The following is a 68,741-nucleotide window of genomic DNA, read 5'->3' as shown; positions in this document are numbered from 1 at the left end:
GTCCACAGAGAACAGCCCAAGTGCAGCGGGTGCTTGAAAAGCAAAGCAGGATCTGCCTCGAGGAACCAGGCCTGAGCTGATACAAGAAGGCGACAGGTTCCTTCCTCAATCAGCTGGTGACTGCCGCTCTGAGCGAGCCCCACCCAAAACTGCTGAGGAAGGAAAGGAGGAGCTCACTACCACCCTGAAGGCAGTTATTATAATCCCTACCGCCCAGGCGAGGAAACTGAGGCACAGTTAGCCGCAGAACTGAGCAGGTGCTGGAGGGCCAAGGACTTCCCAGAGAGGAGGGGTCCGAGAGCCAAGGTCGCACAAGAAGACGGGAGGAGAGGCGTGGGGCTGGTGGGGTGCTGGGACTGCTGGGTGGACTGGGAGACCACCTCCCCAGGCTGAGTCTGGGGCTCTCAGGAAGCAGTGGTAAGAACAGGTGAACGCACAGGGCCACTTCACAGGGTGTCTCGAGCACCTCGTCTAAGCCCTGCGAGCCTCATTTCCCCATGTGCAGAACGGGGATCATAGAAGCCGCTGGGTCGCAGGGGGACATTGTAAGATCCAAACAAGGCCACTCACATATCCGGGCCTGAGTTAGCACCCAGCGCCCCTGGGTGGCATGGGTTCAGGCTGGCAGAGTTGGTGGGGAGACCGGAGGGGCCCTGGGCTGGGAGGGTGGAGGCGGACGAGGGACAGGTGAGGGGACAGGTGCTGGCGGGACTACTCACGTAGCCACAGGCGCGGCAGTGGTGCCGGCGGCGCATCAGGGCGTTGAAGGGCTCCCGGCAACGCATGCACATGGTCACCATCTTGTCCCGGACCCACTGTGGTGCCCGGAGGCCCAGCTCCTCGGACTGCAGCTGCTGGGCGGTCAGGTGGGGGCTTCAGGACCCCCTTCTGACCCTGCCCCGAGGCCCGGGGGCCTTCTGCCCACCTGCTTCCCAGGGGCTTCCGCTCGAAGCGGCAAGCACTATACTACGGATCAGTTCATATGACTCCCTTTGCACAGGTGAGGAAGCTGAGCCCAGAGATGTCAAGGGACTCAGCAAAGACACCCAGCAAGCCAGAGTTCGGAGCTCAGAGTGGAAGTCAAGTCCCCCACTCTCCCTCTCCCACCGTACCTGCCTCCCACCTCCCCTTGGTATTAATGTTTCATGGGCACTTTCATCCCCAACCTGCCTCCCCCCACAGCCTGAGCTACACAGACATGAAATCGTTCCTAGGGAGGATTGCATAAAGAGGCTCCCAAAGGAGGGATTCCTGGGTGGCTCAGTTGGTTAAGCAGCTGCCTTTGGCTCAGGTCATGATCCCAGCGTCCTGGGATTGAGTCCCACATCGGGCTCCTTGCTCCGCAGGGAGCCTGCTTCTCCCTCTGACTCTCCCTTCCACTCTGTCTGCCTGTGCTTGCTCTTGCTTGCTCTCTCTCTGACAAATAAATAAATAAAATCTTTGAAAAAAAAAATTAAAAAAGTGGCTCCCGAAGGAAATTTTTGCTAATGGGAGAACCTTTGGCACGGAGTCTCTGATGTGGGGGTGGGTGGGCTTTCTTGGGTCCCTTTAAATCAGTCCCAGTGGGTGACACTCCCCTGCCCTGCGGACTGGGTTAGGCAGAGCCAAGAGAGGGAATGCGCCTGTGTAAGACTGGTGGCTCCCACGAGGAAGGCAAAGGCTTCATTTACTTCCTGCTCCTGGGTGTCTCCCTCAGGGCCCTGGACTGCAGCCTTGAAGGTTTCATTCCGCTTCTCGATCTGGTCAATGGCTGCTTGGCAGGCCTAAGGGGACATGGGAGGCGGTTAGGGAGTGGCAGGGAGGGCTCACTCCTCTGTCCATCCACCCATTCGGTCAACAGACACTGCTGGAAGCCTCCTGGGTGCTGGGTGCTGGGTGCCGGGTTCTAAACACACCCAGCTGACTCAAGGGAGGAGAAACAGTTAGCCTCAGATTACAGATGGGAAAACTGAGCCTCAAGGACATTATGTGACCTGCCCAAGGCCACCCAGCTAGGCAGCGAAAGGCAGCAAGATCTCAACCCAGGTCTCATTCCAAACTAACACAGAGCGACCCCTGAGGAAGCACAGGGAGCAGCTGGGCATGTGTGCACACATGCGCACACACACACCCCCTGCCCCCACCCCTGGCCTGGGTGGGTAGGCTGGGTTCAGAACCCCAGGGGCCCTGGAATGTTCTGGTACCTGTATCCAGGAAATCATTTCCTCCTGGGACCTGCTCGGAAAGTGAACACAGGTGTTGAGGAGAGCAGCCACTCCCGGTTTTCCCGCCTGGCCCAGCCCTCAGCTCCATGCCTACCGGGCTTGCAGCTCCAGAGTGCGCTGCTTCCCCGACACCAGGAAGGAGTGGGGGAACTCCGCATCAGTCAGCTCCCGCACCTGCTCGGGAATGAGAGGGAGATGACTTGTTCAGACTTGTCACACCCCGTCCCTCCAGGCACCGTGGGGTGGATGGAGGTGGATCGTGCCCAAGGAACAATTCGAATTTGAGGGACAGGTATGAGGACCTTCTCCATGGCCTCCCAAAATCTATGGAGCCAAGTAAATGCACCTGAGCAAACAGGATGTCAAGGCTCCTAGAATTTCAGAGGCAGCTAAGTTGACTCTGTGTGAGGTAGGAGTGACAGTTTCTCAAAGGATTCACCAAAGATGGAAATTGGGTCATAAATTGGGTTTGGGGACAGAGCTTTTTCAAGAGCAGACCTAAGGTCTAGAATAAGACTCTTCATCCCATACAGGGAAGGAAGAAATTGGTTGCCCAATCCAGAGATCTGACAGACATCTCCCCCTACTTCCTGTCTTTCACTGTTCCCCTGTCTGAGAACCCCAAGTCCATAGCCATCATGAAGTCTGCCAGTGAGAAATACTTACTATGTGCCAGCCACTGAGCTCAGGGCTCCCCATATATGTTCTCAGTTAACACATACTGCTGAACCCGCCAATCAACCCTAATTCTTAGCTGCGACACTCCTCCTGAGGGCAGTGGCAGCCAGTCATGGTCTCGAATACCCGAATCTGGTCAGGCCTCTAGGCTAGCTGCCAGTTTACAAGAAATGCGGGGGACCATGGGACATGTTGAGTGACACCTCAGGGGTGCAGTCAGCAAAATCCAGTCCGTGAGAAATGCTCCCGGAGAATGAGCTGATTGCTTCAATTAAAACATGAGAAAAAAGAAGAAGGAGGGGATGTGTAATGGATTAGAAGGGATGTCAGAAACACATCCTAAATGATTCAAACACATCAGCTGTGAGAAGGCATTTACACGTCAAAGAAAACCAAAGGATCTTAGTATTATTAAATAATTAGTATTAATTTGCTAGATGTGATAATGGTCCTGTTGTCACCTTTTATAGAAAAAAAAAAGAGTTCTTATCTTGTTCAGACACATACTGAAGTATTTATAGGTGAAATGATTATGGGTCTGAGCTTTGTTCTTAAAGAATCCGGTGGAAAGAGGAATAGGAGGGGGATGCTGGGGAAACAAGACTGGCTTTGAGTTGACAACAGCTGAAATCAGGTGATGAGTGTACACAAGTTCTTTGAGCTACTTTCTTGGCTCTAAACTGTCCATACGAAAAAGTTAAAGAAAATCTTCACAGTAATCTTGGGAGAGAGATGCTACCACCCTCATTTAGGAGATGTGGAGATGGAGGCTCAGAGAGAGCAAGAGACCCGCCTGAGCTCACACAGCAGCCAAAGGACAGAATGAGGGTTTGAATTCAGGGTTTGGGCCTCCCAGGGGAAGGCAGAAGAACATCTATTTCTACCTCACCCCAGAGTCCCGTAAACGTAGACCTCTCCCAGAGTGGAGAGTCACAGGGGGAAACTAACACGTAGACAAGAGTTCCGGTGTGGGGAACCTTGTTGTTCTACCTGTTACCTGAGGCTTTCTGCTGGCTCCCTGCCCTGTGGCAACCAGGCCTTTGCACACCCTCAGGCCGGCCCACGGTGTCCCAGGGAAACTGACTCTGGATATGTCCTTCCTCATGTTAGGGCTGCTCTACCCTAGAGTTGGTCTGTTCCCTCTAGAAGGTGCCTGATGTGATTTGGACTTGAATCCATGGTAATGGGGAGGCTCTGAGGGTTGAAACATGGAGAAGCTCCTGTGATGTGGAAAGAGGTGTTGAGGAAAGTCACTCTAGTGGCAAGGGGCAGAGAAGGACTGGATCTGGGGGGAACAGACCAGCCTGCACCTGGGAAGCAAGAAGCTTTCTCTCTGGGGGACGATATGGGGAAATCTGGCAAGACTCCATGACTAATTGGTGAGGGAAAGAGGGGAGGGAAAGAAAAGAGAAATCTATGGTTTGGAGCCCAGAGATAAAAAGAAATATGATGTTTTTAATAGAAAAGGGGGAACCAGGGGCGCCTGGGTGGCTCAGTCAGTAAACCTCTGCCTTCTGCTCAGGTCATGATCCCAGGGCCCTGGGATTGAGCCTCATATCAGGCTCCCTGCTAGGTGGGAAGCCCCCTTCTTCCTCTTGCACTATCACTGCTTGTGTTCCCTCTCTCGCTGTCTCTTTCTCTCTCAAATAAATAAATAAATAAAGTATTTAAAAAAGAAAGAAAGAAAGGAAGGAAGGAAGAAAAAAAGAAAGAAAAGAAAAGAAAAGAAAAAGGGGAACCAGAGGGGCCAGAACCCCCCTCTGTAGAAGGGCAGGATGAAAGCTTCTAGAGGATTATTTCCAAGGTCTGCTGTGCCCAGTCTCGACCACTCCCCAAGTCTGGGCCCATTCAGGGCCCTGCTAACCCATACAGTGCCTTTGTGCTAATTAGAAAGAGACACCCCTTCTTCAAAACACTTTACTGACATCTGTTGGCAAACTGCATAATATTCAGATTTTGTTGGAACAAGACACTTGACTGCCATCTGCCGGACAATGAGAATTTTAAGTAAACAGTCCACAATGTCTGCTTGGATGAGATGTGCTCATCCTACGTGAGATGTGCTTGTGCAGTGCCCAACCTACACAGTTGTACATGGAAACTCCAGGTGTGTATGTGCCTGCATCCCTTCCTTCTTCCCAGGCTGGCCTTGTGCGGGATGGCACAACATTAGGACCAACTGGGACCTTGGGAGAATCAGCTGCTGAGAACTGGGCTTCCTTGCTATCCAGAAAGGAGGAGGCCAAGAGGGTCATAGGCCAGTGGGAACCATCATGGTGGTCAAAGGCCAGACCTACCTTCAGACCGCAGACTTGGGAAATGGCTCCCATGCAGATGGCGGGCAGGTAGATAGCTCTGCCCTGGCTCAGCCTGGACCCTTCAGGAGAAGGTGCCGGGCAGCTGCTGGAGCATTCGACACTCTCTGCAGGAAATGTGCTCACTGGGATTGACAGGAGCCAGGAACTCGGCACGCACTGATGCTCTCGGTCTTGTCTCTGTGTATTTTCTCTTTAGGACTCTGTGTTGATCTCTCTATTCTTGGCTTTTCTATCTGTCAATCTCCGCCTCTCTTTTTCTACACCTGGGTCTCTGCCAGCCCTAAGACAGGGCTGCCTGTCTCCATTTCTGTTTCTGTCTGTCTGTTGCTCTCCATAAACCTGCCTTTCTCAGTCTCACTCACTAAGGCTCCCAGACCTACAAGCCTGCACACACCCTCGCCCCTGGGACATTCTGACCACTCAGGAAGGGCAGTTGGATGCCACGGGGTGAAGGGCTACAATCATAAAAGACTGCAGGCAGCTCAGGTGTGGGGAGGAGGCTAGAATCCCCACAGGGAGCTCAGGTCCCCCCATTGGACTTCATCATGCTCAAGCTGCACCCCACTTTCGGGCCCTTGATTGGGCCCAAAATGCCATGTAAGCCCAGTCAGGAGCAAGACAAGGTCCTCCCTGCTGAGGGGTCTCAGAGGCCCAGGGGTTCTCCAGAGGCCTGAGGGTCCTGGCTCAACTCCTACCTGCACCTCCCTCCTGGGGCAGAACCTGGGTGGGGGGGGGCAGTGACAGGGAGACCGGATGGGAGAAATGGAAGCATACCGAGATCAGCCGGACTTGACCTCCACTTCTCCCAGCCCCAACCTTCAGGACACACTGGAGCTCAGGAGGGATCAGAGAGTTGTCAAGAAAGTCCCCCCTGCACCCTGACTTATTCCACTAAGCCTGCAATTCTCCATAAGCTTTGCGCCTCTGAGTTGAAGCCTAAAGAGGAGACAGTCCAGTAGGGTGATTGTCCAGGGACTCTGGACTCTGTTTTACCTGGTATGATTGCTCAAACCAAGATTTGCTGTGTGACGCCAAGCAAATTATAACCTTTCTGGGCCTCAGTTTCCTTTCAAAAGACTTTTAGGGGAACACTCTTACACTGTTGGTGGGAATGCAAACCAGGGCAGCCACTCTGGAAAATAGTAGGGAGCTTCCTCAAGAAGTTAGAGATCACTCTACCCTACGACCCAGCAATTGCACTACTGGGTATTTATCCAAAGAATACAAACATAGTGATTCAAAGGGAGCACATGCACCCAGATGTTTATAGCAGCAATGTCCATTATAGCCACACTATGGAAAGAGCCCAGATGTCCATCGACAGATGAATGGATAAAGTAGATGTGAGATATATATGTATATATAGAATATATATATAATATTGAAATATTACTCAGCCATGGAAATGAATGAAATCTTGCCATTTGCAACGACGGAGATGGAGCGAAAGGGTATTATACTAAGCGAAATAAGTCAGTCAGAAAAAGGCAAATATCATGTGATTTCACTCATGTGAAAATTAAGAAACAAAATAGATGAACATAGGAGAAGAGAAGGAAAAACAAAATAAGATGAAAACAGAGGGAGAGACAAGCTGTACGAGACTCTTAACTATAGGGAACAAACTGAGGGTTGCTGGAGAAGTGGCTGGGGGATGGTGTAACTGGGGGATGGGCATTAATGAGGACACTTGATGGAATGAGCCCTGGATGTCATATGCAACTGAGGAATCACTAAATTCTACCCCTGGAACTAATTAAAAAAAAAAAAAAGACTTAATTTTTTTAGATCAATTTTAGGTTCACAGCAAAATGGAGAGGAAGATACAGAGATTTCCCATATACCCTCCCCCGCCCCCACACACTCAGAACCTCTCCATTATCAACATCCCCCACCAGAGGGGGACATATGTGAGGACTGATGAACCTCCATGGACACATCATGGTCGCCCAGAGTCCGCAGTTCCCATTAGGATTCACTCTTGGTGTTGTACATTCTGGGGGATTGGCCAAATATCACTCCAGTGAAGCATGAGACAGCTTCGCCGTGCTTAAAATCCCCCAACCTGCGTGTCCCTCCCTCCCTCCCCACTAACCCCTGGAGCCACCGAGCTTTTTACGGTCTCCATAGTTTTGCCTTTTCTGGAGTGTCCGACAGCTGGAACCACACTATGTGTAGCCTTTTTCAAATTGGCTTCTTTCACTTAGCAAAATGCACTGAAGTTTCCCGCCTGCCTTTCCATGGCTGGGTAGCTCATTTCTCTGTATCACTGAACAATATTCCGTGGTCTAGATGTGCCACAGTTTATTTCCGGATTTATTATTTATTTATTTATTTTGATGGGACTAACTACAGATAGACTCACACGCAGGCATGTACCTGGTTATTCCTTTGTAGTTATTCACGGGGAACGACTAGCTGTCCCTCAGTAGCGGGCTAGCTGAATGGGTTATAGTACTTTGCACAGATGGGAACACCCTGCAGCTACCCACAGAAGGGTGAGGCCATTCTTAATGTCCTGACGTGAACGATCACCAGACTTAGCCTGGAGTGAACTTAGTGAACTTAGCACTCAGTGAAAAAAGCAAAGTGGAGAACAGTGTCTCTGGAAAACGATTTCATTATTTACGCGAAACGTAAGTAAAGAAGCAATAATAAATATATTATTAGTTGGTGTCTGCAAAGACTACCTCCAGAAGGCCTTCGAAGAAGCAAAAAGTCTGTCTCCTGGAAGGGAACTAGGGGCTAGAGTTGGGGGGAGACTTCTCATTGTATGCGCTTTTTATATTTGATTTGGGGATGTGTATTATCTATGCTTTAAAGTTAAAAGGTGTTATTTTTAAAAGAAACAGGCAAAGGAAACTAACAACTCCTCCACTATAGGGATACATGAGAGTCTGATGGGGTGATGCAGGGCCCAATCCACAGGGACCAGCCAGTAGGTGGACACTATTTATGGGCTCCTGTCCCCATGCATTTGTGGCCATCTCTGGCTGGGGAGACACACAGTCTAGCGGTGGAGCTGACCATGCAGACCCTCACTGCTCCAACTGTGGCCTGTGGCCTGCAGCGGTAGCAGCTCTGGGAGCTGGTTAGCAATGCAGAGTCTCAGGTCCCGCCCCAGACCAACCACATCAGGACCTGCATTTTCGCAAGACTCCCAGGGCCTTGTGCACATATTAAAGTTGTTAGAGCTCTGGGGCAGTGGATAGGGAAAGCAGAGAGAGGTCAGGCCAGGGAGGGCACTGTCCCAAAGAGTGGGTCAGGCCTGTGCGCCCCCACAGGGGAGAGATCCTACCCCAAAACGTTCCCATCTCCATGTTAGCCCAGGATCTCCAGATTTGGGTTCCTGGGTTGAGAACCTGGCAGACCCTGTTGCCATTCCCCATACTCGATCCCAGCCTCAAGAAGAAGCCCGGCGCTGTCAGGGAACAGGGTGCCTCTCACCTTCATTCCGGCCACGTCGATGCGGGTCCTCACCTGGAACTGGGCACCTACCTGGATGACCTTGGGTATACAGTAGAGTAGCATGTTGTTGAACTGCCGGAGACAAGGAATGGTGAGGGAGTGGGTAGTGGGCAGCAGGGCAGGAAGGACGGGGAGGCAGAGCTGGAGCACCCCTGAGCCTCCCTCTCCTCTCGCCAGGCTCCAGGTCAGCTCCCAGGAGTCGCAGGTGTGATGAGGAAGGGGCTGTCTATCTGGCCTCCAATCTGACGAGGATGGTCACTGAAGAGTCGCCCTGCCTGTGGGCCTCAGACTTACAAGGCCTTTCTCATGGGGGCTCAGGGCTACAGGGGCTCATGGGACATTACAGCCCCCTCCTCCAGACCTCCAGGGAGGACCAGTTGCCAGATTTCCAGGAGAACTTCCCCCGCCCCGGCTTCGTGAGTGCCAATTTGGGTAGTTCTTCTCACCAGCTAACCTGATTCTCTCCCGCTCTGCGTTCCTAGAGCAAGTTTAATGTTTAAAGTTCCTAGAGCAGTTTAATACTGCAAGGTTTGGAGCCTAACAGACTGGGTTCCAATTCTGCCTCTGTTGCTTCCTAGGGCCTACCTGAGAAACCCCTCAGTTGGAAATCCTGAGGCCTAGCCTGTGACTTGTCTAAAGTCACCGGGTGCCAAAGCAATAACGCCCAGAGAAGCAGGCTCTTCCCTGCCTCTCCCATGGTGCCAGGCAGACACGAGGCAGGCAGGACCTGGTGGGGAGTGGCCCCTGGACCGCCCTCTCCAGGGCAGGGGGAGCGGGCCACTTAGCATCCTCGTACCAAGAAAAGGTAGCGCTCCATGGGGTCACTGCGGCGGAAGGAGATTTTGAGGACGGGACCTTCGCGGAGCAGGGTGTTGGAGGGGTCCACTATGTCATCCTCAAGGCCCAGGCGCTGATACACATCCCACAGGTCCTGCAGCCGCTCCTGGGACAGGGGGAGCACCCTCAGCCAAGGCCCCGCAGGGCCCATCTGCTTCTGGAAGGTTTGTCTTGTGTGGACAGGGACGGGAGGTGAGGGGGAGGACAGCAGAGGCCGAGGGGATGAATAGATAGTGACCTGGACGGCTGGGGGGTGGGGTGGCTGAGAGCTGCAGGGAGGAGGTACAGGGCCCCTGGGGATGCCTGCTGGTCCCACCGCTGAGGGCGAGATGCTCACCATCTCAGTGATGGCTGCGTTGGAGTGCTGAGCGGCCAAGAAGATCATGTCCAGTGCTTCTGAAGGAGGGCAAGGGCCAGAATTATCTCCTGAAAATGTGGGGCTGGGAGCTGAGGCAGAAAGTCCTTAAGGCTTAACAAAGGGGCCGAGAGTCTGCTATGAGTATGTAGGTGAAGCCTGGCCAGCACACGGGATGACTGTGTGATGGCCGCCATTTCTCACCCAGAGTGGAGAGGCTGGAAGCCACTGAAAGATAGGGCTTAGGCACTGGGCTTCTGTGACCAACTCATTCCTTCCCAAACCAAGCCAGACCCAGAGGGTGCTGTGGAAAGAGCACGGGCTTTGGTATAATATAGGCATAGCTTCAAATCCCAACTCTGCTCCTTTCTGGCTGTGTGACCTTGGGCAAGTTGCTTGATCTCTCTGGGCCTTAGTCGCTATAAAAAATGGTTAATGGTATAGATAATGTCTAGGAAGTACCAACAATCAATGTTGATAGCTGATGGGGTGCTCAGTCAATAAAGGGGAGTGGCTCAGGCCTCCCTAACCCCGTGGATTCCCGGGGGTGGTGTCCTCACTCTGAGCATCGGCCCGGTCTGGAGCCTGGGCTGGCAGCTTCTGGACGTACTCCTTGAGCAGCAACTCATAGCGTGGGATTCTCTGCACAGGCTCCAGCATGTGATGCTGCAGAGTCAGGCTGCCGGAGGCCTCGCTGCTCTTGGGGAGGGATGGGAGGAGGAAGAACAGTGTGGGTTGAGAGTAGGGAAGGGCAGAGCGGGCCGCTGAGATGGCCAGGGGTGGGTGGGGGGAGTGGGTGGGGCAGACTGGCGTGGGAAGCCTGTGCAAGCAGCTGAGCGGGAGGTGCCCCAGATCCCTTGGGGAATCTGAACCAGTACCCACCAGGGTGGCGGTGCAGGCTCGGCCCCAGCCCTTGCCCAGCCTCACCTGAATGCGGGTGATCACCTCCTGGAAGGGGGCAGACTTGTCAGTCCAGCTGGCCAGCAGCTCAGCCGCTCGCTCAAAGTTCTTGACATACTCACTGTACATCTTCAGGAATGGGGCCAGTTTCTGGATGACGTCACCGATGCGGGGGGTAGCTGTCCTGGAAGAGGGCCACCTGTACTGCCTTCAGCCCAAGGACCTCCTCTCTCGACTTCAGGCAGGGTCAGGTTAGGCCAGGCTCTCTGAACCACACAACCCCCCAAAACAGTCCTTCTGCTGCACTTCTGGGTGCAGGCATGGTGGCTCATCACCCTCACCCACATGTGTGGGGTCCAGCCCCCTCAGACTCTGAGCCCCGAGGGCAGATGCTGCTCTCTTCCACCCGCAGACCCAGCATAGCGTCGGGCCCCCACCGCACATCCCGAAACCACTTGAGGCAGCTGACATAATGGCAGCAAGGGCCAGAAGCCAAGCACCGTCCAAGACACGCCACGGGTCTCACCCCATTTAATTCTCACACCTCTGTGCGGGTTGGTCATCGGCCCATCTTAGAGATGACGGAACAGCCCCAGAGGGGTAAGAACATATGCAGGGTCATATCATGGTAGGGCCTGAAGATCAGCCCAGGGGCTGTGACAGCAGAGCGATGAGGGGCCCCACGGTCCCTGAAGCTGGCCTTCCTGAGTTTGATTCCCAACTGTTCCACTTACTCTAGCTGTGTATTCTTGGACAAGTCACCTAACCTCTCTGCATCTCCATTCTCCCATTGGAAAAAAAAACCAGGAATGGTGGTAAGCATAAGGTCATCTTTAAAACAATAACAACAAAACACCCAGGGGTGTCTAGGTGGTGAATTTGGTCAAGTGTCCGACTCCTGGTTTCAGCTCAGGTCATGATCTCAGAGTCATGGGATCGAGCCCTTTGTCTGGCTCTGAGCTCAGAGTGGAGTCTGCTTCAGATTCTCCCTCCTTCTCCCTCCTACTCACTCTCTCTGTCTCTCAAATAAATAAAATCTTTTTAAAAATCTTCAAAATAAAATAAAAGTAACAAAAACCAACCCACATTTTATCATGAAAAACTTTAAGCCATCATGAAGGAAAAAGAATATAATAATGAGGCCCTATAAATCCGACTCTGAATTCAACAACTATGGACATTTCTCTTTGCTGAAGAATTTTAAAGGACACCCCAGTCCTTGTGGCATTTCTTTAGCAAAATATATGAAGCAAGTAATTCCTCCACCAAATGCTTCAGTGGTCATCTCTGAAAATGAAGACAGTTCCTTGCATCACCGCACAGGAGATGGGTTTGAAGAATCAGTGAGTTCATAGGTATGAAACCCAAGGCCGGGTATGTCAGAAGCCCTCAGTTAGCACTGCCTCTTTCCACTGGCTCTGAAGTCCCTCAGCCTGCTGGGGACCGACACACCCCCTTCCCCGGGACACACACACACAGTCCCTTAGCACCCACGTGTCCAAGCCCCTTACTGTGAACACAGACTGAGCCCAGGGGAGCTGATGGTCTCCATCAGCAGGGGCAGGGGTCCGAACAGGCCAAAGCCAGTGCCGCGGGTGTCTGCACCTTGTCCCGGCCTGGGCTGCGGCCATGGGGGCTCAGGTGTTCACGGAGGACCTCTCACCAGTCGTCCAGCCGCCGCTGCAGCTCCGGGAGGAAGAACTGTGCGTGGAACTGGTAGATGGAGGAGATGTTGGAGAAGATGAGCCTGACCACATCCTCGGGGAAGGCCTTGCTGGCACGGGCCTCCCTCAGCAGCTCCTGGAAGAACACCTGCAGCCGCGCCCGCCAGTCACTAGGTCCATGGCCGAGATGAGTCCCCCAACCCCACCCCGCACACCCGCCCAGGCGGAGACAGGCACAGCCTGGGGCCTTTCCGGGCCCTTCTGTGCTCTGGGGGATGCTTTCACCTCTTCAGCCTCCCATCATCCTTGAAACAGCCTCAGGAAGAGACAGAAAGGGCGGTATTCTGCCCACTTTACAGATGGGCAAATGAAGGCCTAGAGGCTCAGGGACTTGGCCGGGGGCTGGCCGCTAATGAATGTCAGAAATGGGCCCACCTCGTGTCGGTCAAGGTCTTCGACTTCACCAAGCTAAGGATCATGCTCCAAATGCACAAATATTTAACCCTCAGGCTTGGGGCTTCTTAAGAATGTGTGAAGTCTAATAACAGTGAGGATGTTGGGTGTGGGGGTGACAGATGAGGACTCTGCGGGCGCACGGCAGGGAAGGCCACGTGCATTCTGCTACATGCGAGGTGCCGGCCTGGGCACCAGGGCTGGAATGACAGGTGGCATCAATTCCCTAAATCGTCATTTCTGCCCCAACTCCAGCCAATGGGGGTGAGAGACCGAAACTTCCTCGAATCACATGCCAGGTCCTCACTCTCAGCGCCAGTGAGGTACACATAAGGGAGAGTGAAGGTGGGGAGAGGAGAACTGGGTGCTGGGGCTCAGAGCAGGACAGGGCAGTATTCTGGCCCCTGACCTGGTCTAGCAGATGTAGTCGGGCCACGTAGGCCTTCTCTGTCTCCAGGAGCTCCTGGACGATCCTCTTTTCCTCAGGCTCCTGCAGGCGGGTCAAGGGGGAGAAGGAGAAGGAGAGAGACAGCTCTGGTCTTCTCTGATGGGGACCCTGGGTGTAGTCTCCAAAGATGTCCCAGTGAACGCCCACTTCCCGGCACTCATGCCCTCCCACAGTGCATCTAGGCTGGCGCCAGGATCACTTTAACAAAGAATGGGGCAGGAAGTGGGGCTGTGCCAGACCTGGTCCAAAGGCCTAAAAGGTTTGGAAGCTTCTTGGAAGCTTATGTTCTCTTGGGAGCCAGGAACCACCACATCTGGAGATTTGGCTGCCCTGATGGAGAGGCCATATCAAGAGTAGAGGCCCAAAGACCTCAGTCAGAGAGACAGCCAAGGGCCCAGCTGTACCAGCACCCTGGCTGAACCCAGCTTCTACTGTCCCTACCCAGATACCGGGCTTGAGAACTGAGCTGTCTTGGGCATTCCAGCACTGGTCACCATCTGACTGCAGTCATGGGAGAAACTCTATCATGGGCTGAATTGTGTCCCCCTCCCTAAATCCATACATTGAAGGTCTAAAGCCCCAATATGACTGTATTTGGACATAGGGCCTTGGAGATGATAATTACAATTAAATGAAGTCATAAGGGTGAGGTCCTCATCCAACAGGACCAGTGTCCTTAGAAGAGTAGGGACAGACCCCAGGAGAGTATGTGCATGAGGACACAGTGAGACAAAAGCCATTGATAAGCCAGGACAAGAGCCTTCACCAGACACCCACCCTGCCAGCACCTTGATCTTGGACTTCCAGTCTCCAGAATCGTAAGGAAATTTATTTCTTGTAAATCGCCCAGTTTGTAGCATTTTGTCATGGCAGCCCCAAGCTAGCTAACACAAGCCCCAAGTGAGACCAACAGAAGAACCATAGGGAGCTTTCTAGTCAACCCAGAGATTTGTGAGAAATAATAAATTGTACTCAGCCACCACATGATCACCCTCCCCATTTTATAAATGAGGGAACGGCACAAAGAGGCACTTTAAAAGTGCTTTGCCTAAGGTCACACAGTTAGAAAGCATTAGAGCTGGGGCATGACCCCTGGTGGTCTGGCTCCAGGGTGTACAGGATCATGCACCCTAGCCCTTGAACTCCACAGACAATCAAACCGACACCCAGACTGGGCAGGTGACCCATCCAGGATCAGTCTAACGGCAGCATTTGCACTAGCCTCTATTTCTAGTTGGAATTGTTGCCTTTTTCGGGGGATAAACTGAGGCCACACTTGGGAAGGGTACCAGTTCACAAGATGGAGACCCTTCTAAGCTGCGTGGCCTTGGACAAGTTCTTTAAGCTGTCTGAGTTCTCATGTCCTTGCCTAAAAGATTCCCTCAGTGAGGGGCACGGGAAATGATGCCAGCAGTGGGGTGCACTGTAGGCATTAACCAAAGGCCATTAAGAGGAGAGAATCTAGCTGTCAATTGATCTCTGGTGACATAAGACCCCCGCCTAGGAAAGTGCTGGCTTTGGTTGGGGGAGAATTTTCTGGGAGGAGGTCAGTGAAGGGGTCCCCCCAGCTCCCCACTTTTGCTCTAGCCCTCAGGCACCTGTGTCCCTAGCCCAGGGTCGGTCCCAGGCTGGCAAGATTTCCTCCAGGCTCCACTGGACAGTTTGTTCTTCAGGGAGCTCAGGTACCGCCTGCTAACCATCCTGGGCTCAGACCCCTGCAGGGTCTCCCCAAGGTTGGGCTCCTTCCATGGCTCTGCAGGTGGGGGAGCCCTGCCCCCAGGGCAGTGATGTTCAATCTCCAGCTTGCAGACTCTGGATGCTGCACCTGGAGTCCTGAGGTGAACAAAACAGATTTGAGGGTTTCCTGGCTGTAAAATAGGAAGAAGGATAGCACTTCTATCCTTATGGGTAGGGGTTATGGGTGGGGATTATGGGTGATTAATGCAAATCACAGGTATGAAGTGGCCCCTGCACTCAGAATGAATTTGCTAAGTAAAACATCCACTTCCTTCCCCAACATCTTCTTGGAGGGAACTCCAGTCTTCAAAATGAGTCAGCTTAGACTTGTTTTGTTTTCTGGAGAAAAACATACTTCCCTCTTTAAAATGCAGTGAGGAACCCCTCATCTGTATGCAGTGCTTTCTAAGTGGCCCCAGATCACCCTCACCTGTACATCTCACCTCTGTTTTTAGTCTCTGTGGCAGGAAAGGCCCTAAAATCTGAGTAACTTACATATGGAGAGGAGGTGGGAGCCATGGAACACTCTACAGGGAGGGCAGAGTTGCTGAAGCTGGGGCTTTTCCATGGGAACCGTGCCCTCTACATCTCCAGTGGCAGGGGAAAGGCAGTCTGGAAGCAGTTTCCTTGTTCCTCTAGGAATGCCCTCTTTGTGTAGCTTTATGTGTGTTTATCCTACTACTAGGTCCACAGGCTAGTTAAATTCTTTAGATAAAAGAGGCCACCCTCACTGAATATATCCCACGATTTGGGCTATCCCCATTTTCTTTGGTATGGAAAGGCTTGCAATGAGACAGACAGGCTGGTAGATGGAGAGACCAGACATGTACAAAGTCTCCAAAACTCTGAGAAAGGTTTTCATGACCCTGGTTTTGCAGCTACGAAAACTAAGGTACAGAGAGCATTCGTGACAAAGCTGGGGTGACAAAGATGGGATCCAGATCAGGCATGCTGGTTCCTGAGACCTCACCATAAACTGCCCCTCCCCATTTGAGTTAAGGAGAAGCAGGTCCGGAGGGTCAACATGTCCGCCCCGAGTCCCTCAGCTGTTTGGTGGGAGATAGAGGATTGGAAACTAGTCCTCATGGCTCCCCATGGGCTCTTCCACCCCTGTCTGGCACCCTGGTGCCTGGTTCCTCAGCCCGTGGAAATAGCTGGATCTCTGGCTTTCTGTTCTACATTTGGTTTCAGCTTCTGCATTTCCTCCAAGTGCCCCAGGCCAGCTTCTGTTTCTTTTTCACCCCTCAGTTTCAGATCAGCTAAGGTGCTGGGGAGACCTCACAAGAAAGCCAAAGCCAAGGCTGCTGGTATGGGGTCCTCACCCAATAAAGGGTGGCTCTCACCCTGTGGACAAGGCCTCCTCTGACCCCATCCTGGTCTGCAGGCTGCCTCCTCCTGCCCAGTGTTGCCTGGGCCTGGCACACATGCCAAGGGTCTCCACTGGGCATGCCTGGCCTGTTGAGTTGGGTGGTGCTCTCTCCCCACACTCCAAGGGGTGGGTGGTGGGCCAGGAAGGGTGTGCCTAGAGCTGTCCTCGGTGCTGAACTAGAATGTGCTTGGCAAAGAACTCTGGGAGAGGCGGGGTAAGGTCAGGAGCTCAAGAAGATGAACCACCCTTCTAGGCCCACATCTGTGCCATATCCACTGCGAAGCCCACAGAAGTCTTTCTCTGTTCTGAGTGCCCTCAGCACAGAATCTTGGCTCCTCTATTGTCTGTGACCTGGCATCACAGTGATTCCATAGCTTAATGGTCAAAGACAGAAATCCTCTCAGCAGGGATCATTCTTACGGCTCCTGTTCCACTACAGTTCCTGGGTGATGCTGTGTATCCCAGGTCAAGTCCATATCCAATGACTAGTCCATGTGGGGGTACAAAGACCCCTGGCTTTGCCTCAATAGAACAACCTGATGGAAATCTCAGCTCCAGAGCTCCTTGGGACAGGCTGAGGCCTCTGTTGCAAGTATACACAGTTCAGCTTCTCCCAGTGCTATATCCTGCACCGACAAGTGTCATTCCCAAAACTATCCCCAGTAAATCTACTGAAGCAAATTTCTACCTTAGAGTCTATTTCCAGAGAATGCTACCGACAACAGTTTTTAACACAGTGCTGGGTATAAGAGACACCGGCAGGGGGATGCCCAGGGTGGCTCAGTCAGTTAATCATCTGCCTCCGGCTCAGGTCATAATCCCGGGGTTCTGGGATCGAGTTCCAGCGTCGGGCTCCCTGCTCAGTGGGGAGCCTGCTTCTCCCTCTGCCTGCAGCAACCCCTGCTTGTGCTCTCCCTTTCTCCCTCTCTCTGACAAGTAAAGAAATCAAATCTTCAAAAAAAAAAAAAGAAAAAAGAAGAAGAAAAGAAAAAAAAGCCTGCAGAGTAGATTAATGTCACACAGACACACACAGACCGCCAGGGCCACCAGTAACCTCCACACATCCGGCCCAGTTTTTTTCCCTTCAGATGCGAGCCCCTATCCATGAACCTGAAGCATTTTGAGCCTCCCTGCCTCTCTGTACACCCACAGTCTCATCAGAAGGTAGGACTACAAATAGACCTACCCTCTGGAGGCTCTTAGATAATTAAAGGAAAAAAGTCACACAAGTCACTTGGAACACTGTCCCAAACGTAGGCTGCTGATCCGTCCAGGTTCGCCCAGTACAGTCTCAGCTTTTCCTTTCGCCCCCTTCCCTCCGCCAAAAAAATTTAATGGCATCCACTTCCAGTTTTAAATGTGCCCTGATTGGAATGATAAATTATACGGTTGTCCTACTTATAAAGAGTGTCTGATAAGCATCACTATCATTGCTGAGGGAGAGGCAATGGGTGGAGTCCTGCAGCCCCAGCACTGTGGGGCCCACCCACATTCACTCAACTACACACCTCTGGACTGTCCCCAACACATCTGTGCACACACCCTCCCTGCTGCGCAGCTCCTGGGGCCTGACTACACTCCTCCATGCTACCAGGAATCCAGGCACAGTCCAGATAGGAGGAGGTGTCCAGCATGGGCCCAGAGAGAGAACTGCACTGTGGGGGGACCAAGGTGGCCCGAGTACTGATCCTTAACCATGGAGACAGGGAGGGCCTGGGCTCCAGGCCTGGTGGTGGGTGGGCAGAGGGGGGCCCGGGCTGGACAATGGAACTACAGGGAGCCCACCGGTTGGCTCTGGCGACCCTTGCCACCCCCACCACCCCATACCTGCTGTTTTCAAACACGGTCACCAGACTGGACACAGATGCCAGCTTCTCCTTACTCTCTCCCTCCATTCTGCAGGCCTCCATGGTGGTCCTCAGCTACCCCCTGAAACAGGGCGGGAGGCCTCCAATCAGCTCCCTCAGCCACCCTCACCTGGGGTCACAGAGGGGCTAAGGCATCCTGGAATGAGCCCTGGTCTTTCCAGAGGGCCCAGTAGGCCTGCTCCCAGCTTCAGAGTAAAGAAGGAGAAGTGGTCCCAGAGCCACAGCCCCGAAGAGGAAAGGCCCGTGCTTCCTCCAGGAGGGAGGAGCCTGCTCAGGCCCCATCCTCCCTCACAGGGTCTGACCTTATGCTCTCAAGGGGGCAACGGGACCCAGAGGCAGTTTCTGGAGCCCTCCCATGGCTGATCTTGACCAGTCACGATTTCTCATAAGGCCCAGTGGATTTTACTTGAGATTTTCTCAGCAACTTCTTTTCTGCATCTGACCAGTCGCTCACTCGATGAGGAAACCACTCTTTTCAAATTAAAAATAGATCACAAACCTGTTAAGGGCTCGCAGGAAGGAGTACCGAGCTGCTCTCACCTCCCCATCTGGGCTCTCATTTTAATGGCTACTGTCTCCGCCTCCTTGCCCCAGGGGAGAGCAGCTTCCTCCCCGAAACTCTGATAATAACAGCTAACGCACACTCTTTTTAGTGCTTTACAAGCATTTTCTCATTTAATCCCACAATAACCTTATGAGGCAGCCCCATTACTACCTCCATTTCACAAAAGAAAAAAACTGAAGATCAGAAAGGTCAAGTAACCTGACCAAAGTCACCCAGTGAGGACACAAAAGAAGTCAGATGTCCAAAGCAAAGGTGAGCTGCCTACAATTCCAACAGAGATTTGGTTGAGAATCCGGATGACCACATTCTTGCTTCATCATCCCCAGACTGCCCTGCTCTTAGCGTGCCGGGTTGTCTCTGCTGGAAGCTTCCCCTACCACCCGGTCTCCCAGCCCTTCCACAACAGATGCCCATCTCCTAATCCCCCTTACAGCTTTACTGGCCCTTCAGGGCTCTCCCACTGGGTTCCAGTCTCACTGGTCCTGAAGCAGGGCGCTCCGCTGAGACTCATCTTTGTCCTCAAAGCCTAGGGACTGGGCCTTAGTCATCTGGATCCCTCATGTGGATGGCACAGCTTCATGCCCAAGCACCTGTAAACCCCCGGGGGCTCACACACCCACCTGCCCCACCAGCTCAGAGCTTCGCCTGAACAATTTCTTCTAGCAGATGCCTGACTACTTCCCCCAACCCTAAACTTCACCAATCCTCTCCACTTCTTTTCTTTTTTAAGATTGTATTTATTTATTCATTTTTCTAAAGAGTTATTGATTTGAGAGAGAGAAAGGGAGAGAGAGCATGTGAGGGCAGGGGCAGAGGGAGAGAATCTTCACAAAGACTTCCTGCTGAGCACAGAGCCCAAGGGTGGGAGTGGGGGGTGGGGAGGCTGGGACTGGACTCAATCCCACCGCCCATGAGATTGTGACCTGAGCCAAAATCAGGTCGCAGATGCTCAAGAAGGACAGAGCCACCCAGGTGCCCCAGTCCTCCTCACTTTCTGTTTTCACATTTTATCATGGAGAAGTTAGAACACATGCAAAAGTAGACAGCATAACATAATGCACTCACATGAACCCATAACCCAGACCCAACAACCATCAACTCATGGCCAGTCCTGCCTCATTTGCAGCCACATTCATTCCCCCTTATTTGGAAGAAAATACTCAATGTCAAATGATCACTCCCATAAATGTTTTGGTGTGTATCCAAAAGATAAGGAAACATATATATATATATATATATTATACACACACATCCATATATGGTAATAGTATTCCCTATATGCATACACACATATGCTACATACATGTATATGCCTATACATAAGACAGTACTACCATTTCCATACCCCAAGAGATATTTACCAGTAATTCCTTGAAGTAATCGAAAACTGAGTCAGCAAAGATCCAGTTGCCTCCTAAATGTCATCTCCAGTGGCCTGAGTCCTCCCCAAAAATTCATCTGGTAACCCTAGCCCCCAGCGTGTCTATATTGGGAAACAGGGCGTTTAGGAAGTAATTAAGCTTAAATGAGGTCATATGAAGAAGGTCCTTTTAAGGATTGGTGGCCTTCTAAGATAAAGAAGAGCAATCTCTTCACGCCCACCTCTCCCCACAGCCTGCACACACTCTGAGGGGAGGCCATGGGAGGCTAACCAGGAAGAGAGACCTTACCGGAAACAGAACACCGCGAGTGCCTTGATCTGGAACTTCAAGCCTCCAGATAATGAGAAATAAGTTCATGCTCTTTTTCAGCCTCTCGGGCTGTGGTATTTTGTTATGGCAGCCTGAGCAGACTCATCCATCATCATTTTTTTTCTTTCTTTCTTTTTTAATTTGGAGCTATGGGCTCCTGGCTGATTCAGTTGGTGGAACGTGTGACTCTTGATTTCGGGGGTCATGAGTTCGAGACCCATGTTGGGGGTAGAGATAACTTAATAAAAAAAAAAATCAGGATTCAAATAAAGTCTACAGATTACAATGTCCCACCTATGAACTCCCTTTCCACTCACAGGTTTACTTCACTCTTTTTGTTTTCCCACACAATACAACTCAGAGGACACTGGGTTGCTAGCCCTACAGGTCCCATGGTCAGGACTTTGCTGATTGCAGGGCTGACCCCTGGATTTCCTGTCCATGGTGGTTCAATCTAGGGGCTTTGCTCAGATCCATTTTTAACTGCCACTTTTTCCTGGACGTTTCCAGGTCTGGGGAGGACTCTTCTTGGTTCTCTTCTTCCCTAGACTGCAGGACCCAGTTGCTTCCTCGGCCTCCCACCAGACTGTACACAGGCTCCCTGTGGGCAGGGCAAGTCCTCAGGCCTGGATCCCCAGCCCAGCTCAGGGTCCAGAACATAGAAGGGCCTCAGGAGTCCTGTGGAATGGACAGATACAATACCTTGCGCCCAGAGGCTTGTCTCAGCCCTCCGCTGCCAGTACCTTGGGCTTCTAGAGTGGAATCTAGGCTCAATCTAGGTCGCAGCATGACCTGCCCCTCCCGTGGGATGGGGAGAGGACACAGGGACATCTGACAGCCAACTCTGAACGTGACACCGGCGCCATCTGAGTTGCATCGGCCCAGGAAGGAGAGTCATGGTGCCCGCACCCAGAACAATCCTCCAGGGCTCTGCATCCCTGGCCCCCCACTTCCTCAGCAACTCGATGTTCCTCCTCCCCGGCTTGTTCCTCACCTGCCAGTACCTTCCGAGGCTCCGTGCAGGGCCTGTGGCCTCAGCAACACACAGCCCGCACCACCCATTCAGAACCTACCCCTGGGCTCAGAGGCACCCCTCAGCCTCAGGACGCCCAGCACCTTCAGGACATCACCAGAGGCACGGCCCACCTTCACTGCCAACTCCAAGCCAGAAAAATTCCCAAATTCCTTGGTATGCCTTCCAGACCCTCCCAGTCTGGCTCTGATTAACCTTCCCGGCCATTTCATTCAGGTCTGGAATGGGACCTTGAGTGGTGGCTCTGTGCCATGTCACCCAAACTGAGCCAAACCATGGTTCTAGAATGCTGACCATGGATCCAGGAGGGGCTGCGGCCACTGTGCTCGCTCCTGAGGCCATGCCAGTGTAGTTCACGCTTGTTGAAGGGGGTCTGGGTTCTCTACCCAGGTCCCTCAACCTGTCCAGTTCCCGGGACAGCTGGCTGGTTAGCTCCAGGACCAATGGTGCCGGCTGCTCCTGCAGGTCACCTGGGTCATCGAGGTTGGTGGCTTGGAGGCGGGAGCCTGCCCTTCCTGCAGACACCCAGCGCTTTTTCACTGGTTCAGTTCATTATTGCTCCCCCCATTTCACACCCACCTCCCGCCCCCACTGCCCACCTGAGGAGCTTAGACTCACTCAGAGGCATGGATTATTTAAGGAGCGGCCCTGGGGTGCCTGGGTGGCTCAGTTGGTTAAGTGTCCAACTCTTGATTTTGGCTCAGGTCATGATCTCAGGGTCATGGGATTGAGCCCCAGGTTGGGCTCCCGCTGGGCATGGAGCCCACCTGGGATTTTCTTTCTCCCTCTGCCCTTCTCCCACTCCACACTCTCTGTCAAAAAATAAAAAGAAAGGCTTAAAGAGCTTAAAATGCTCTTTAAGTAGCTTTCCTGTCATAGAAGGTCAAATCCCACACTCTCTATCACTCCCTGTTGCTCTGCTTCTTTTGTCAAATCCGACCTATTTGCTTTGCAAAGGCCAGTAACTGAGTTCCACTTTTCCTCATGTGTGGAATGGAGATCATGACAGAGTCACTCTCCCATGGTGGGTGTGCACATTAAATGGGAGAGTAACGTGTAAGGGCTACAAACATTCTTACTCTTTTTTTTTTTTTAACAGATTTTATTTATTTATTGGACAGGGAGAGATACAGCGAGAAAGGAAACACAAGCAGGGGGGTTGGTGAGGGAGAAGCAGGCTTCCTGCCGAGCAGGGAGCCCAATACCGGGCTCGATCCCAGGACCGTGGGATCATGAACTGAGCCAAAGGCAGCTGCTTGATGACTGAGCCACCCAGGTGCCTCAACATTCTTGCTCTTGACCAAAGACCTTTGCTATGGTTACCTGCTGCCTTGACCAATCACTTCCTTTTCCCCGGAAACAGCCTGTTCACTTCCTCCAGGAAGCCTTCCTTGCTACCTACCACTGGCATTCCTTTTCCTCCTGAGAGACCTGGTATGCGTCTCTGTTTACTTTGATGTCGTCTTCCCCACGTTACTAAGGCACCCACGCAGTTAACCAAGTATTTCTTGAGCACTTATTGTGTGTCAGCATTAGGCTTGAAGTTATAGATGAAACTCAGTCCCTTGCCCCTTAGATCATAGTTTAATTAGGAAGATGGGCCTGTTAACCACTAAAATATAATGTGAGAAATGCTCTGAACGAGGGTCCCAAAGACGGGACATCAAAGTCTGTAGAGAATAGTGGGTACTATGAAGGAAGTCTTCCTGGAAGAGGCAAACTGAAGGGTGAAGGATGAATTAATTCTCCAGGTAGACAAAGTAGGAAAAGGCTTTCAAAACAAGGAATAGAAGCACCTGGGGGGCTCAGTGGGTTAAGCCTCTGCCTTCGGCTCAGGTCATGATCTCGGGGTCCTGGGATGGAGCCCCTGTCGGGCTCTCTATTCAGTGGGGGAGTCTGCTTGTCCCTCTCCCTCTTCTCCTCCCCGCTGCTCATGCTCTCTCTCTCTCTTTCTCTCTCTCTCAAATAAATAAATAAAATATTAAAAAGAAGGCACAGCATGTGCAAAGGAAAGGGGTGCGGACTTCAGACACCAAGGCTAAACGGGGAAGAAGAGCAAACAGTCCAGCACATCTGAGAGTCCAGGAGCTGGGGAAAGGAGGCACACAGGCTGAGGGGAGCCTGGGGGTCTGGCCTTGGCAGGCTTTTTCTGCTGAGCTGAGATGCTTGTGAACCAAAGGGAGTGGGTACAGAGTTTTAAGTAGGGGAGTCCCTGAGCCTCTGGGCATAAACACGTCTCCCTCTGAGTGCGGGCGACCTCTCCGCTTCAGGGCTCTTGTGGTCCTTGGCACGAGTAAGTCTCGTGCTTTCTCTCCTCTGCTTTCAAGCCCTAAGGAGGCTGGATGAGCTCATTGCCCTGTAGCCCAAATAGGGGGAAAGTTGGAGGGACACAGGCAGGGAGGGATACCCAAGCAGGAACGGCTGGGCTGGGCAGTCACATGGCTGACTGTCTCAACAGCTCTGCCCTGGGCTGCAAAAGAGGGCTTTGTGCGCAGTCTGGAGGCATCCAAAGGAGCTCTCACTAGCAGCCCTGGAGCAGCAGGGGGCATTCAGGGAGTGGGGGCTGCTGGGGAAGAAGTGTCAGAATTTAGGACCTGGATGCTATGTGTGCGTGTGTGCGCACACGGGCCCACGTGTGTGGTATATGTGTGATGTGTGTGTGTGTGTGTGTGCATGATATGTTTGTGCGTGCGGTGTGTGGTGTGGGGGGGTATGTATGTATGTATGTATGCGGTATTTGTGTATATGTATGTACATACACGGGAAATCTCCAGGGGTGCATGAGGGTATAGCTTTTTCAAGGGGGAAATGAAGACACCGGGGGAAAGCATTTATCTTTAGCAAGCTAAAGCCCAGGAGGGGACAGAGCAGTGTGTTCCCAAGCCTCCCCCTTGCCCCCACCCGCCTGCACTCAGCCTCAGTCAAGCACAGCACCTGCTGAGAGCTTAATGGCCTGTGACAGGCTGTGGGGCTCCAGGGAAGACGCAGGCAGCCAGCTGAAACCCATTCCTGAGGTTGATGCGGCCTTGCCACCCCAACCCGTGCGTGCACACCACCTCCCAGCCTCCTTTGCCCCCCAATTTGTCCTCTACCACACTACCGGTCTTTGGGAGGCCCTGTGCGGGGTGGGGGGGTGCTGTCCAAGTCGGGGGCATGGAAGGGCAGAGGCCACACTAGCAGTGTCAGTGCCCTTCATTGCCAGTCCCTGATTTAGGGGGAGAAAGCTGCAAAAGTCCCTCGTAGGAAGACTCGGCTCCCCTGTCCTCTCCCAAACAGCTAGAATTTTCCCACTTGTCCCTCAGCTGGAAATCCCACAAAAGCCCTCTTGTAGGAGGACTCAGTGCTGCCGCCTGCCCCCTTCAGCGGTTGTGGGGGCCAGCCCTCAGGTGGCTGTCTGTCTTCCTGCCCATCACCTTTCCCAGAAAGTCTCCCCTATTTGCCTGCTGTATACCCCTGCCCCTTTGCAGTCTGGTCCGGGAGTCCTGCATGTTTTCGGGCCTCACAGTGTCATTACACAAAGGTACATCGCTCCGAGGGGAACACAGGGAGACCAAAGCAAACACATCCATCAGCGTGTGCTAAGCAGAGCAGCTGCCCTAGGGCCGCCAAGGCGGCTGGAGGACGAGACAGTAAATCTGTGTCAGCCTTGTCGTGGGTGGCCGGCAAGGACGTCAGCGTGCAGCATAAACAGCTCTTTCTTTTTCAGCGTGCGAACGATCAGGTTTCAAAGTTGGCATTCTCGGGGATTGGGCAACGTTTGTGCCAGGCCCTGGCACGCACCCCACTATTCAGGAAGGACTCAAGGTCACCAGAGGCAGGCATCAGGTGGGGCGGGGAGGGAAGCAGCCTGGGAAGCTGGGAACCAAGAGGGAGAGGTGGGGCTGGGCTGACCGGATGGTACAGGAGGCAGGAGGGAGGCCCCTGGGAGGCTGGGAGGGAGCAGAGGGAGGGATTGTGTTTCTGGGGGAGGAGGGGGTCCCCTCCACAGAGCCAAGGCCCAGGTCTGGGCAGGAGGTACTAGAAGGGAGCCAGCCGGGCACAGCCAGAGCCCAGGAACCGTGCCAGGCCGCGTCTGAGGACACGCCCGGAGTGTGAGCACACGGCCAGCATGTGGGGCCTCACAGCTCGGGTCACTCCTTTCATCTCCACACGGCTGTGGGCCCTTCTCGAGGACCACTGGGGCCTCTGCTGCAGTGCCCAGAGAAACCCAAACAGTCTGGAGAGGACTGACAGGTTTCTGGGTGGGAATAAAGAGAACAAATTGTTCCTGCGTAGCCAGCTGCCCTGCCCACGGCGACCTTTCTTCCGCGACCTGCTTCCGGACGTGAGCTGCCTCTTCAGGTCTTCCCACACTTCGGTTCTGCCTGTGAGAGCCCCCCACTACTGCACTTGCGCTGTTACTAAGCTTTCTTTTACCCGTCACCGGGAGTGCTATTTCGTAACCCACCACGCAGGAGCCCACTCGGATCCAGTCCTCCCATCAAAGGGCAGCACGAACCCCTCCTTTCTTCCCACCAGCTTTATCCCTTCCTCCCTTCAGCAGAGAGCCCCCATCCTAGGAACCTGGGAAAAGAAGACAAAGGATAGGCCCAAAGCTTGCCTGAGGCCTTAGTCCTTACGAAAGCCTGAGAGGGCAGGACATCCGCTTGTTTGTCTCTGTGTCCCCAGAAATGAGCACAGGGCCTGCTGCATGGTCAGCCCTCCCCAGATCGTTCCTGAGCTGGCCACAGAACACTCTGAGGATGTGGGAAGGGGTCGCGTGAGAGTACAGGATTCTCTTTCCTCACTCTTCTGCCTTCTCTGGGTTTGGCTTTCTGTCTCCCCACCCTATGCTCTTCTGAGGGCTCCAACAGGAGTGAGCCACCACCCTCCCCAGACCCTCACAGGGCAAATCTGAAAGAGAGCTGGCTGAACGTCCACTACTCTTGTCTTAGTTTCCCCACTATCTTCGAAGGCTCCCTTCCATAGGTCTACATTAGTGATATATTTAGTTTATGTCTCACTGGGAGTCATAGCCAAGTCCACAGCCAATGGTCTATAATGCCCAACTCCCTGACTTCATTTCCACCACTCTTCCCTTTCTCACTCGGCTTAAGCACTTGGCCGCCTCTCTGCCTTTCAAATTGCCAAATGATCACCTCAGGGCCTTTGCACTTGTCATTCTTCCTTCCTAGACCTCTCTTCTGCCAAATAGATACCTGCATGGCTCACCCTCTCACCTCCTTCAATTCTCAGCTTTAACGTCACCTTCTCACCAAGGCCTTTCCTCTTTCCCACACCCTCCCCAAATTGCAACCCCACCACACATTCCCAGTCCCCCTTCCCTGCTTTATTTTCCTCACTTCTCACTTTCTCATATACTGATTTTTTGGTTATGTGTAGTTTGTGTTTCCCTCAGTAGAATGTCAGGGTAGAAAGGCAGGCATTTCTGTCTCTTTTGCTTACTGCTATATCCCCAGCATCTACAACAATGCCTAGCCACATAGTATGTACTTAATAAATATTGGTTGAAAGAATCAAGGGGAATTTTTACTTTCTGTCCCTCTTGATTTTTCACAGGGCAGAAGCTCTAGGGCGCTCAGTTGCGTGCACTGTGAACCAAAGCTCATTCTGCCTCTGTCCTCTGCTGGAACCCCAGCCCCAGTCTTCTGGACCAGATCCATCTTCCCCTTCATTCAGCAGCGGGGGTGGGGTTAGCCACGCCTCCTTTGCTGTCCCACCCCTTGACTGCAGGCAGGAATGGGAGTTACAACCGGAGGAGGGACCGCTGGTCACTGCGTGTGACTTTTCCTTTAGTCCAAGAAAAAGTCACCCTAAATAGTGCTTCTTGAAGAAAACAAAAGGTGCACACTGGAATCACCAGTGCGGCTTTCTCAAAGCATTTTATTTTATTTTTTATTTATTTGTTATTTTGAGAGAGTGCACGCACAGGCCAGTGAACACGGGAGGGGCAGGAGCAGAGGGAAAGGAAGAGCATTTCAAGCAGGCTGCATGCCTATAGCACAGAGTCCCTCGCTTGATCCCACGTCCTTGAGATCATGACCTGAGTTGAAATCAAGAGTCAGACGCTTAACTGACTGAACTACCCAGGCACTTCAAAACATTTTAATTTCCAGATTGCATCCCCAGAGATTCTTAGTCAACTGTCTGGGCTGAGGACTATGTACCTTTTTTTTTGTGAAACTTCTTTAGTGATTCTAATGTTAACCAGGCATTACCAGGGATCCAGGTAATGCCCTGCCTGTGTTCTGGTATCCCTCGATGTGCCAAGTCTTGCTGAGCACCCAGAGTGAGCACAGGTACTCCAAGATGCCAAATGGCATCTGTTTCCTCCAACTGGGGCAACTGTGATCATGCATGGGCATTCGTCAGCCCACCGTACACAGACACACACACACCGTGCTACCAAAGAGCAAACCAGAGGAGGCATGGTCTCAACTAGGATTTACAAACTCGAGTAACCTTGGGCTTGTCCTGAGGACAGCTTTTCCTCTGTTATAAGAGGAACTCTCGTCAGGATAGAATGCAGGCCTCCTGGTGTCCCATTTTGTTCTGGTTCTTCCCCTAAGAGAATTTATATTTGGGAAATTTACTCATTTATTTTATTTATTTTTTTAAAAATATCTTATTTATTTATTTGACAGAGAGAGACACAGCGAGAGAAGGAACACAAGCAGTGGGGTTGGAGAGAGAGAAGCAGGCTTCCGGCGGAGCAGGGAGCCTGATGTGGGGTTCCATCCCAGGACCCTGGGATCATGACCTGAGCCGAAGGCAGATGCCTAAGAACTGAACCACCAGTCATCCCAAATTCGGGAATTTTAAATGAAATAACCCATCCTTTCACTTAGAAGAAAATCCCGATGCTGCCAACACGTTGCTAACCCCGGTGATAAAGTCATTGACCTGCCAAATCTTCCAAAACTGACCCCCGTTACGGTGGGCTCAGGATTTCACATGATCGCTTTGGGGCAGTGTCTATCATCCTTCACATGCAGGGTAGGAGGAAATTGCTGGTTCCCGAACCACACAATGCTGAACAGCTGCTCGCTCAGGTCTGTTGGGGCTCCCCAGAAGCTTCATGAGAAAGGCTTGTTGCTGCCCTATGCTGGAATCCCTTCCCGCTGGCTTGCACCAGTCAATCACACCTATCTCTTCCCAACTCCACGCCCAGAGACATGTCACATTAACAGCCTGAAATCAGTCACAGTGAGAGTATTTCCACCTCATGAATTGACAGGTGCTATAAATCGGAATTTTTTTTCTTCTTCCTAGAGAACCTGTTCTCGAACTGACCAGCATGCTACTACATATAAGGATTTAGACTCCGCCAGGGGCTGGTAGGGAAGCAGTAGAGAAGGGAGTAAGTCATGTTGTCTTTCTAGTAACATAAGGATTCACACGAATGTCTGCAGTTGACATTCAGGCAGTGTCTTCCCCTAGATACCTACTAAGAGGAAACTAGAGTCTTAGCCCTGAAATAGCTTTTCCTCAATTAAGGAATCATGGTCATACAATAAAATGCCCAAGTTTTAAGAGAACAGCCTGCTGAGATTTCCCAAGTGCACCCATGTGTGTAATCACCACCCCAAGGGAGACGAATGTTTCTACCCCCTAGAAAATTCCTCATGCCTCTTTACAGCCATTCCTCCCCCATAGGTAACCACTATTCTGATTTTTATCGCCGCAGATTAATTTTGCCTGGTTAAGAATGTTATGTAAATGGAATCACACAGCAGGTGCTCTTTCGTTTCTGGATTATTTCACTCAGATTAATGTTTTTGAGGCTCATCTGTGCCTTTGCCTGGTATCAACAGCTCTTTCCTTGGCAGGCCTGGATAGTCTCCCATTGAATGATATCACCTCTCTCTCTGTGTGTCTTTTTTTTTAAAGATTTTATTTATTTGAGAGAGAGAGAGCATGAGCAGGAGGAGGGACAGAGGGAAAGGGACAAGCAGACTCCCTGCTAAGCAGGGAGCTAACAGGACCTGGGGCTCGATCTTAGGATCCTGGGATCATGCTACTTAACTGACTGAGTAACCCAGGGGCCCTGGATGATATCATCTCAATCCCCAGATTCACCCAAAACTCTGGACAAGGGTCTAATCATGTTTGATTTTTATGGACTACTGCAGAAGAAACTTCTCCCCACCTCTTAGGATTAAATAGACGTTTTGACATTGGCTGCGAGATTCAGATAGATGCACCTTACTCCCCTGAGCAGAGCACAAAGGGCAGAGCACAGAGCAAGAAGGCATTTGATCTTCTGACACCGGTGTGAGCACGAGCTCAATGAGATGCTCCATCTCCCCACAGTGCAGAGGCCCTAATTCCCCTCTTTGCTCTTAAGCATTTCATCCCAAGGCCTTGGGGCCTGTTAGTCCCAAAGTTGCCTCCCCTATTTCCTTCAGAAGGCTTAGTGATTCCTCACGCCCATACATTCCTGGTGACCTGCACAATACGCTGGAACTCCTGAGATGGTCAGTTATAATGGAACTTCTTTTGGCATACTTTAGAACAAGAGTTGTTTCCTGAATTGGGTGGCTCTCTCTTAGCATGCTTCTCTGCTCCCCTAATTCAGAGAGTCCTCTTAGACAGGAACTGCTGGGCAGTTACTAGCTAATTAGAAGCCTCTAACTCCTTGGGTGGAAGCAGCCCTACACCAGCAAGGTAACCAACCTGCTTTGCACAGAACCCCAGGGCTCCATGACAGAGGGAAGGCCGGTGCTCCCCACCCACCCGCACCCAGAGTGAACAGAGACAGCGGCCAGAATGTTCTCACCCAGAACTAGTAAACAGGGAGCCTACATCTAGAACAACTCCATTTTCTTTAAAGCAGGGTAAATTCTCCAGTATCCGGTGTGCCTTGCCCCTCCCCGGGTAAGGCCTGACTTTAGCATCATGTCAAATTCAGTCCTAACCAGGTTAGGGAGATGTCAACCTAGCTGCAACAATGGGTACTTAGTATTTCGTATTCTCTTTTCATTGTAACAATAGTTCTCCACAGGACTCCAGGGTTTGGTGGTTTATATACTTGGCAGTTCTCAAGGTCTACGGCAGTCTTATTTCTTGTTAATTTTCTGCTGTTTGATCCTACTTTGGGGCATATGGGTCTTCCTAAAATTTTCATTCTGTAAGTGGTGCTACCATAATAACTTTGTACAATTATTTATTTATCTACCTTAAAGTATTTATTTATTTATTTGACAGAGAGACAGAGAGAGACAGTGAGAGAGGGAACATAAGCAGGGGGAGAGGGAGAGGGAAAGGCAGGCTTCCCCCTGCTCCAGCAGGGGCTCCATCCTAGGACCCTGGGGTCATGACCCGAGCCAAAGGCAGACGCTTAACAACTAAGCCACCCAGATGCCCCTGTACAATATTTTAAAGTATTTTTGCTTATTGATTCATTTTCTAGAAAACATTTGATAGGTTTCTACCATGTGCTGGGATCTGTGCCAGCATGAATAGGCCAGTCCTGCTCTCAAGGAATTTACAGTCTAACAAGAGAGACAGACAGGAAAGCAGGCAGCCACAATGCTGCCTGGTAAGTAATTGCAGATGGTCATGGGACCACAGGGGGCCACTAATCCAGCCTAGAGCTCACTGCTTTATAGTTCTAAGTACTATTAAATGTAAGTACTTAAGTATAGCTCTAAGTAAGAGTTCTAGGTTGCTTAGTGGATGGAACCCTGAGCAAGATTTTCTTTCATTCAATCATTTCAATAAATATACTTCTCATTTCTAAATCATCTGTTTGATTTCCTTTCAAATATCCCTGTTCTTTTTTCACACTGTCCTTTTCCCCAGTACTTCTAGTCTCTATTTTTGCCTTCATTTGAAAATAAATACCCCCCCCCCCTTATAGTCTCTTCCAGATTGCCTTATTATGTCTAGTTCCTGGGAGTACTAATCCTCCTTTTGCCCATTCACTTTCATGATAGAATGTGTTTTGGAATTTTTTTTTTTTTTTTTTTTTTACTGTGAGGACTTTTTTCCCGTTCCTCTTGGTGTCCCTGTGAGCCCTGGGTTGTAGAAATAGAGTTGTGGCGCAGTTTGCATTTGCTTCTGCTCAGATCCCTAGAGATATAATTGCTTTGGCTGATCTATTTTTTACTTTAATGCCTTTGCTTAGGGAAATTGTTCAAACACTTAAAACCAACTTACTCAACATTTACTGTATGTATGTCCCCATATTCCCCTATTTGGTGGGGAGGAAGATACAAAACAATGCAAGGCAGCTACATTGTAGACAATGCAACACAATGTAGCTGCCTTTCAGGAGGCACAGACTCAAAGGAACAAATACACACAAAAAGTTGGTGACCATGTGAGACAGAGTAAAAGGCCTAGCAGTGAACACCAGTCAAGTTCAGAAGGAAAAACAGGTGGAGAAAGATGGTGAGGAAAAGCCCCAAAAAGGAGGTTTGTGTTACAGTTTCAGAAGTAAGGTGAGAGGAGCTCCCCTCCCAGCCCACTCTCCCACTTCTTCCCATCCAGAGCCTGACTTCCAGGTGGAGACTTAGTGTGCTGTTGTGATGTTACCCGAGGCTGTGAATGAGCCTGATTTTAAGGTTTCTGTTAAGAAAGCTAAATCCGAATCCAGGCAAAGGGAAGTCATTTAGAGTGCTCCTGAGAGCTAAAGGTAGTTTTGATGACGGTGTGTTTGAAGAGGAAAACGTGTAACTTGAAAGGGCTACAAAGCTTTGTAGTGATTGAGACCACAAAGAGCCTGGGTAAGAGAGCCCAAGGAAGGGAGAGAAGAAGGGAGGGACGTAGATGGGCAGGATTTGGATGTGGGCAATGTATAGAGTAATAATTGTCAGGAGTGGCAAGTGGGGGGGGGGGATGGCTTTTAGGGGGAAAGATACGAAGAGAGTCAGAGCAGCCTGCAGGAAGCCTGGACCAAGGGGTCAGGAGGCATACCTCTATTCTAAAGAACCTTCCCACGAAGAACACAGAGTAAATACCAGATGCCCCCACTGCGCTGTGTCCTTGCAGACTCTGGGATACTCAATTTTTTCCATATAAACGTTTACTGAGAACCTCCTCTCCCAGCAGTGTTGTTGGGGCTGAGAGTGGGCATGATTACAAACAGGGACAGGGTACTTGCTGTAATAAGTACCTTCCTTGCAGGGCTATCACGAGGATTTTTTTTTTTTTTTTTTTAAAGTAGTCTCCACACCCAGCATGGAATCCATCGGGGCTGGAACTCACGACCCTGAGATCCAAACGTCAGCGGAGATCAAGAGTCAAGAGCTGGAGGTCTAACCGACTGAGGCACCCAAGGGACCCCTCCACGACCGTTCTTGAGTTAACGTGTTGCAAAGCACTTTAACATGCCTGGCATATAGCGAGTGTGAGTTGAAGGCCAGTTATCATTACCCATTTAAATATTAGACTTTCGTTGCCCAACTCAGTGCCTGTGTATCCTCCCATTTAAAGATGGATTAAAACACTCACCCCGTAGTGAGGGAGATACTCAAAGACTTTAGGACAAAATACTTTCCTAACCGTGGGCTCTAAGGAACGTTCTTCAGCTACAAAAGAGGGAGACCAGAGTAGCTAAAGGGCTCCTAAATTTAGCACAGCGGGGAGGATAAAGCGGCAAGACAAGACTGGAGAGCTAGGAGGAGCTCCGACTGGGGAAGGAGGCCTCGCCCGCGTCAGTGCCTGCGCTCCGGCCCGCAAAGGGGCGGGCCTAGAACTGCGGAGAAAACTCACCAAGCCGGGGAGGGGGCTTGGAAGCGCTTCAGACCGTACTGGGGGCGTCTGGCTGGCACAGCCGTCGAGCCCCGCCCCCGCCGCCTTCGGGGGGGTTCCCGGGGGAGCGCCTCGGCAGGCGGCTTGCTTCACACTTCCAGAACCCCCGGCCCGGCCCGCCCGCGACCCCTTGAGCCCCGGCTTGCAACCCAGCGTGGGGTCAGTCACCAATTGCGCCCGAAGGCCACATCCGGCGCGTACCACTCGCCGCGCCACACACCCGCGCTCCCCCGCAATCGTGAGTGGTGCGGCCCCGCCCCGCCCCTTGACGCCTGCTAGGGGCGGGACGCCCTTCCGTCACGTGACGGGGAGTGACCTCGCCGCCCCGCGCCATGGGGGCTTCGGACCCGGAAGTGGCGCCCTGGGCTCGCGGCGGTGCCGCGGGGATGGCGGGAGCCGGAGCAGGAGCTGGAGCTCGCGGTGGAGCGGCGGCGGGGGTCGAGGCTCGGGCTCGCGATCCGCCGCCTGCACACCGTGCACACCCCCGCCACCCTCGGCCTGCGGCACAGCCCTCTGCCCGCAGGATGGACGGCGCGTCCGGGGGCCTGGGCTCCGGGGACAACGCCCCGACCACCGAGGCTCTTTTCGTGGCGCTGGGAGCGGGCGTGACGGCGCTCAGCCACCCGCTGCTCTACGTGAAGCTGCTTATCCAGGTGCGCGGCCAGGGCGCCGCAGGGAGGTGGGGGCTGATGTGAAGGTGACAGGCCGGGATCTGGAAGAGGATGGGGGCAGGGAATCTATGGCGACGGATTTGGGGATGGGGCGATGTCGGCAGGTTTAGTGGGCTGAAGGAGTGAGGAAGAAAGGAAGCGTTGAGGGACTTGGGGGTGCAGGAAAGGGGGCGAAGGGGTAGAAAGGACAGATTTGGGAGAGGATGGAAGGAACAAGGACTTTGGTGTGTGCAGGGGAGGGATCGAAGGAATGGGGAGAGGGATTTGGAGGATGAAGGAACGGAGGCCATGAACTTAGAATAGGAGGGAAGGGGCAGCATTTTAGGGCGAGTAAAGAAGCAACAGAAATGGGGGGAGGGGCGGGAAGTTTTGGCGAATGGGCGGGGAGGAGGATTGGGGGCCAAGACAGAGTATTTAGATGAAGAGCACATACTTAAGGGGGAGTAGCAGGAGCTTGGGATTTGAAAGAGATGGATTTAAAGCTGTTTGAGGGGACAAAGGACTGGAGGCCAGGGCCAAAAATTTAGGAGAGAAAAAAGGGCATCAGACTCGGGGAAGCGGGGGCGATGGGGAGGAGACGGTGGATTTAATGGTATGGGGATTTAGTGGGAAAGGGCGAAGGCAAAGGATTTAGCAGGGGAGAGCTTTGCGTTTGCAGAAGGGGGCTCTGGATTTGATGGCGACGACAGATTTGGTGGGAGGAGGGGTCAGGGTGACGCGTTTTGAGGGAGGGGAACAGATAGGGCGACGCAATGGGGGAGGGGTGTGATGGCGATTTGTCTGGAGAGGAGACCGAGGAGGAGGAGGCTTTTAGGGGGAAAGAGGTGACGCATTTGGAAGAGAAAATGAAAGTCACACCTGGGGTCGGGAGATGGGACTTACAGTCCTTGTATGGGGGGGAATGGGTTATGGAGTTTTGGAATTGGGCAGAAGGGGCCGGTGGAACATACTGTGGCAGGATAGGTAGAGGCTGGCAGAAACTGAGGCCAAGGAAGGACGACTCTGGAATGGAGCCATGTAGGGGCCCTTGGCCTATGGTGGTGGCGGGCAAGGCCTTGCAGATGAAGTGGGCTGCTTGAGAAAGGGAGAGATTGAGCTGGAAGGAAGCCGGGTGGAAGGAGTGCATTTGGCAGAATTAGGTGGACAAAACTGAGATGGGCACTGTTTAGATAGGGGTGGTTCCAGCCACGACTGATCACTGAAGATTTCGCCTAGAATTTTCTAGTGAGGAAGGGAAGGAATAGAGGGGGTAAAAATTGACATGGAGGCCAACCAAGATTTGAGGTTGGAGTTGAAGTGAATGGGCACCAGATTTACTGTCTTTGTGACAGGACTGAGAGAGTGGGAGATACAGTTGGCATGGGAGCAGTTGAAATCTGGGGTCCAAGGAATGGAGCAGTAGATTTTTAGGTCTGACTGGGAACATGACAAGGAATGAGGAGATTCAGTCAGGGACACTAAGATGCCTGACTGGCATCTTACGGTGACAGAGATTTGAAAATAGCTGGTGGGGGAAGATTGAAACTGGTATTTGGTTATGATCTGGGAGCTGATTTTCTTAAGGAATTAGGGCTGCATTTTCAGCAGTAGAGATTACAGGCTTGGGAGAGAAAGTGGGGCTTTGGAACTGATGTTACCTGAGAAGCAAGGGTACCGGGAGCTGAGTTTTTCATCTGACAGAGCAAGATTGGGTGAGGGCTGGGTTTTTAGGGTGGCAGCTAGGAGGGTCTCTGGGATAGAGGATGCTGGAGTACATCAGGAATTGGTGGGAGCGGGGAGGGGGTTTCACAGGAACGGAGTGAGGAGGGGCTTCATGGTGGATTTGGTGTACAGTGAGAAGAGCATTGAAATACGAGTGATTTGAAGAGGGAATTGGGTATGAGGGAGACTAGAGGGTGAAAAGAACTGGATGGGTAAGGATGGTTCCCCCAGTTGGGGTGACAGAGGTCATCTTTGTGATCTGAATCCAGCTCGTGCTGAGTGTAACATGTTTCAGGGTGAAGTATACCTTGGGAATCAGGCATAGTTTGCAAAACAGCAGCTCTCAGTCTGGGGGCAGGCAAGTGGCAGGATTGGAGTGGCAGATTCAGGGGTTGGCTAGATCAAGTGGACAAGAACATGGAGTCTTGGATCGGGGTTCGTCCAAGTCAAGTTTCAGGAGTTGGAGGTTTGAAGGTGAGGAACTGGCTCTGCCAGTGTCGGGTGCAGAGCCGCAGCTCTGGCTCGGGGAGGACTGGCTTAAAAGATCTGGGGATGAACTAGGCTGCATGTGACTTGGGCACAAAGAAGGGAAACTGGGATGAGGGAATGGGGCTGAGATGTGTGCCTTTGATAACCCCAGGTGGAAGCTAAATAGACTCGGCAGATTGGGGGGCTCTGGGGTGAAGGGACACAGCAGATTTAAAGGTGCAGGTGGAATTGCTAGGACCCCCAGATGGTGACTAGACTGAGACAGCAACAGAACAGTAGTAGCTCAGACTTGGAGTTGAGAGTGGAAAGAGAATAGCACCAATGGAAGGAACAAAATCAAAACTAAAGGTTTTCCAGTGAGGAGGGGAGGTTCTGACACCTTCGACCATTTGTCCGAGATGGGGAAAGGTCTAGAGGGGGAGGGCTAACAGCTTGGGTCAGCTGGCTCATCCCTTTCCTTCAACTCCCCTGGGCTACAATTTCATTTTTTCGAAAAGAAGGTGGCTATCATGGAGGAGTTTCTTCATGTACAGTCAGTGATCTGTCACGTAGCTCAGAATGACGTCCCCAAGTGACAACCAGAACTTTCAAAACACTTGACTAAGGTAAAGAAGAGACGAAATTGGACCAGGAAAACACTAGAAGCATGCCTAGTCCAGTTTTTAAGGCAGAGCTCTCCAGCCTTGCCATTTCTGTTCCCTGCTACATCCAAAAAGAGCTGCTCTGGTCCAGGTGCTTGACTGCCTTCCTGTGAGGGACAGGGCTGTGTTCTGGCCCCCTGCCCAGGAAGGGGACTTCTCGCACCACTCTTAGGTACTGGTCTAACTACCTTGCCTGGCCATAGAGTCTCTCTCCTCAACAGTTGGCAGCATCATAAATGGCCTCACACCTCAGGAGAGACACCCCCACCCCTAAGGGGTGTGGGTGGCTGTGTCCTCTCCTCTCCCCCATGAGTTTAACGGGTGCTATAATTATAACCAGCATCTATACAGCAAGAATTACGATAGCCCTACAGAAATGAAGGGGTCATTGTGTCACAGGGATATGAAGTAATCAAGATTAGAACACAGATGAAGAATTGTTTGAGGAGCATCCGGGACTGGAGGTAACGGTTTGCTGTGCCTGGGAGCCAGAGGGACAGACTTGTCCGCCTCTCCAGTGGGGGCAGTCAGGAACTTGAGTGTGGGGTGCACCCTGGGGTGGCTTACTCGGAGGTGGGCCGTCTGAAGTTCGGGACTGAGATGGGGGTTTAATGTGTTTGGGTGTTGGTGCCTTTGGGATTGAGATTGGACTGAAATGTTAGTCCAGAGATGGGAATTACCTGAGATTTATTCTGAGATGAGTGCAGGGTTCAAAGTTCAAAGTACATAAAAGGGCCTGGGGGCTTTCTGCACTGGAAATGTCTGGAATCTGAAGGTGAGAATGTTGGGGGACAGGGCAACTTGGATTATGGTAAGGGTGTGGTCTGGGACTAGACGTTTCCATTGGTTGAGAGCTTGTGTGATGCTAATGGTTCTAGACTGCCGATGACATTTTTGGTACGTTTTGCCATGGAGAATACCCAACAGGAGCGCCATTGGAATGTGTGGGTGAAGAGGCAAAGGCCTGGGGGCATGAGCAGCCATGAGCCGGATCAACAGTGGAATCTGACCTTCCTTTTTGTGTTTGTTGATTCTGAAGGTGGGTCATGAGCCAATGCCCCCCACCATTGGGACCAATGTGCTGGGGAGGAAGGTCCTCTATCTGCCGAGCTTCTTCACCTATGGTGAGTCTGCTTCCCAGGCCGGAAAGCCCACACAGACAAAACGTCAGCCGGGAGCAGGCCCAGCTGGCCCCAGGGCACACGCAGGGGAGCGTGACCCCGTGTCCGATGGGCAGGGGGCGGAAGGGGTTGAAGTGTGCCCAATGACATTGGGTCGCTAGGGTGGGAGCAGGTAAACAAGACAGCTTTGGGAGCAGGTAAACAGGATAGCTTTGGTCCAGCTCCACCGCCTGTAGCTTCTGGACACTGGCCCCTGTCATCCCTGCCACCCCAAGTTGTGCCTGAAAATGGGAGTCCAGGGAGGTTTCCCTTTGCTTTCGTAGCATTCTGGCCCTGTTACCAGTGTTTCTGCTTTGCTGCTACGCCAGCAGGAGGCCTTTTCCAGCAGCTTCCTGGGTTCTTTCCCTTCCTCCTCTTTCCCCTGCATTCCCCAGGTGGTGGGGCCTCCTCGAGCATCTTCCCACACTAGGCACAGAGCAGCCAGTGCCCAGGGCATTGCGGTTCACCTCTGGCCTGCCCTGAGCGGCCGCTGGAGCTTGGCAAACTGCTTTGCTGGCCCCCGTGCTCCTGGTGTGCGAAGCCGTGGCATCTTCTTTATCCAGACCCTTTGTCAAGCATCCCATAGTTCCTGCTGTGGCTCTGCTGGCTAAGAGGTCTCTTCCCAGAGGCCCACCCCTGGAGAGCTCGGCCCGGGCTGCTGAGCCCACCTGGCTGCCTCTTACTGCTCATGCCCAGGCCTCCAGCCGCCAGCTGGCTCAGGCTGTCCCAGCGCACCATCAGTGTCTTCCAGTGCCCACCCTCACCGGACTTCGCTAAGTGTGCCCTCGTTCTCCATGTTCACAGTTGGGCTGATGACCTCTCCCCCTGCCCCAGGCTTCCTCCACTTCTGCTCTTCATACCTGTTTGGTCAGTCCAGAATGATCTCTGAAAACCTCTCTGCCAGATAACCTGGGACTTTGCCTCCTGTCACCTTTCTCTTTTTTTTTTTGAAGTTTTTTTTTTTTTACTTTGTATTTTTTACTTATTTGAAGGAGAATGAGAGCTGGAGAGAGAGCGTGAGCATGCACACAGGATGAAGGACAAGCAGGCTCCCTGCTGACTAGAAAACCCTATGCAGGACCCTGGGAGCATGCCCTGAGCTGAAGACAGACATTTAACTGACTGAGCCGCCCAGGCACCCCTTCCCCGCCCCCTGCCTTTTTCTTTTTAATTCCACACACTGTTGGCAGAATCTGATGTCACGGCTCTCTTCCACTTTGCCACCATGGTGTTGAGGAGCCCATGGCCAGGCCAGACATGTCATTTTGTGGGAAAGTGTGTTCATGTTTGGTTTTATATAGAAACAGTCTGGGAAGGGGAGGGGGAGGTCACAGAAGTAGGCAGGCACGCTGACCGTTGCATGGAGAAGCTATAGGGTAGAGTGAACACGGGTTTTGTGGGAAGCTGGGGCAGCGAGCTGCCAGCCCCTCCTGGTGGCTTCTGTGCGTGCTCTGGCCGTACGAGGGACCAAGGGTCAGAACCAAGACTGCCTCTCCTCGTGTCACAGAGTGCTTCCCGAAAGCACTCAGGGTGAAGGGATCTTGACCCACATCTTGCATCTTGAAGAGATGAGCAGAGTTCTGTGCCCCCACTCACCCTGAGTAGAGAAATGTTGTTTCCATCCAGATGCTGTAAACATACAGCCATTGGGCAGTTGAAGATAACCGTGCCTGCTCTCATGTGAGAGCAAGGGGGCTCAGCTGTCTCCTATCTAGACAACATCTACTCCTCTCCAGGTTGCGATGGAAAGTGCCACAGCTGTCATGATGTTCTTTGGTGTAATAGCCTGGAGAGTTTTTTCCAGGGACTGCAGAGAGACTGTGGAATGACTGAGCCTTGGCTGGGCCGTAGGGATATTTTATACCTTTCTCTGCTCTTACTTATTCCTAAATCACCTCTGAGATGAGGGGGAAAGGGGTCCTTACTCCTTTTTTTTTTCTTTAAGATTTTATTAATTTATTTGACAGTGAGAGACAGAGCCAGAGAGCCCAAGAGAGGGGAACAGCAGAAGGAGCAGAAGCAGACTTCCCGCTGAGCAGGGAGCCCAATGCAAGGCTTGATCACCGGACCCTGGGGATCATGCCCTGAGCTGAAGGCAGATGCTTAACTGATTCAGTCACCCAGGCACCCCATCCTTTCTCCTTTTTTACTGGTGGCCAAATCGGATAGAAAGAGGCTAAGTGACTCACTCTTGATCACACTGAGGCTTTATCCTGCCTGCCTCTCTTGCTGCCTGGAGCTCCCCTCCTCCAAAACAAACCTTCCTCCTGCCTGTTCACTCTGTCAATCAGGGCACCCTGCCATGTCACCCAGTGTCCGGTCCCCTCCTATTCCTCTCTTTCCAGCCCCATGCTCATCTCAGAAAGCCACATATGCAGGGAACAGGTGCTCTCTGGCCCCACTGAAAGCCTATTCTAGCAGTGACATTGAATTTGTTGGGTTGGCAGACATGTTGCCGTGGAGAGAAAGGCGCTTTTGCTGGTTTCTGCCACTGCGTGGTGCTAAGGAGCTGAAGTTGGGTCTGGGAGGGCAGCATGGTATCTGGGAGAAAGTTCTGCTAGCTTCTCTTCTAGGTATGCAGGTTTATAAGAATACATCACTTTGGGGCACCTGGGTGGCTCAGTGGGTTAAAGCCTCTGCCTTCAGCTCAGGTCATGATCTCAGGGTCCTAGGAGCGAGCCCCACATCGGGCTCTCTGCTCAGCAGGGAGCCTGCTTCCTCCTCTCTCTGACTGCCTCTTTGCCTACTTGTGATCTCTTTCTGTCAAATAAATTTAAATAAAATCTTTAAAAAATAAAAAGAATACATCACCTTTTTGAACATAGTTTAAAAGTTTATATTAAAATAATAGAACTTTGGATAGAGCATGTGATTGGCTCAGTTGGTAGAGCACGTGACTCAATTTTGGGGTTAGAAGTTCGAGGCCCACATTGGGTGCAGAAGTTACTTAAAAAAAAATAAAATCTTTAGAGGCATCTGGGTGGCTCAGTTGGTTAAGCTTGGTTTTGGCTCAGGTCATGGTCTTGGTTTTGGCTCAAGTCATGATCTCCGGTTCTGGGATCAACCTGACGTCGGGCTCTACACTCAGTGCAGAGTCTACTTGTCCTTCCTCTGCTTGTTGCCCCCATCTGTTCCCCCGACCCCTCACATGCTCTCACTTTCTCTCTCAAATAAATCTTAAAAAGAAAGAAAAAAGCACTGACTCATTCAGGTAGGGTCCAAGTTCCCTGACTGCTTATGTTTTTTTCTATAGAACAGTTCACTGGTGCCTGTTTTGGTTACTTCTCCACTAGCTTTGTCCCATCCCCCCACCCCCACCTACTCTCCCCACCCCCTGCTGTGATTCATAAATGCTAATGTGTACCAGGTGGGAGCCTGGGTGCAGCACAGTGACAGTGACAGGATGAGGACGGCCTTCTCCATGGTGTGCTCAGGGGATTCTGTTTGTTCCTTTTTCCCTTTCTTCCTCCCTTAGGTTGCAAACTTCATCGTTGCCTGTGGGCACTCTCTGCCTTTTTCTGTTTTCTTGCCCCCAAGGAAAACATTTTTTTAAAAATTAATTTATTTTTCCAGTGTGGGGCTTGAACACATGAAGCTGAGATCAAGCGCTGAATGCTCCCCTGACCAAGCCAGCCAGGCGTCCCAAGAGAAACATTTTTTATGAGCAACAGAAGTGGTTTCTGGGTTGTAGCGCTGAAGTTGCTGCGTTAAAATACCATATCCCAGCTAGCCAAATATTTCTTCAAAGTTAAAATATGTGACTTTGTTGGTTGAAAACACATTCTGAAGGTTTTACCCAGAGAAATGGGCTAGAGAAGACTTTGGAGTTGGGGCCCAATTGCTTCTGGAGTTTTGGATAGAAAGCTGTTCCTTCTGTGACCGAGGAATAGGACACATTTGGTCTGGGAGTGAGTGTGATGTGGAGTGAGTTCGTCTGGCCCCAAATCTGATGCGGCCATCTCTGCTTTCTTATAGCCAAGTACATCGTGCAGGTGGATGGGAAGATAGGGCTCTTCCGAGGCCTGAGCCCCCGACTGATGTCCAACGCCCTCTCCACGGTGACCAGGGGCAGTATGAAGAAGGTGAGCCTGAGGTGAAGCCAGGAGCAGTTGCCTGAGGTTCCCCCAAGTTCCCTGCCAACCCCAGAGGTGGCTGTGTGCACCGTAGCCAGGGCTCTACACCCTGGTGGCCCAGGACTGTGTCTCCTTGATTGGGAAGTATCCTGCCCCATAGTCCTCCTGCTTGCCCACAACCGTGACACCATGCCGGCAGGGGCTCTCCCCCAGCCCCTGGAGCTCCAGCCCTGGAGTTATTGGAGGTGGACCCAGCTGCAGGGAAAATTGCAGGAGCTGGTTCCTGCTATCCCTGTCTCTTAAGTATGACATTTAAAAGATATAGCTGTACTTTACTTTTGGCCCTCCTTTGTTTTATTTTGTTTTGTTTTTAATTAAGTAAGCATGACGCCTATGTGGGGCTTGAGCTCAAACTCACAACCCTGAAATTGAGAGTTTCATGCTGTCCGATGGAGCCAGCCACGTGCCCCACTCCTTTGTTTCTTGTATCTCAGGTTTTTCCTCCAGATGAAATTGAGCAGGTTTCCAACAAGGATGACATGAAGACTTCTCTGAAGAAAGTAGTGAAAGAGGTGGGTATCTGGAGCTGGGAGAGGGAGGGGCCCTGGGAGGGCAGTCTCATTATTTCTCATGGCAGAGTGGGCCGGGTCATTGAAGAGACACAGATTTGGCTCCTCGTGTGTGTGTGCGCGTGCGCGTGCACACTCACACACATGTGGCTAGGACATGTGGGTAGGACATGGAAGGAACCCTGTCCGTACACCGTAAAGAATACCAGAAAGCCTCTTGGCTACCATGGGGTCTAGTGCAAGACCCAGTAGCACTCCTCGGTGGAGGGAAGGGGGGGTTGGCTATAAGTGGGGTGATCCCAGGTTGGCTGACCCCACCGGGAGCTGTGGGATCCCAGTTTTTCCCTTGGAAGAGCTTGTGGTTCCCCGGGAGTGCCAGGTCCCAAGAGAGGGCAAACCGCGTCCCCACCCTCTGCTTTCTTCCAGACCTCCTACGAGATGATGATGCAGTGTGTGTCCCGCATGCTGGCCCACCCCCTGCATGGTGAGCCACCCCAGGGGAGACGGCTTCACTGTGGGGTAACCCCTCATGGGCCATAGCCAGGCAGGCGGTGGTGGATCACTGGGAAGTACAGTCGTGTGGGGGTCCTTTCCTGGAACCGCACTGAGGAGAGATTGGCAGGGAGTCCTGTCCAGAGGGAGCCAGGGCCCTCCTGGGCAGAAGAAACGGGATGCCGTGGTCATGGGGTGTGATGGGAATCCCTGAGGCCCTCCTGCCCTCCTGCACTGACACAGGCCATGCATGGTGGCCACGGCAGCGGGCAACCCCCCTGCCACCACACACACACACTGGGTTGCCCTGGGCTTTGGCCACCATGTCACCCTTGTGTGTTTCTTTTTCCTCAGTCATCTCAATGCGCTGCATGGTCCAATTTGTGGGACGGGAGGCCAAGTACAGGTGGGTGATTCTAAAGAACTGGTAGGAGCGGCCACTCAGAGTCTGCTGGGACAGGCCGCGCTGGGGTCAGGTGCTGTCCCTCTTCTGTCCTCGGTCTCATGCTAGCTTCAGGGGAACATGGCAGGGGCTGCCATGGTCGATGTCCCGGACCTTTGCTCCTCTCCATCGCGTGTCCAGGGCTGCCGTGGCTGATTCTGGCAGCCCTGCAGAGGGGGTCAGTGGGAGCAGAGCTGGCTCAGATTGTGCCCCTCGGGACTGAGCTAGGGTTCCCTCCTGGATCCTCATTTATGCCCTAAACCATTTAGCTCATTTCATTTTCTGCTAAGAGGCTTTCCCCCTGTGGGCGTGGGCCCATCCTCTCAGTGGTTCACCAGTACTCACCCAGCATCTGTTATGCCCGGCCCTGAGCTGGGAGCTGTGGGGATGTAGCTGTGGGGCCGCAGCCCTCCCCTGTGGCAGTTCTACCCAACCTGGCCCCCTAAAGCTCAGTGCAGGACAGTGGGAGGAGGCTAGAGGCACATGGCAGGAGGACAGTCTCTGGGACCCTTCCTAAGATTCTCAGTTCCTGGTTTCTGTTGTTTCTACAGCCATCCTGTGGTTCCACTGCCATGGCCCCATTTTGGGTTGACTAGGGAAAATTGGCCTATTGTCCCAAACTGAAATGTAATGGTGGTCGACAGGAACGGGAGGGGAGGATGCAGCTCAGAGCCCCGATGGGCCAAGCTGCATTCAGGAAGAAGGGCTGTGGGGCCTGGCAAGGCAGGGGTCCGGGAGCAGCCTAGCACTAGGGCTTTGGCTCCCACCATCTCCAGCTTTCTTTTAGGTCTCCCCTGCTGCCTAGGCTTTGGAGGAGGTCCACGTAGGACAGGCTGCTCAGCATCACTAGCCCCAGGTCCCAGAGGCAGCTCTTGAACCTCCTTTGCATTTCATACCTAAGGCAGCAGCCTGTCCTTTGATCTCTGAGCTGCTGGGGGTTGGGGGTGAGGGTGGTGCCTTTTCCCAGGCTGCATCTGGGCTATCTGGTTCCAGGGTCTCCTGCAGGGCCCCCTGTTCCTTCTCTGCCCCATGGGCAAGTGGGTCCCCACTTGCTACCCCTCCTGGTATCCCGCTGTCGGGCATGCAGGCCTTCTCTGCCAGAATGCTGCTTCAGACAGAAAGGCTGTTGTCTGCAGTAGCCCAGACTGGAAGCCTAATGGCCAAATTCCACCAGATCCCCAGAAAGCAGCAGCAGGGAACCGCTAGGCTTCTCCTGGGGTGAAGGCTTTCCCATCTCTCTGAACTGTAAATACCCCTCTCTCTGAGACAAACACCCTCTCGTCTTCGCTGCTTGGGTTCTGCCTGGTAACAGCCTTCCCCCAACCCACCCACGTCCCCATCCAGGCCAGGACTAGCCGGCTCAGTTCTAAGCAGTATGGTGGGCTCCCCACTTCACCAGGGGCTGAGCTCCAAGGTGACTGGGGGACCTCATATCCCTGTATTCCCTTCTTCACAGTGGTGTGCTGAGCTCCATCGGGAAGATTTTCAAAGAGGAGGGTCTGCTGGGATTCTTTGTGTACGTGAGTTTCTGTACCCCATAGCTGGCCTCGTGGCATGGCTCTACTAACAGATACCTTCTCAACCTCTCAGGCCATAGCCGCCAGACTCAGACTAACCACAGGGCTCTGCCCCTCCCGCGCAGCTGCATTCCGGCTCCGTAGAGCTCCGTGGCATGTGTGAGCCACGGATTACCGGGACCAAAGCTGCTCGGCCTTTTGCAGATCACGGCTCGCACAGACATGGTACTGTTTGTCCAGCACACGGGGTTGGGATGGGCGGGGGGTGGGGAGACAGACTGATTGGCCCTCTGCCAGACCCTGTCCCTTGGCGCTGGGGATGGGAGCCGGCTAATCTCGCTGAGCTGGGCTACTGTGTTTAACATGGTGGGTGTTGCACGAAATGATCTGATCTCCGGCTTCTGGAAGGTCAGGACACGTCACTCTGCTGGGCCTGTCTTTGTGCCAAGCAGCCATCAGCAGGGGCCCATCGCCTCCCAAGGCCCACAGACCTCCGCCCTCCTGGGTGTCTCACGCCCACCTCAGGTCACCTGTAAAACAGAAAGCTTATACTGAAAAGAGCATGTCCAGATGGAACAAACGACAAGCAGATCCCAGAGCCACGCTGGACAGCTGTCTTTTGTTTTTGCCTTGTTAAGGTCTGGGCTGGGACCAACATGCTGTTATGTACGTAACATACTGGATAATGGGGTTCCCTGTTCATTCACTGTGGTTTGTAGTTGGTCAGGTATTTCTATATAGGGTCTCACTTAACCAAGAAATGACCATGTAGGTGCACATGTGTGTATATGGTTCTCACCAGGAGGGGGTTTTGCCCCCAGGAGATGCTGGAAATGTCTGGAGATGGCTTTTGGTTGTCACAATTGGCAGTTGGTGGGTAGAGGCCCCAGATGCTGTTAGCCATCCTGTAGTGCAGAGGTCAGCCCCCCACAGCGAGGCACGATCTGGTCCTCCATGTCAGGAGTGCTGGGACCACCAGGTCTTGATACACACACACACACACACACACACACACAGTTTTTTAGAATTTGATTTATTTATTTGACAGACAGAGATCACAAGTAGGCAGAGAGACAGGCGGAGAAAGAGAGGGAGAACCGGTCTCCCTGCTGAGCAGAGAGCTCGATGTGGGGCTCAATCCCTGGACCCTGGGGTCATGACCTAAACCGAAGGCAGAGGCTTTAACCCACTGCGCCACCCAGGCCCCCCTACATTCACACTCTTATATTCATACATATATATGTACACATACATATGCATACATATAAGCCTATGTGAATAAGTATATGTGTGCCTAAAGGGTACATCAGAACATAAAATGACATGTCACCACCTCTGGTTGTTTTCACACTCACTGTATAGAGCCCTCTTCCCAGGTATGAAGGGATTCTGATTTGACACATGCCTGCTCATCGGGTTCTGTTGTGCTTCACATGTGTGTGGTCCAGGTGACACCTGTACGTGTTCCCACACTGAGAAGGCCTCAGAACGCCTGTGAGTGGTTAGTCTGAGCACAGGTGGAGGCATCAAGATTGGCCACTGCATTAGAGAAGTTTCAGTTTCTTCATATCCCTTATCACCTCGATGTGTGGCGCATATTCTTTTTTTATTATTTTTATTAACATATAATGTATTATTTGCCCCAGGGGTGCAGGTCTGTGAATCACCAGGTTTACACACTTCACAGCACTCACGTAGACCATACCTTACCCAGTGTCCATAACCCAACCAGCCTCTCTCTACCCCCCACCCCCGGCCACCCTCAGTTTGTTTCCCGAGATTAAGAGTCTCATGGTTTGTCTCCCTGCCTGGTCCCATCTTGTTTCGTTTTTTCCTTCCCTACCCCCCAAATCCCCCACCCTGCCTCTCAAATTCCTCCTATCAGAGAGAGCATATCAGAGATAATTGTCTTTCTCTGACATATTTCGCTCAGCATAATACCCTCTAGTTCCATCCTGGCGCATATCCTTTTGAACTCTTCAAATATTTTGAAATAAGAGTTGCGCATATTCAGAACTCTCTGCCACACCTCCCAAGAGATAGCCATTCTTCTCCTGGAGAGTTTTCCAGGTCACTCTGTATCTAAACAAGCAAACAAACACATTGAAAGAAACAGTAGCAGCACGCAGGACTCATTGATCTCCGTCTGGCCTTTTGCCTGTATTTTCGGGGTCTTTTGTAGCAATTTGAAGGGCTGTTTCTTCTGAAGGCCATCTCTTCTAACAGTCAGCCCTCCTTGCAGAAGCTTGTATAGAATGTCTTCAGTGGAACATTCTAGGGGTGAAGACTACAGATGCATCAAGCCAAGTGCTTTGTGGGAGTGGATTAGGTGAAGAGTCCAGGAGAAAATATAAATGTGTAGACGCTATTTCCTAATCTGCATTTGAAAATCCCAGATTTAGCAACATTCATATCTCTGTGGTTAGAAAACCACTTGTGAGACTTTAAACTAATTTGTGGCCTCAGATGTGGCCTGTGACAACACCCTGCCCCCATGAAGAAAAGAACCCCTCCCTCCTGGTGTGGCTAGCTGCTGGCCCACATGGCCCCTGGAGGCTGTTTTCCTGAGGCTGGACTTTGGATATGCTGATGTTTTGAGCTTGGAACATCCTTGTCTCCTTCCTGGGCATGGAGCCCCCAAGAAATGGCCCCCTCCCTCCCCCAGCTTATCTTTGCTCACCTTGTTTTTTAGCGGCTTAATCCCTCACCTCCTGGGAGATGTGGTATTCTTGTGGGGCTGTAACCTGCTGGCCCACTTCATCAATGCCTACCTGGTGGATGACAGCGTGAGTGACACCCCAGGGGGGCTGGGAAACGACCAGAATCCAGGTTCCCAGGTTGGTTGGAACAAGGACTTGTCAATTTTCCATGTACTGCTGATACCCAGGGTCTGGGGCAGATTCAGGACCCTGCGATCCTTAGCACCAGGCCCTTAGGGCTAGAGAGGGTCTCTGGGGAGTGGTCCAAGAGGACCCCCTTTATTTTTTTTTAAAGACTTATTTATTTGAGAGAGAGAGAGAGCACGCACGCGCACGAGTTGGGGGAGGGTCAGAGGGGGAAGGAGTCCCAAGCAGATTCCCCACTGAGCTCGGAGCCTGACAGGGGGCTCGATTCCCAGGACACTTGAGATCGTGGCCTGAGCTGAAATAAGAATTAGACACTTAACTGACTGAGCCACCCAAGCGCCCCCTAAAAGGACCTCTTGTGCTGGGGTCAGCTTTGCTTCTGAGGAGAGTGGGCTCAAGAGAGAGGAGATTCAAGATCTGTAACCAGACCTGGAGGAGTTCATGGAGTGCCCCTCCTTGGGCAGCTTTATAAATAAAACAGACTCCAGCTTTTCCAAGGTGATGACCCAGCAGTGAATCCAGAAATCAGGATACAGACTAGCCCATAACCCTTTAACTTTTGCTTGATGTTTTATGCTTATGTGAATATTACATTTGATCCCAACAGCACCCCAGTTGTGAAGGGAACAGTACAGGTGTAATGTCCCATTTTACTGGTAAAAAGTTGAGATCCAGAGATTGAAAGGCTCTCCTGAAGCACTTGGCTAGGAATCAACAGGGTTGGGACTAGGTCTTTCCCGGCTTTCTAGGTCGCCTGGGAAGTGTCCCTGCAGATGTACCCCACGCTTTCGGTAGCAGTGGTCTATCTATACAGCCTGGTCTGCACAGTCCTTAGCAGGCTGCGTCAGTCACAGGGAAGCGTTAGTTTTGAGATGCTAAAAGGTGCTTGTTTAAGAAAGGTATCTAGAGACCTGATGGATTGAGTGGCTCGGCCTGAACCAGGACGAGTTGGGAGCAGATGGGCAGGAGATTCCTGGGAGCTAGACATTCTAACAGCGCGATTGCAAGCCCCAGGAGGATAAGCGAGCTGGGGACCTGTCTATCAGAGTCACCTCGTGGGGTGGGGTGGGGGCTCATGGTCTGTATGTGTCTGTGTCTGGGTATGTGTCTGTGTGGTGAGGAATGTCCCCACCCTAGCTGAGAGCCCTCTGCTCAGCGGGAAGTTGGGTCTGGTCATTTGACTTGGGTAGGTGAGTCCTGTTGGCCTTTCAGTGTTGGCAAATTCAGCTGGTTCCTTGGAGATCAGCTCCCACATACCCAGGGTCTGCCCCTTTCTCAGGGCCTCATGGATGGGGGAGCTGCTGCCATCACATACACAGCAAGGCTGGGGCCCTGGGGGGTGTGGTGTCCCACAGCTGACTGGCTTTCTCCAGCTTTATGGAAAGAGGTTTTCAGGTGCTCTTCTGTGTGTGGCTTAAAGGCTCAGATGAGGCTGCCGTTCCCACAGAGGGCTGGACAAGGCTGCATCCGAGGTTGCAGGGTGTCCACCGGCTGGGATGGCCATGTGGCATGAGGCTGAGGCACAGGGAGGTCCCCCTTCCTAGAGAGGGGCTGTTTTCTAGGCAAAGTAGGATTCAGATGTTTGGGGTCCGAAGTGGATGAGAGCTTGGTAAGGTAGGGGATGGCCACAAGTTGAGAGTTTCCCCTCCCCTTTTGCTGCAAGACCAGGATTCTGCATCTGGGGAGTTGGGTGGGTGTCTGTTTTCTCACTCAGTAAGCACTTAACTAAGCACCAAGTGTGTGCTGAGCCCTGGACACTGATCAAGGCAGACACAGGCCAGACCCTTGGAACTCACAGCTTAGTGGGGTGCACAGGCCAGCAGCTGGTATGATCCTACTTAACGGGGTCTGCACCTCTGCTCCTTGCCATCTCAGGTTGGGTCTCGGGAGTCCTATTATTCTGCTCCCCCTGCTTCTGCCTTTCAGGCCTTCTCTTGGCTCTGGCTCTGGCTCCAATGCCACCAAAGCCACTGGCAGGGCCCTAGAAGGGAACACCATATCTGCTGTGGTGTGAGGGGACCCCGAGCCCAGACAGGGTGTGAGGCCAGTGTATGGGGTCAGGTTGGGGGGCCCCAGACCAGGCAGCATGGGGCCAGAGTGCTTCTCTGAAGGGCCGCCCACAGTGCCCGTAACAAACTGGTCTTCCTTTCTGTCTCCAGTTCAGCCAGGCCCTGGCCATCCGGAGCTATACCAAATTTGTGATGGGGGTAAGTCAAGCCAGCGGCTCAGCCAGCTGCCCTTTCTCCTTCCCTGCGGGCCCTAGTGGGGCTTGGGAGGCTGTCTCTGGTGATGGCTAGAGGCAGGCCCGGGTGTAGGGTATTGGCACAGTATGCTCTTGCTCCCTGAGTCGGGAACGGTGGTTGTGGGGTCACTGCCACTCCGGTCTCCTTGGGTTTCAGATTGCAGTGAGCATGCTGACCTACCCCTTCCTGCTGGTCGGTGACCTCATGGCTGTGAACAACTGCGGGTAGGTGTGCGCCCCTCCTCCAGGCAGTCTGGCGGGGCTGTGGGGGGCAGGGCATCCAGTTCAGCCTGTCCCCGGTGCTCTGCTTTCTCCTGCCTGGTCTGTGCATAGGCTGGCCACCCCCACCACCCGCATCCTCTGGGATTCACTGCGCCCCCGCCCCAGGCTGCACCTGTGATTCGGGGATGTGGGTGGTGGCAGCTCCAAGACGTACCTTAAGCTCTCCTCCTTGGCTGAGCCATCTCCCCCCATTCAGTGGGTCTGATGTGCTCTCCTTCCTGGGTAGGCTGCAGGCCGGGCTTCCCCCGTACTCCCCCGTGTTCAAGTCTTGGATCCACTGCTGGAAATACCTGAGCGTGCAGGTAAGCCAAGTTCCCAACAGAAGCATGTCTTCCCCCCCACCCCCCGCCATTCTTCCCCCACACCAGTCAGGTCAGATGGTTTTGAGGGCTTTGCATTGTGTGGAAAGATGAGAGATTGTCTCGGGGCCCAGTGTTGTCACAGGGTGCATTAAGAATACAGACTCCTGGTTTAAGGCATTTTCGTTAAATTTTCACTTTATTTTAGAAAGGATGGGAGGGCGCTAGATCTGAATTTACTTACAGATTTTGCAAAAGACAGTCTCCCTTTCTTCAACTCTTAAAAGATTCTGAGAAGGAGAACTCTGAGGGAGCCCACGGAGTAGGTGGTGAAGCCCAATATTTTAGCCCTTGAGTAACTTGGCTGCCATGTCTGAGGCCAACCCATCGCTTCTGCAAGACATCCCCACTGCCAGGGAGAACCTGAGGCTTGAGCTGGGTCACGTGGCGTGGGTGCCAGTCTTGGGATTTTGTGTTCTCTGCCCAAGCACCCTCCTGCCGGCCTGGAGCCCTTGGTCCCAGAGGTCACAGATGAAGGCGTCTGGCGCAGGGCAGACCCTTGCCTTGCCTAGCCTTGGTTTGCCTTGAAGTCAAACCAGCACCCCAACAGGCCTCAGGGCTGAGAAGTGGATGGATGGGAGGGAAGCAGTGGGGGCAAGAGGCAGACCCCGTTCTTCACAGCAGCTTGAGTCAGGGCTCCTTCCTTCATGTCCTGTGGGCATTGGGGAGTCCCAGAAGTCTCTGAAGCCAGAAGGGCAACAAGTCTCCTCTTAGCCCCAGCGACACTGGTCACACTTCGATGGGAACTGAACTGACCCCTCGTACTTCAGTACAGGGCATATTCTGACCTTGCCCTCTAGGACTGCCAGCCTACGCCCCCACCCCCGATCCTGGGGTCTTTGAGCCGCTGGTCCCCTGCTTTGGCTCCTGCTGGCCTTGCCCTGGGGCGGGACGAGAAGTGTGACCTCCCTGGTCACTGACTCACCCGTTCCTTCCAATCCAGGGCCAGCTTTTCCGCGGCTCCAGCTTGCTTTTCCGCCGGGTGTCCTCAGGATCGTGCTTTGCTCTGGAGTAACCTGAATCCCCTGAAAAAAACACAGTGTCTCAGCCTGGCCACCACAGGTGGGGTGTGGTCATCTCGGGCACCTGTTAGATGAGTCCGACCCAGCAACACCTCATTGTGCTCCAGCTAGCAGGGCTTTGGTTTCCACGTTTGCCGTGTATCGGTCCAGGAGAGGAGGTTGGGGGGAGACTGCCCCCAGGGGATGGGTTACCCGTTAGACCTGGGAAGGTGCGGGTGAGGCTGGAGAATTGAGGCAGAACCCCCTTCCTTCACAGATCTGCCGAGTCTGCCCTGTGCAAGGGGCCAGAGAGTGGCTCCCGAAGGCCTAGCTAGAATGGGAAAAGGCTCACTGGGTCAGATCCCACTCCCCACCCCACTCATATCCACGACAGCCCCAGCCATCATCCTGCAGCTCAGCTGCGAGCACTGCTCTTCTGCTTTGTAAATAGGGCCTGGGCCCCTTGCACGAGGCCATCCTCATGTCCAGGCCTGTGCTTGGAAGCTCCCGCTAGGTACTACCTTCATGTTTCTCAACACTACTCCTCTGACACGAAGGTGGCACCTTCTGAAAGGAAATCATGTGACTTCTCTGAATGTGTCTCCCTCCTCAAACGCTCCTCTGGTCAGTTCCATGGTAAGGACTTAGGTGTGGGATATGCTTCCCTGCGCACTTGTCAATGCCCAGAAGTTAGGCAGGCCGCTGTCTCTCATACTATTCGGTTTAAAAGTTCCCGATAAGATTTGACCTTGTCTCCCTCCCTCAAATAAAATGTATTGGTGGTGATTTGGAATTTGGTGGGGAGCGTGTTATTTTTATGACTGTAGCAGCTGTCCGTGGGGTCCTCCTCGGCCCCTGTGCTTGTGTGAGAAGGGGTTACAGGTGGCTTAGCCTGGGGATGAGAAGTGCTGGGCCTTGGCATAGATCAGCCGTGGAGGAGGCCATTGAAGGATCCCGTGAATCAGACAAGGTCAGGGTGCCAGGTTACAGAGCAACAGCAAGGGCATAGGCCTACGAGCAGGAAGGCAGTGCCTGTGATGCCCTCCCATGCATCAGAAACTTCCACCCACACCCCTCCTGGCGTCAGAAAGTTTTCCCCGCACCCCTGTTGGCTCAGCCCCGCTTGTCCATGACAGTCTCAGGTTGTGCCGAGAGTTGTTTGGCATCGTGGTCGTGGTGTTACAGCAGAAGGGGGAGAGTTGGCCCAGCCAAAGACAGCTCTGCCTTCTCTGGAAAAGGCACAGCTCCCTTAATTTGCATCTGCCCAACACCCAGGTTTATAAAACTGGCAGAACTTACAGATGGAACTCCTCTGGGGACCTCTGGTTTTCCATCTGATGGGGTCTGAGTACCAGTTGGGGTCCAGCTGGGTTCCCCGAGTGTTTCTCTGCCCTTGCTCTAAGGGAGTGGTTTTGGAGAGCTGGGGGTCTGGTGACTTTGGGGTGGGTCACCCCCAGGGAAGTCCCCCCACCCCCGGTGCTTTGACTGAACCAGTTTTCCCCAGGGGCCCTAGTAGCCACTGACTTGAGGGCAGTTTCCTTTGTGTATCTTTGGTCCCTCGGGGTGCAGAAGCATGCCTGTGTGGGCGTCCTGTGAGGGACCACCGATTGAGGCCTCTGAGGTCCCATTCTCACTTCAGATGGCTGAATCACCAAGGTGAGCTAGGTAAGCGGGCCGGGCCTGGCTGGCACCATTTCTTTAGAGAAGGAAGGCCTTTCAGAGGCATGTCTGTCTCCCAGCATGTGATCTTTCTCCAGCCCACTGTGGTTTCCCCCGAGCATTGACCACTGGTGGGGGTGGGGGCAACTTTTCTTCCTGTTGCTCTGCCCTAGAATCCTATTTTTTCCATTGATTCCTTCCTGTGGTCCCCCCAGATGTAGGGCACTCTGGAATGTGAGCTGGGCTGGCGCTGAAGAGCCCCTCTGACAGCCATCCCCTCAGACATTTGGAGAGGCCACCTCTGGTCAAGAGTGGGCCATGGGTGGGCGTGGCAGGTCACCCTGAGGAGAACCAGCGCTGCTGCCAAGTAGTCCCTGGGGACTTGCGAGTCAGAACAGCAAGAACCAGAACCAGAAATGGCGAGAAAATCCCTTTGATGCTCTCAGTTTTTAGTTGAGCAAAGTACAGGTTTTACCCCTAATGTTTTTCAGGTCAATATATAGATGTGGTTATTGTGCATGTTAAATGCCCCCTTTGACAGACTCTTCTGTGTTTGAGGGCTGAGGTCTCACCTACCGTTGGAGCACCTGGTATTTCACTGTCAAGTCCTGGAAACTAGAGTGGCAGGGTTTTTAGCTGAGAAAGGAGATCGAGTTGGACTGGGGTAGGAAGGGAGCTGAGCCATCAGCAAAAGGAGGGGTGACAGTAGTGGGAATGTCCTCGTGGGCAATTAGTCTCCATCCACTCCTCCTGGAAAAAGCAATTCTGATGGACAAAGCTGGGGAGTCCTCTGGTAGGCCTTTTGGGGCCCCCTGTGCTGAAGCCTGCGTTGGTAGTGGTGGCCTTTGCTGGGTCCTAGTGTAGCCCTTGTTGCTTTGTCAGTCCCCAGATACCTGAGAGCTGTGTGGCAGAGTGCTGGAGCAGAGTGCTCCCCACTGTGGCCCTTGAAGCCTCAAAGTGCCAGCCACCTTCCCCTCTGAACGTGCCCTCCTATTTACCATGGGCTTGTGCTGACACGTCCCCTCTCTGCCCATTTGTCACAGCCTTGCCTGACAACAAGACATGGGACACCATGTCTTGTTTCCCAAAAAATGAACTTCCAAAGAGGTCCCTGCTTCTGGTCTTAGGTGGGTCCTCTTCATGTGAGGGTGTCCTGAGGGCTGGCCACAGATGCTCTTGCTTTTCAGGAGGCAAGCAGAGCTCACCCCAAAACCAGAGAAGATGGGTTTGGCCTTACACAGGCCTGCTCTGCTCAGAGGCAGCCTCACCTGACTCCCTCACTGACCTAGGGCTAGCTTGAGAAAACAAGCCCAGGAAAGGAGGGACCCCTGTGCTCAGGATCGTAAGTTGGATCATCCTCTAAAAACATAATACTCTCTATACTTAGAAGAAGAAGAAGCAAAAGCATATGACCATCTCAATAGACACAGAAAAAGTATTCAACAAAATTCAACACCCCTTCATGACAACAACATTCAAAAACCTAAGAATATAACTTCCTCACCCGGATAAATGACATCTCCAAAAGACCCGTAATTAACATTAGACTGAATGATGAACACCCTGATTTTTTTCCTCTAAGATCAAGAGCAAGACAAGGATGTCTGCTCTTGCCATTGCTCAGCATTGTCCTGGAGGGTCCAGCCAGGGCAGTCAGGCAAGAAAATGAAATAAAATTTATCAGGGTTAGAAAGGAAGAAGTAAAACTATTTCTGCAGATGACATGATCTTGTAGATAGAAAATTCTGGGGCACCTGGATGGCTCAGTTAAGCTTCTGCCTTTGGCTCAGGTAATGCTCTCAGGGTCCTGGGATTGAACCCCATATGGGGCTCCCTGCTCAGCAGGGAGCCTGCTTCTCTCTCTCCCTCTGCCCCTCCTCCCTGCTCATTCTCTCTCAAATAAATAATGTTTTTTTTAAAAATCCTAAAGAATCCACTAAAAATACTGTTGTAACTAATAAATGAACTCAGAAAGGGCACAGAATATAAAATTGATGCACAAAAATCAATCATACTTTACATTCACAGATGAACAAAGTAAAGAATAAAATTAATAAAACAATTTCATTTATAATAGCATCAAAAATAAAATATGAACAAGTATAACAAAAAGCCCACACAGTTTATACCTTGAAGACTACAGAATATTGTTAAACAAAAGTAAAGACCTCAATAAATGGAAAGATAACCCTTGTTCATGGACTGGAAGACCTAGGTGGCAGAATACATAGTTTCCTATCAAAATCTCAGCTGGCTTCTTTGCAGAAATTTGACAAGCTGGCACTAAAATTTAAATGGAAACTCAAGGGATCCAGAATAACCTAAACAATGTTGAAAAAGAAGAACAAAATTGGAGGACACACACTTAACAATTTCAAAATGTCCTACAAAGTTATGATAATCAAGATGGTGTGATACTGGCATAAGATAGACCTAGAGATCAATGGGACAGGATTGAGAGAAATCCAGAAATAAACTCTCACATTTAAGATCAATTGATTGTGGACAAAGGCAACAAGACAAGTGAATGGAGGAAGAATCACCTTCAACAAAAAGTTCTTGGACAACTGGATATTCACATGCATTAAGAATGAACTTGGGGGTGTGTGCCTGAGTGGTTCAGTGTGTTAAAGCCTCTGCCTTCGGCTCAGTTCATGGTCTCAGGGTCCTGGGATCGAGCCCAGCATCGGGCTCTCTGCTCAGTGGGTAACCTCCTTCCTCCTCTCTCTCTGCCTGCCTCTCTGCTTACTTGTGATCTCTCTCTCTCTGTGTCAGATAAATAAAATCTTTAAAAAAAAAGAATGAACTTGGGCAACCACCTAACACCGCATATGAAAATCAACTAAGAATGGATCAAAGGCATAAAGACAAGAAATGAAACTATTATAAAACTCTTAGAAAAAGCATAGGCTCAAATCTCTGTGACCTCAGATCAGGCAATGGTTTCTTAGATGTAACACCAAAAAGTACAGTAACAAAAGAACAAATAAATTGGATATCATCAAAATTGAAGACTGCATTCAGAAGATATCCTAAAGAAAAATCGAGAAGACAACTCACAGAATGAGAAAATGCTTTAAAATTACATATCTGATAAGGGACTTGTATTTAGACTACATAAAGAATTCCTGCAACTCATAATAAGACAAGTATCCCAGTTAAAAAATGGGCAAAAAGGGGCACCTGGGTGGCTCAGTGGGTTAAAGCCTCTGCCTTCAGCTCTGGTCATGATCTCAGGGTCCTGGGATTGAGCCTGCTTCCTCCTCTTTCTCTCTGCCTGCCTCTGCCTACTTGTGATCTCTGTCAAATAAAATCTTTAAAATAAAAAAATTAATAAATTTAATCTTTTTTTTTTTAATGGGCAAAAGACTTGAATAGACCTCTCTCCATAGTCAGAAGGCCAGTAAAAAAGCACGTGGAAAGATGCGCTTGGCATCATTAGCCATCAGGGAAATGAAAATTAAAAAGCACAATGAGATAGTACTTCAACTAGGATGGCTATAATTTTAAGAAGACAGATAATGAGTGTTGGAGAAGATGTGAAGAAATGGAAACCTTCGTGCATTGCTGGTGCACATGTGCAATGGTGCAGCCACTTTGGAAAGAAGTGTGGCAGTTCTAAAAAAATGTTCACCACAGAGTGACCGTAGGATCCGCAGTTACCCTATGATACTGACAAACGGATAAATAAAATGTATTCTATACAAGGGACTAAGGAATAAAGTACTGTCATGTGCTACCTAATGGATAAATCTAAAAAAGATTATGGTAAGTGAAAGAAGCCAGACAGAAAAGGCTGCCCACTGTATGATCCCATTTATACAACATGTCAGAACAGATAACTCCGTAGAGACACTAGACTAGTGGTGGTTTTGGGCTTGGGGTGGAGGGGGAACAGAGAGGGGCTGCTAATGAGGATGGGGTTTCTTTTCAGGCTGTTGGAATGTTCTAAAGCTGACTGCTGGTGCTTGCACCATCCTAAAAACCATTGCATGGTACGCTTTAAATGGGTGAATTTTACATGAGTTATATCCTAATTTATATCATTAGGTTGTCTCTTAATATGTTATGTGTCTCTGTCTCTGTCTCTCTCTCACACACACACACACACACACCCTGCATTGCAAGCTTCCTGTTTGCTCCCATTCCAGCTTTGACCTGGAGACTGTCACTCTGTCATCCCCACCAGCCCCACCTCGGTCCCAAGCTGCCCGCCCTCAGTCACCTACTGCTGCTAGCCCTACATGCATATACATAGACACACACACACACACACACACACACGTGCTTTCCCACCCTGCAGCACCCTGCACAGTCCTGTGCTCCTCTAGGGGAGTGTGTCTGGGACTCCAGAACCCTTCCTCGGGACACCTCCAAGCACCCACGGCTGGCAAAGTCTCTGGCTTGGTGTACCAGCTGGGCCTGGGCAGCAGCACCTTGTAAAAAGGCTGTGTGCCTCTCCTTGATTTGGGGTCTAAAACCCAACGAAGCCTCCACCGGTGACCCCTGGAGATGGGGGAGTCAGCCCTTGGCCCTCCCTCTTTCCTGCTCGCTGCCTAAAGATTTGAGTTGGGGAGGGGAGCAGTTTAAAGGAAGGAAAAGGTGCCCCAAAGAACTAGGTGGAGGGTGTAGGGAGAGGAGGTGGGTAGAAGACAGAGCAGGTGCTAGGTGCTGGAAGGGAACCTCTTCAGGACATCCCCAAGAGCCACCCCTTCACCCACTAGTCTTCATAAGCACAGACACTCGGTACTCTTCCAGAGGCTTTATTCGGGAGTCAGGGACTGCTTCCCTTTCCTGGTCCTTGCCTGCCCCCCCCCCCCCCCGCTACCATGTAGAACCCCATTCAGTTGGAGCTTGTCCTTCTGCCCCTCATAATCCCCCTCCCCAGCTACACCAGCGAGTAGGGGGAGGGGGCACTCAGGGAGAACCAGCTACCTGCAGAGGCAGAGTCCCAAGCCTGGTAGGCAGGGATCTCCCCTGAATCCCCACCCATCCAGGGAATGAGATGGGAGGGGCAGAAGGGGTCTGGGCCAGGTGGCCGGCCTTGTGCCCCCACGGTGTGTCTGCAGATGAGGCACAGGCCCTGCAGCCTTGTCCATCCAGAGGGCCTTCAGCCAAGAAGCATCTTCAGTGGAGAGGCAGGGTGGTGGGGAGTCGACGGCAGGACGACAGCTGACCTCTTCAGCCTGGGAAGGCAGGAGGTACTCCTGGGAATAGCCCCAAACTCCAATGGCTTAAGGAAGAAGCCAGGAGACGAGGAGGGGTCAAGGGGTTTCAGGGAAGCACTGAGATCTTCTGTCCCTGGAAGAGCAGAACCACGGCCACAGGACAACTGGAGATTGAGCATAAGTGGCCACAGGAACACTGCCCAGAGTAATCCGCAGCTAGCTGAGGCCTGGACCTCCACAGAGGCAGAGGCACTCCTGGGGCAGTGCCAGGAGTGGACATTACAGAGGCCTCCTGAGGGGACAAGATCACTGGCCTGGAGTCTGGTCAGAAGCTGGGGTTAAAGGGGGACTTCTGGGTCACAGAGCAGGACCTGCCCAGGAAACTGTGGCCTCTTCCTTGGAGAAGGGATGATCCAGAGTGGGCATGAGGCCAGGGTCTCCCCACCAGCCCTTGCCTTTGAGTGGTGACTCCTTCAGAAGATTCCAGCCAGGACCAGGGAAGGCAGCAGCAGCAGTCCCAGAAGGGGGCCCCCGATGTGACCAAGGCCCGAGTTCAGCCCTGAATTGACACTAGGCTCTGCACCTGTGGGGAGAGAGAGGCTTTGTCTCAGCATGGACACAGTTCTGCCTGACCTCCCGCCTTCCCTGCCAGGCGTGCAAGTGGGGGCCCAGCAGCCAGGGAGGAAGCTCTTATTCAGTGGGTACAGCCCACAACACTGATGCTGGAGGCAAGATGATGACCTTCTGGCAACAAGGAGGGAAGGTGGGACAACACTACATGCCTTACCAGGCAAAGATGACTGCAGAGCCAGGGTGCGCCCACCCACAACATTAGCAGTGGCAGAGGCATTGGGGGACTTGAAGGAAGTGTGTCCCATGTGGTCCAGTGTGGCCGGCAGCTCTCTTGTCTTGTTCTGGCCTGGAAAAACTGAGGCCAAGACCTCACTGGAAGGAGGCAACTCGGCCTCAGCCTTGCCCACCTTCTGGGAGTGGGGCAGTGGCTCCCGTGTCCCTGTCAAGAACATCTTGGGGTGCAGAGAACTGTCTGGGCTCTTGGGGGGCACTATTGTCCTGCTGGCCTCTTTGTCTGCCAATTTGAAGATGGGATCATGGGTCGACTTGGGGAAGGTAGCTGGCCCCTCATCCAGGGAGAACAGGCTGTGAGTTGCCAAGAAGGAAGGGACCTCAGTCGTTAAGGAAGGTGGAGCCTCTGTTGCCATGGAGAGGGAATCTTCCGTTGCTAAGGAAGATGGTGCCGCGGTTTCTGCAGCAGGTAGAGCCTTGGTTGCCAGGGGGCCTGAGACCTCTGTTACCAAGGAGGATGGAGTTTCCGTTGCCAGGAAAGAAGGGACACTGCTTTTCCTAGAGCCTGAAGCTTGGGTTGCCTGGGAAGCTGGGGCCTCGGTTACCGGGTGAGGCAAATCCTGAGCCTCTTCTGGGTCTGTGATGGGTTCTGACAAGAAACAAGGCCCTGCCTTAGTGCTACAGCGGACTCCACCTCCCTCACCCCACCACAGTCAAGGTGAGGCGACCAAATGTCCTACGATGACAAGCAAACACACATCCCCTCCAGCGACTATATCCTTCATTGGTAATATTATTTTATTACAAGGTTGTTATTTTATTGTAGCACTAAAACAATGTCTCCTTTATCCACCTCTTTGTCCAAATCTTGCTCTCGGCACTCACACAACTACTTTTTCAGGGGAATCTCCAGCTAGATGCTTGTGCCTATCAAGTCCACCGCTTCCCTTGCTTGTCCCCTTCAAGGACACTTGGCCACGCCCACTACCAGCCCCCACCCCACCCCGGGGGAGCCCTATCCTCCGGCCACGCCCACCTCGCCCGCAGCTTGAGGGCCTCCGTCCTCTACCCTCAGCTCCAAGGATTGAAATCCGACCACTTTAAATGACTGGGCGCCAAAGTGACTGCGCAAGGAAGGCGAAGTGGGCTTGGGAACTCGGAGAGAGTGGGCCCGCAAAGGGTCCCCGAGGGACAAGTCTCACCAGCCCTCTCCTTACCCCCCTTCTCCCTTTCCCGCCCCAGCCGGTGCACCGGCTACGGGAGTCCTTGGAGGCTCTAATTCCCTCGCAGCCCCTTCCTACTCCTCCCCACCCTACCCCCCAACTCACCACAGAGGGAGTTCTCGCAGCGGTAGCCGGAGGGACATAGAGAGCACGGAGTCCCTTCCTGGTAGGGTCTCTTTCCCTTCACGTTCCCCCTGCGGGAAGCGAGGACGATGCTGGGAGCGGGGCAGTTCCTACAGACCCCTGTCCCGATCCCTCAAACACATACCTAGGTCGGAAGTACCCCTGGGTCTTGCTCCCAACTAGCTTGCCCGGCCGATGAGAGCAGACTCCCATGGGTTCCCTCACAGCCTCCCCAAGAATATGGGGTTCAGGCCCCAGATTAGCCCCCTCCCATATTGTTAGACTGCCCAGCTCAACCCTCCCCTTGGCTCTGCCCATCCTCTACCCGCAGGGCTCCCTGGGCACTCACGGGGGCTCATAGTTGCAAACCAGCAATTGGATATTGATCTCCTCAACACCCTGGAGCTTCTCACAGAAGTGGGAGCCACAGCCAATCCTCTCCGTCTTGGCCCAGACCAGCTGAAGAAGAGCAAACCCAACAGTTTAGCCTGGGTGGGACACCAGTCTTGTATGGGTGGGGAGGGGAGGATCCCTACAACCTGTCAAATCCAAGTCTCTGAGGACACACAGCTCCAGGCACAACTGTAAACAGGCAGTTTGGGAAGAATTTGTCCTGAACCATACACACTATTTCACCAGGCTTTTCTCTGAAAAAAATTCCCTTAGTATATACCCTCATGAATTCCTCCTGCGAATTTTTTTTTTTTACAACTTCCTGTGCATTTTAAACAAGGGGTATATCCAAAGGAATGAATCTCAAACATGAGAATCTTAGATATCAGCAACAAACAAAATCCAAGGAAGAGAACAGAAGGAACCATTTTGAACATAGAACTTCCTCCCGCTTCACAAGTGAGCAGTGGTCTGCTCTGCTGTTTCTAAGTCTGGGTCTCCTACCTGCTAGAATGAATTCTGTCTTAAGTATTAAATTTAAAAATCAAAACAGCTTTTGTGCACCACCATGGACTGATACCAGCAGACTCTCCTTGCTATTTCTAGCCAGGTCTGTTCAGGAGTCACTAAAACAGAGGCAAGTTTTTGTTGTGAGATCTGGCTCCAGCTACTAATTCTGCATACATCCCCCAGACTGTTTTTTTGTTTGTTTGTTTGTTTGTTTGTTTGTTTTTCCTGCTTAAGTTAGCTGAGGATACACCACTGTTGAGCATGCCAGGCGCTGACAGCAGTCTTTGCAGGAGGGTGTCTGTGTGTGTGTGTGTGTGTGTGTTTTGGAGGTGGCCGGGGGTGTGAGAGGTGGGAGGGTATGGAGGGGAGGGGAGAGGGAGGGGCTGCTGGGCCCTCACAACTTCTTCATCTGGATGGATGATGTCAAGATTTCCTTCCCCAAAGATTAGCGCTAAAAATACCACTCAAAAGAAGCACTGGAAAGTGGAATTGGTGGATATGGGTGGGAAGAAGGTCGATCTTCCTTTTTCTTTTTTTAAAAAATTGTTCTGTTATTGTTTGAACAATAAGCATTGGGTGGAGAAGAACAAGAATTCAATAACACTACTGTTAATTCCCCTACACGTATACACACCCCTACAGCACCCGCACCCAGCATCTCTTATCTGGAAACTCCAACTTTCAAAGTGCAGTGAGAACCCTGACATAAGCAAGAAGTGACTTCGAGGGGCAGAGAATGATCTCGAAGGCTCCCTGAAACCTTCACTGGGTGACGATTTGCTCTTATTTTACACATGGCTTTTAAAAGCAGAAGAAAATTTAAACACACAATTGTTTATTTGCTTTATCGGACCCTGGCAGGTTAGAAACAGACACCATGAGAAATGACGGAAGAGGGACAGTGAGAGAAGCCAGAAGTCGAGGGCAATTACCGCGGAGCAAACAGCCCTGCTTGAGGCCGGAGGACAGGACCGCTTAGAGGTCAGTCAGTATTCCTAGCACAATAATCATCCACGACACTGGCTCTGCGACACCTAACTCAGGTTCCTTCAGTAAGAGGAGGCCGAGAGGGGCCATCTAGATTTTCAAGCGATTGTGCTTCTTCAAGAGTCAGCGTCGTCAGAGGCGTGGACAACACAGGAGCTCCTGTCGAAACTTCTACGAAGGATCTCGGGGCCTTAGAGCGGGGACTGCCTGATCTTGGAGCTGGGAAAGGGAGAGGCAGCCCCTGCCCCACCCGCCCACGGCTAGTGCGGCCCCACCCACGGCTCGTGATGCCCCGCCCACTCGTTGTGTAGCCCCGCCCACCCTGCGGGCACGCACCTGCGTGTAGTGGCCGCACATCTGGCCCTGGTCGCAGGTGGCCGCGCTGAGGTTGTAGTGCTCGCGCTCGTGATGCCACTCCTCCATGGCCAGGGGCACGTCCATGCCCTCTTCCGTGATGGCGAACAGGTTCTCCCCGCGCCGCCCGCGCTCCTTGTTGTGGCCCCACACGCACTGTTGCGCGTAGGCCTTGGCGAAGGCGGCCAGCTCCTCGTCCCACCTCTGCGGGACAGGACGGAGAGGTGAGCAACACCTGGCCTCGGGCTCCGTGGAGACGGTGGAGGTGGGTGGGAGAGGGAGGTGGGGATGCCCCCCAACTCTGGGGATTAAAGAAGCTTGAAGGTGTCCTGCGGGCCTTTGGAGGCCGGAGACCCTCCCTTCCTGCTGGGTAACTCTTGGCCATGATCAGGAACAGGCCTATGCTCCTGGTGGGCTTCTGCGGGGGAGCTAGGAGGGTTCCACCCTAGGCCATGGAGTTGGCTAAACTTGGGACCATTTACCAGCTGTGTGATTTTAGACAGATTGCCTACCCTTTCTGAACTTTCATGGGGCTTTGTGAAGAATAAATCAGATGATGTTTGTGACAGTGTTATCATTAATTAATATTAATATCCCTCTATATGAAAGGAGGGCAGCTGTGCCCTGCCTACCTCCCAGAGCCACCTGACTGCTCTGAAGACCACAGAATTTCCAATGAGATGTTCAAGGGCTGCATTATTTATCCTGCTATCCTCCACCCCCTTACCCACACACACCATAAATATGACTTGGGGGTGGCCAGCATTCCCCACTCAGGTCCCACTCTTCCTTTGGGGGTGGCCAGCATTCCCCACTCAGGTCCCACTCTTCCTTTGGGGGTGGCCAGCATTCCCCACTCAGGTCCCAGCCTTCCTTTGGGGTCACCTAGCCTCCATGGCTTTACCATTTCCAGGCTTCCCTCCCAGGTGGTCTCAACTTTTGTCAGCTGAAAAACCCTTTCCCCCAAAAGATTGTGTCTCTGCATGACCCACCGAGAGGCCTATTTTCAGAGCCGTGGTGTCTCAAGGAGCTGTCAGTTCCCAAAGGCAGTGTTCTCCAGGGGGGACCTCAGGTGAGGCAGCAGGAGGGAGCATGTTAGGTTAAGGGACCTCTGAGGTTCTGTGTGTCCCTGGCTGGGAGGACAGCCCCAGTGTGGGTGGGAAGAAGGATTAACAAAGGTTTGACGAGAAAGGCCTGGATCCCATTAAGCTCTGTCCTTGGCCTCTCCAAGAGAAATGGATGGCCTGGCAACAACTCTTGCTCCACCCTCTGGCGGCCCAGCCAGCTGTGGGAGCCAGACAGCCTCCAGAGCGCCAGGAGCTTGGGTGACCGTGAGAGGGGGGGATAGTGTGGCTCCTCACCCACACACGGTTCTCGGGAACAGCTGCCTGGGAGTGCGGATGGGAACATAGGGCTGGGACCACCCCACTTTGTGACAGCAGTGAATCTCTTTCCCTCCCTGGGTGTTTTGTCGCTGTTCCCTGAAGTTCTCTTAGACTCTGGTAGTAAGCGGGTTTGGGGAGTGGGAATGCAGCAGGCTGTGGGGGACTAGGATCGGGGAATCCGGGATGACCTGCAGCGCTCCAGACTGAACCGTGAGCTCCTTTGGGGTAACACGGTGATGTGGTCCCAGTGTCTGGCATAGTGCTGGCACATAGCAGGTGCTCAGTAGACATTAGTCTGCTATTGATGACTGAGACAGACTCTGCTTTAAGCAGTCTCCCTACAGAGCCTGGCTGGGATTCCTATTCCGACTGGATGCGTGGAGTCCCATTAGTAGAGTCATTCCTTTGGGTCTCAAGGCTTCTCAGTCTTCCAGAAACCACAGGGATTTTTGAGAGTCACGGCACCCACCCACACTGGCCACATGGTCACTGTCTGAAAACAAGTCCATTCATTCACTCACTCATTCAGCAGTCCGGGGCAATATGCTAGCCTGGAACTAAGAGAAAGGACCGAGATGCCCAAGTTCACATTGCCATAAACTGCTGATTGGGTCATGATGTGGTCAATGACAGATTTGCAATGGGTGGTGTAGAGGCACCGAGGAGGCCATTTAGCCCAACCTGAGGGCGGAGAAGGAGGCACTAAGCTAATGTAATGGCGGCATTAGTCAGGTGGAGGGAACAGAAGGCACAGCATGAACAAAGGGAGGACAGAAGGGAGAGACAATGTTTTGACTGGGGAAGGACAAGCTGTTGAGGTTATGGAGGGAGAAACTGAGCAGGAGAGGAGGCTGGAGGCGTCAGCAGGGGCCAAACACATAGAGAGAGTCTTCTTAGAAGCTGGAGCTTTATCCTGAGGCTGTCAGGAGCCAGTGGGAGCCACTGAAGAGTGTTGAGCAAGGTCAAGCCTGGGTATTGGATTGTTCATTTTGGGCAGCGGAGGCCAGAGGCTGAGGAAGCAGGTAGAGGCTCTTCTAGGAGTCCTTGGGAGAAGTAATAAAAGTTTTATCTAAGGTCAAGGATGGGGGAGTAGGATTCAAGGAAAATGGAACCTTCTGGAAGGTAAAGGTGGTGACGATTAGATGTGATAGCTAAGGGAGAGAAAAGAGTTCATGATAACTGCCACCAGCCTTACCCTGGATCCATTCCCTCTTTTGGTAATCAAATACTGTGTAATACTTACTGGATGCCACACACTGTTCTAAATGCTTTCTACATATTCACTCATTTAACCCTCACAACCATCCTACAAGGGACTTACTATGTTGTCATCATCTTCAATTTACAGATGAGGAAGCTGAGGCAAAGAGAGGTTAAGTAACTTAACAAAGGTCATGCAGCTAGTAAATGGTAGAATCAAGATTTGAACGAAGCCACCTGGCCCCACAGTTTCTGTATTTACTACTGCTGAGGTTGAGGCTGAGGCTTGTTCCAGTCTGTCCCCTCCTCCCATCACTTCCCACTGGACTGCAGCATAACCCCTGAGTATCCAAACTGCTTCCCAGAATGTCACCTCACCACCAGGGTCTAGCTCTGTCCCCAAAGCAGCTCCTGGGTGGGTAACCCCCAACCTCAGCCAACAAGACTGAAGGGCATCGGAGACCTACAAATGGGGAAACTGAGGCTCAGTACTGTGTTCCAGGCCTCACTCAGGGAGCTGTTGGCAGAGCTGGTACCAGCATCCAGTGCTCCGGGTCTGTTGTCCGCAGTTCCTGGTTGCCAGGCAACAGGGCTTGAATGGTGGTGCTGAGTGCATTTCTAGAGGCGTTCCTTGACTCTCAGCCTAGGGAATGCCAGTCACAAGTGCTAGATCAGGAAATGGAAGCCTTCAAAGGTAAAAGGAGCCACCCGGAGTCACTTGGCCAGATTGAGCAGAGCTGCTGGAACTCCAATCCTGGACCCTCAGGTGCGCTGCTATATTCCTCTAGGTGTGACCTTGCTCTGGGACACTAGCTATGGGGTGCCTGGACCTTGTTCCTGAGCCTCCCAGGGCACCCAAGGGTCACCAGAGAAGATGGGCTAGCTCAGCCCTCCGGGAGAGCAGGAAGGAGGTGAATTTCTGATTCTCTCTTTTTTTTTCAAAGATTCCTTTTTTTTTTTTTTTTAAGATTTTATTTATTTATTTGACAGAGATCACAAGTAGACAGAGAGGCAGGCAGAGGGTGATGGAGAAGCAGGCTTCCCGCTGAGCAGAGAGCTTGATGTGGGACTCGATCCCAGGACTCTAGGATCATGACCTGAGCCGAAGGCGGAAGCTCAATGACTGAGCCACCCAGGCACCCCTCAAAGATTCTATTTATTTGAGAGAGCAAGAGAGACTGGGAGAGAGACAGAGGGAGCTAGAGCGTATGAGCAGCGTGAGGGGCAGAGGGAGAGGGAGAAGCAGGCTCCCCGCTGAGCAGGGAGCCTGATGTGGGGCTGGATCCTAGGACCCTGGGATCATGACCTGAGCCAAAGGCAGTCACTTAACCAACTGAGCTATTCAGGCAGCCTTTCTCTCTTTTCATCTTGAGCCTAAACATCCCATCCTAACCCTACTGTCAAATAACCCTCCCTCTGAACAGAGGTAACCACCACCCCAAATCTGGCTTCCATCACCTGTAAGCATGGCTCTGTATCTTTACTACATTTGCATGTGTCCTCACAAGTGTGCAGTAGTAGTTTTTACCCGTTTTTAAACCTTATATAAATGTACCCTCCTATACATATATTTCTTGAGATTTCATCCCCAGACCCCATCAGTGTTCTATCTGGAGATTCAGTCCTTGTTGCCATATGCCAGATTCAGTCCATCTAGCTCTAATGGTGACCCATTTTACAGATGCAGAACTGACGGTCCTTACTAGGTTAAGGGACCCACCCCAAATCGCAGGTCTTGTCATATGACCGAGACAGAATGGCAGCTGTGGGATGCTGAGCCCTCTCTGCTTCTGATTCCTGTTCTCTCCCACCTCCTTATACATCCCTCCTACCCTATGCCAGGACCCCTCCTACTCCCTCCCCTTGTTTCCTCTCCTCATTGCCTTGGAAGGCCTCTGAAAGACCATCTTTACCAAGGTGTTAGGAATTTCCTATGTCCCCCCTATGAGGTGCATCAGCATTTTAGGAGTGCTGGGGAAGGGGCCATTGAGTGGGAAGCTGGGGACTCCCAGGCCTGGCTCTACCAGCTGTGTGACTTGGAGGGAGCAGTAAGTCCCTCGGAGCCTCAGTTTCCTGATCTGTAGAATGGGGCTACTTCTGGGAACCTGTGAATTACATAATGTCTCTGACACTGATCAGAGAGGTGAGTCTTAGAGATAGCTTCAGCTTGAGGGTAGGAGGAATTGGGGGACCCAGCCCAGCACCCCATCAGTTCCGGCAGGTGAGTGGCCCCTGGCCACCACACTCACCATATGCAGCATGTCCGCAGCAGGTGGGGACACCTGGGCCCGGTAGAGGTTGTGCAGCTCCACCAATGCACGTTTCTCATCATCACTGAGGGCGCCGTTGGGACTCACAGTGGCGGCCAGCAGCAGCAGCAGCAGTGGACTGCAGGAGATGTGCATGGTGGCCAGTCCTCCCAGCCTCTCCCGGCCAGGGGTCTGGCAGCTGGATTTAAAGTCCTTCCCACACAAGCACCACCCTGGCTGGAGACGGCGGGGAGGGGCCGTCTGCAGGCCTGGCCCGGCTCACACAGCGTCTCCAGGAGGGCTGGGTGCTTGGGTCCTGACCAGAGCTGAGTCCACTCCCAGCATTTATCTCCCCTCAGAGTCCTTGGCAAAAGCCTCCTTTCTCTTGGTAACAGGGGCTCAGGCCCAGTGCTGTGTGCGTTCCCCTGTCCCTCCTGAGTTGTGGACAGGTCCTCAAGGGCAAAATAGAGTAACCCAGGTCGCACCCACTAGATGCTGTGGACAAGTATGAGGACAAAAACCACGTGGACCCTACCCCTGAGGACTGAGCAGGTTGAAGGAGCTGGAGTTGGCTTATGGAAGGATGGGGGAAGACAGGATGTATTTGCTAAAAAAGGCCAACCAAAACCTGAATCCTGGTTCTGCTCCTTTGCTGACTGGGGCTTTTGCCAGTTTTCTTAATCAGATCAGTGGAGTAATAGTACCTGCCTCACGGGGTGGAACGAGGATTAAGTGAGGTCAAATGCATGTAAGGTGCCCAGGACGGTACTTGCCACTCAGAAACAGTAGACAACAACTACCCACAGGGCATGGCCTTGGCCAGCAGCCAGTCCCAGGGGAGGAAGGACTCCTGCCC

General features: G+C 52.3%; 3 protein-coding genes across 17 annotated transcripts in view; 1 reads left to right on the top strand and 2 right to left on the bottom strand.

Annotated features, from left to right (window-relative positions):
- The window catches only part of FGD2 (FYVE, RhoGEF and PH domain containing 2), a 24,387-nt gene extending 3,880 nt beyond the window's left edge, over positions 1-20,507 (bottom strand). Inside the window, exons 1-14 of one of the 10 annotated variants that reach the window (XM_045071118.1) lie at positions 20,226-20,507; positions 18,259-18,360; positions 14,924-15,158; positions 13,287-13,367; positions 12,424-12,572; positions 10,788-10,944; positions 10,421-10,559; positions 9,843-9,901; positions 9,465-9,611; positions 8,648-8,740; positions 2,299-2,378; positions 2,184-2,214; positions 1,671-1,763; positions 720-854 (exon numbers count right to left, since the gene is read on the bottom strand). In XM_045071118.1, the coding sequence (XP_044927053.1) occupies positions 720-854; positions 1,671-1,763; positions 2,184-2,214; positions 2,299-2,378; positions 8,648-8,740; positions 9,465-9,611; positions 9,843-9,901; positions 10,421-10,559; positions 10,788-10,944; positions 12,424-12,572; positions 13,287-13,367; positions 14,924-15,158; positions 18,259-18,341 (1,482 nt within the window). In that variant the 5' untranslated portion in view covers positions 18,342-18,360; positions 20,226-20,507. Of the gene's footprint in view, positions 1-719; positions 855-1,670; positions 1,764-2,183; positions 2,215-2,298; positions 2,379-8,647; positions 8,741-9,464; positions 9,612-9,842; positions 9,902-10,420; positions 10,560-10,787; positions 10,945-12,423; positions 12,573-13,286; positions 13,368-14,923; positions 15,159-18,258; positions 18,534-18,601; positions 18,737-18,798; positions 18,858-20,225 lie in introns of those variants that run through there. The other 9 variants (XM_045071120.1, XM_045071121.1, XR_006604114.1 and 6 more) reach the window with 9 other exon arrangements.
- A 13,130-nt stretch (positions 20,508-33,637) lies between these two features.
- MTCH1 (mitochondrial carrier 1) lies at positions 33,638-52,623 on the top strand. Of its 2 annotated transcripts, none has more exons than XM_004740033.3 (12): positions 33,638-33,998; positions 37,887-37,971; positions 41,983-42,089; positions 42,575-42,652; positions 43,076-43,133; positions 43,496-43,547; positions 45,040-45,099; positions 47,793-47,886; positions 50,106-50,153; positions 50,346-50,413; positions 50,697-50,772; positions 51,773-52,623. In XM_004740033.3, the coding sequence occupies exons 1-12, from the start codon at positions 33,678-33,680 to the stop codon at positions 51,842-51,844; spliced, it is 1,119 nt and encodes a 372-aa protein (XP_004740090.1). In that variant the 5' UTR covers positions 33,638-33,677; the 3' UTR covers positions 51,845-52,623. The 2 variants fall into 2 exon arrangements, with proteins under 2 accessions (XP_004740090.1, XP_004740088.1); XM_004740031.3 differs by having other exon boundaries at positions 47,793-47,937.
- A 5,613-nt stretch (positions 52,624-58,236) lies between these two features.
- On the bottom strand, positions 58,237-68,088 carry PI16 (peptidase inhibitor 16). 5 transcript variants are annotated; one of them, XM_045071107.1, is made up of 7 exons: positions 67,886-68,085; positions 63,034-63,255; positions 61,157-61,266; positions 60,790-60,878; positions 59,445-60,110; positions 59,113-59,240; positions 58,237-58,790 (listed from the first exon to the last, which is right to left on the bottom strand). In XM_045071107.1, exons 1-6 carry the CDS (start codon positions 68,039-68,041, stop codon positions 59,131-59,133), a joined length of 1,353 nt encoding a protein of 450 aa, XP_044927042.1. In that variant the 5' UTR covers positions 68,042-68,085; the 3' UTR covers positions 58,237-58,790; positions 59,113-59,130. The 5 variants fall into 5 exon arrangements, with proteins under 5 accessions (XP_044927042.1, XP_044927044.1, XP_044927043.1 ...); XM_045071109.1 differs by having other exon boundaries at positions 58,237-58,696; XM_045071108.1 differs by having other exon boundaries at positions 58,237-58,675.
- Positions 68,089-68,741: the final 653 nt, after the last annotated feature.

Source organism: Mustela putorius, unplaced genomic scaffold, assembly GCF_011764305.1.
Source record: "Mustela putorius furo isolate JIRA1106 unplaced genomic scaffold, ASM1176430v1.1 tig00003983_pilon_pilon_pilon, whole genome shotgun sequence".
Classification (NCBI taxonomy): Eukaryota; Metazoa; Chordata; class Mammalia; order Carnivora; family Mustelidae; genus Mustela; species Mustela putorius.
Note: the sequence above shows the minus strand (reverse complement) of the source record. Positions and strands in the feature narration are given on the sequence as shown.

Bases quoted from the DNA above. Each gene is read 5' to 3' on its own strand.
- PI16 (XM_045071106.1), bottom strand. From the start codon at position 68,041: ATGCACATCTCCTGCAGTCCACTGCTGCTGCTGCTGCTGGCCGCCACT. The intron at 63,256-67,885 runs GTGAGTGTGGTG...CCTGTCCCGCAG, and splicing joins CTGCGGACATGCTGCATATG to AGGTGGGACGAGGAGCTGGC. The intron at 59,241-59,444 runs GTAAGGCATGTA...CTCTCCCCACAG, and splicing joins TCTGCAGTCATCTTTGCCTG to GTGCAGAGCCTAGTGTCAAT.
- MTCH1 (XM_004740031.3), top strand. From the start codon at position 33,678: ATGGGGGCTTCGGACCCGGAAGTGGCGCCCTGGGCTCGCGGCGGTGCC. The intron at 50,414-50,696 runs GTAGGTGTGCGC...CTTCCTGGGTAG, and splicing joins ATGGCTGTGAACAACTGCGG to GCTGCAGGCCGGGCTTCCCC. The intron at 50,773-51,772 runs GTAAGCCAAGTT...CTTCCAATCCAG, and splicing joins GGAAATACCTGAGCGTGCAG to GGCCAGCTTTTCCGCGGCTC.